The sequence below is a fragment of the Maylandia zebra genome, linkage group LG4 (assembly GCF_041146795.1).
Source record: "Maylandia zebra isolate NMK-2024a linkage group LG4, Mzebra_GT3a, whole genome shotgun sequence".
Taxonomy (NCBI): Eukaryota; Metazoa; Chordata; class Actinopteri; order Cichliformes; family Cichlidae; genus Maylandia; species Maylandia zebra.
In genome coordinates this window covers 1464351-1535325 of record NC_135170.1, presented here as the reverse complement: position 1 = coordinate 1535325, position 70975 = coordinate 1464351, and the positions used below count along the sequence as shown (strand labels likewise).

The window sequence follows — 70975 nt, the reverse complement described above, 5'->3', positions numbered from 1 at the left end:
CTGATTGCTGATCAGCTGTTCTCTGATGATCTGATTGATACTGTGAATAACGGGACTCACTGAACTCTGTGACACAGTGAAGATTACAGAGTTTAACTTCAACATCTGACTGACGTCACACAGACAGAAGGATGAACCAGTGAGGCACAGAACACAGTTACTGGAGATACTGGATCAGCTCCATGTGAACCTCTGATGGAGAAGCTGCTGAGCCAGAGAAACATCAGGACATGACAGCAGCTGCACTTATCTAACAACATGTAGCAGAGCTGATCTATGTTAGAGGATCTATCACAGCAGCTGAAGCCAAAGTCCAACACTGGATACCAGCTGAGCCTGTGCTGAGTGTAGTGTTACAGGAAAAGGGCAGAAACACTGGTAGCTCCCAGTGATGCTGACTGGGGCACAGAGCTGAATGATGCAGCATCAGGACACTGTTTCAGTCTGACTGACAGAGAAACCTGTAGCTGTATCTACATGTGAGGCAGAGGCCACACAAGCAGCTTTCTATGTTTCACAGTGACTGAGATCTTCAGTGGGGGTGGACATGCTCCTGTACAGACCTCTGAGGAGAACCAAGGTGCAGTCAAAGAGTCCAGTCTGTCCTCACAGATGTGAACATGTGCTTTCATCAGGTCTGCTGTCAGCTAGCAGGCTCACATCAGAATCACTGTTCCTGAAAAACACAGTCTGTGTGACATCATCAGTCAGCTGATGGTCCCAGATCTGAATGGTTTCTGTCTCTACTGCACTCAAAAAAATAATTCATTGGATGAACTTAATTTCATCTTGCCACCTATATTCCATCTAAACAAATCATGTTATATCAATCCATCTTGATTGTGTTGTTTCAACACTAAATATGTTTGTAAGTGTAACATAATTTAAACATTAACATTCAGTTAATTTGATTTTTATTCAGTTAACATGTTTGTACCAAGTTAGTCTAATTAATTTAAATTCATGTTATATTGTTTAAACACTTTGGCACATCAAAAGTCAGTCTTGTTACATGAACTAGTAAAATATTTGTTTGTTACACCAATGTTAATCTTGTTGAATGAACAAATGTAATTTATGTCTGTAGTACTTACACCAATCATGTTTCAGTTAGTGTTTGTATTGCTTATGTAAACATTACTTTTAATTAAATTAATGAAACATACATAAATGATAACTTGCAAAACCATCTCTTTTATTTTGCTTGAACATTCTTAAAACAGTTGGCAGGATCCCAGTTCAGCCTAGCTTTCTCCCCTTTAACCATCTCATACTAAGACCACAGAACTTCCAGATCAAGACATGCTGACTGAAAGAAAAAATACAATAAAATAACCCTAATAATAAAAATGAAATAAGTCTGTTGAATAGTTTGCAGACAAAAAATATTATCCCCAAAGCAACTTTCGTAAAATGTAGTAAAATGTGCATTGCAAACAACAATATGAATTTTAACACAATTTAAAGCTCAGACATAACATTCAACATTACTATAATATTACAACATTACTATGTTGCTTGCATACATTAGTCCTCCATTTAATCAGGCTGTATCCATTAATAGTGACTTTATGCTATTTAACGTGTGGAGAAAACATTCAATTTTGAGCATAACTGCTCCACTCAAACAATTTGTGAAAACCAGTGTGCATTTGCCTTTGTAACAATTGCCATCTGGCAAAAATCAGTGTTTACACTTAAACTGTATAAGACTTTAAGTTATGAACAAACAATCTTTGTATAATAGCCGCAGAGCAAACCACATAGTTTATATGAACATTTTATAACTTACAATTTTAAACTTTAAAACAGTAAACACATATTTGCATTGCAAAAACCTTGAAAAAAAAATATATTGCTTGCATGAGTCTGTTTCAAGCTCATTCACCCCATTAGCTTGTTTTTTAGAAACTGTGCCTTGGATGACAACCTCTGTCCATCCAGCTTCATGATAATCTTTTGCAAGACTTCAAAAGTGCATTTGAGCTCCGGTGGGTAGCTTAGGTTCAGACAGTATATCAGTCCAAATAACAGAGCACAAGCAATTGCAATGCTCCTCAAACCAGTGAGAACCTCCACGCCTTCAATCAGGACACCGATGTTCCCTGGGTCATCTCCAGGCTCCGCACCCTCCTGATGTATGACATACACTCCCATCACAGTTTGTTCCATGGCTTCAGTGTTGGCCTCAGTGTTCTGTGACGTAAAATACAATAATACATTTGTTTGAGTCTAGATATGAAAAAAATAAAGGAATTGAGCAATCAGCGTGAATATGCTGATATATTTACTAAATTCTATGTCTCTGGTTTCACACCTCAGAAATTTGACATGAAACAAAACAAGGACCAATTGCAATATCTTTTATTCACACGTGGTGTCACATTTTACCATTTCATATATTGAAATTACCCATAACTCCTGGAGCAAATTACATAACACAGAACAACTTGTGAATGTAACTGACCGTATATTCCTTCACAAGTTTCTCATGGTCTTCATTCAGGTAGACACACAAGGACTTCAGGATGCATGCTCGTCTTGCATGTATTGTGTCATCCTAAGAAAAAAGGGAATCCATAATGACAATATTTAGCTTTTAGGCAGCAGTTTGAAAAAGGAATACTTAGTTTGGAAGAGTCCAAAAGGCCACATGGTAAATAGACTGGTTCTTATATAGCGTTTGTACTGAAATGACTTCCTTTGGTCTATCGATAAAAAATACTCAACAGGCTCTACAACCCTAAAATTTTGTATGTAGTATAGTTTTCTTTTATAAGGAGTGGCAAGAGGGCCACACTTTCCCAATATTTTAGCCACAGGGTTAGAAACACATACAGAATTTGCAAGCTCTTCAATAACAGCCTGACTAATATGGAGGTTAAGGCTCTTAAAAATTTCTCTAATTGTACGCTTTGTCAGAGGTACACTAGCTGAACTCAACAGAAAAACTAACTCCTCTAAGAACTCATCTAATCCTTTTGCTGGAACATGAAATATGTGTTCCAATTTCAACAATATTACTGCTAATTTCCGTTCAATTAGTTCGGGCTGATTTTCAACAGCACTATTATCACATTCTGTCACTGACTCACTTTCAAATTCACCATAGGATACATCTTCAGAACAGCTAGCCCTTACGTTATCAGAGGACTCTATCACTTGAACTGGGTCCACACGTGTAACTACCCTGTCTTTAAAATCTTTAAGTGTGTGTGGATGATGCTTCCTCTTGTGTGTATAAAATGTATTGTAAATATTTGTCTTGAAAGGGCAACCAAGAAACACACAACTAACTGTCTCGTTACTTCGCAGATGTGTTCCAATATGGACAAAAAAATCTCTCTCAGAGAAGACGTCACTGCAGTCACATAACTCACATTTAAAAGTTACTGAACTTGAAGCTGTCTGTGTAAACTGAGATGAATGAGCTTTATAGACATGAGTGTTCAGTCCACTCCAAGTCTTAAATGTGCACGGACAATTAACATATATGCACAGATAATGTTGACCTATTCCGTAATGATGATGTAGTTTATAATGTTGAAGTAATTTGTACCTGCTGCTCTCTCTGGTAACACAATGCTTGCACTGCCACATACACGTCACTGATAAAAAATGAAATATGCATTAGAAAACGTCAAGGAGATTAAACTTCTGCATCATCCAAAAAAAATAAATAACATAATAATAATAATAATAAGGCAAACATGAACTTACCATGTATTGTTGAGGAGGTGCATAAGAATCTCAGAGCATGGGAATGTGGCTTTATTTTGTGATGTATTTCTGGGGAGAGAAATTAATTAAAACAAAGTTATTACTCTGACAAATTTGTGTTAATATCTACATACTGTGAAATGTGAAGACTGTTACGGTGCGTACACACCGAACGCGATAGACGCGACCAGAGCTTCAGGTTTACATGTAAAGTCAATGGAGGAGCACGATGAAGCGCGACTGGAGGTCCAGCTAAACTTCGGAAGCAGATTTGCATTGAGAAAACGCTTTTCTGCCTACTTCACACGACTGACGCCTTTGAAGCGCGAAGTAAAATACGCGCTGCAGTTTGTGTGGTGCATTTTGTGCATTCGCGCTTATCACGTCTACCGCTCCAGCTGGTAAAATCTGCGGGACAGCAGCTCCTCAAACTCGGCAAGGGACAGAAGGTGGTACAGCTGAAAGCGGCCGTCATCCAGACGGAGCTTCTGGAGCAAGTGGTGAAACTCACCAAACTGCTCACGCTTGTGGAAGACCTGATGGACCCAGGTACGGTGAGGACGTCCTTTAGGCACTGCTCTGCTCTCCACAGCAAATAGAGAAGGGAGACTCTTTCTTCAAACGCTAGATTGACAGCTGCCATTTTAATAACATACCGTCTGGCACTACTTCCTCCCAGATCTCTTCTTCATACGCGTGAAAATTGCATATAAAGCTCGACCAGTTCATGCTGGGCGCGCTTCGAGGTGCAAATGTGCACGCGATCAGCTAGGGGCGTCTATCGCGTTCGGTGTGAACGCACCGTTAGTCAGCCTAATGCAGAGCACCAGAGAAACTATAACCCGAACAATTATCCACCTAAATCATTCTGAATTCGAAAACTAAGTGAATATATTACAAAAAAAGAAAATGCACATGCAATTATTGTGACAGATTTTATCTTACTCCTTGTTATTAACTCCCCTAAACGCTGGTTTAGTTGAATTAAACCTTTCATCAATCCAGTTAATGCGGTTGCCCGCGACTAAACTCCACTGACAAAAACAGGAATTTTAGATAGAGCATCATAAAACACTCATAAAATCACCAAAACCATGTCGGTCAGTCTTACCACTACTACCAACAATCACCAACTCCGGTTAAGCAGAAAGTAACCTGTCATTCACGGAGCTATATGCGAAGACGTAACGGCTCTACGCGGCTTTCCCGCTCTTCAAAGTTAGCTAACTCCAGAGAAGAAAAACAGTCCTACCAACGCAGATAACCATGAAACACACCTCATTCAAAGTCGACAGAAACAAAAAAAAAAAGCGAACTTACCAAAATAACCTCATCAGTTTTTGCTCTGTTGCAACAATTAGCGACTCCGGTTAAGTTTTTAAAAAAACATTAAATTCACCGACTTACATTTGAAAAATGCTTGGGTCTACAACCTCCCTGCTATATATAAAACTCCTCTAAATCTCCACACTACACAGGTAAAAATTTTTAACTAATAGTATTTATCTCTCACTCCACTAACCTAAATAAATATATCAAGAAATATTACTTACCTCACTATCAGGTATGCCAAAGAAGTAACTCCACGTGCGCTCGTTAACTTCTCAACGGACCTTTCCGCATCCGGTGGGCGTGGAGCATGCGCAATACATGACGCTATCAGAGCCGTTGGTTTGATGGACCTCATTCTCATTGGATTGCCATGAACGAATTTAACTCATCAAAGTTTTCTTTGATTTATATTCAACAAAAAAGAATGAATCATTTAATGAGCATAAAAATGATTTCTTCATGTGATGTAAACATATTACTACTTTGTTAATCAAACACATGCCCTAGTTGATTTTTTTGAGTGTGAGGAAGTCAGAGAATATCACTGAGGTGTGGATCAGGTCTGAGTGAGCTGTGGAGGGACAGCTTTAAACAGTCCACAGGTCTCACGTCCTGCTCAGTCTGGTAGCAGATACCTCGTATTGTTCCAGATGTGCTGACATCAGCAGCAGCACAGCTGTGTGATACCATGAATCTCAGTTATTGATCCAACACACAGTAAATACAAAGATCAGGATTTCTGAGAGTAATCATTATGAGTCTGAACACATGATCACTGAATGTTAGTCTCCACAATAATAAGCTAACACAAGCAAACACAGCTTTCAGCTCTTATTTTGAAACTGGCTTATTTAGAGAGCTGTGATGTGAGCGTGCCTGGCTCTGAGGCACTTGGGTCAGCCTCTGTTGTTTAGAAGTGTTACAGACTGTGAATGACACAGACCTGTCAGTTTCCATGTTTGTCTGTAACACAGCTCAGGGCTCCATGCTGAACGCATCCATCCAGTGTTATTGATCCAGGACTGATACCAGCATTGGGATCAATACAACACACAATCACATGTGTCCACGTGATGTGTTTGACCAGCTTTATTCATTAATGATCAATCAGCTTATTTACTGCATCTGAGTCCAGCTTCATTTAAATGATCCAACCATGAAAATGACATCAGTCCTACAGAAGCACTTCATGCTAACAGGAAGTCATTGATTAAGGTGGAATAACACAGAGACACAACCACTCACAGCTAACCTGACCCCACTAACTGCATGTGTTTGGACTGTGGGAGGAAGCCGGAGTACCGGAGAGGACGCACACAAACACGGGAGAACATGAAGCTCTGAAACAAAGATGGTGGATTTGACCTCAGGACCAGGCAGGGTTACGGGGGTCATGACCCCCCAATAATAGATCCAGCTACACTGAAACTGTCAATTTCATTTACTTTTCCTGTTTTAAAGCTATCAGGCTGCTTTGTGGCTCACTCAATACTAAACTAAGATACTTTCAGTGTGAATCATTTGCAGGAACACAGGCAGGATTTAAAGTGCAGAACTTTACAGTCTCTGTCTCAAAGTTGGTCTGAACATGCTAACAGCTCTTTGTTTTTTTCAGTTTTCACTGGTTTGATGTAATGAAAGAAATTTTAAAGAAGCAGACGATTGTTGTTATTTTAGTTCTATAGTTTCATAAATCGTGGTGTGGATCTAAGTCAACATTCAGAATAAATAAGATAATACAGCACTTTGATGGTTGCCTTTGTATTTTCCCAGCAGTGCTCAGGTTGGTTCTCGGCTACATTTACATACAGATGTTAATGTGTTCAGCAGCTGGACTCATCTGAGGAAGGAACATTGGAAAGGTGCTCAGTGCACAACTGCATCACTAATTTTATGTAAGACCCTGTGTTTTATTGTATTTATATATTTGTAACATTTGACTCAAACACTTTTGGGAAGGATGAAAATGTTTTCAGGAGGAAGTTTTTCCTTCTGTCCGACTGCAGTACACACAACACTGCGTCTCCCTCCCTTATCACAGTTCCTCAGGCTGCTGATGAGCGCCCCCTGGTGTCAGTGTTGATGACGTCATGCACCGTGAAACATAAACAGTGTCTGTTAATAAAAAATCATGTGTCCATTTTCATGTTTGCATCATGTTTCTGTAAAATCATCAGCTGTTTCTGAACCTTCTTCATTGTTTGACTCATTCCAACAGCTGTGAGCTGTGATGGAGTCAGAGCAGCTTCATCACTGATGTTCAGGTGAAGCTGAACTTAATAAACTGTAGAAATGATCAGGATTCAGGCTGGATGTGTAAAACACTTCTGTGTGAGGTCGCAGTGCTTCATATGTGTGTGTGGGCTGAAGCACACACGTGTGAGTCCTCAGAGGTTTCACACACATCACTGCACACACTTATAATCCTAGTTTAAGCTTGTGGATCATATCGGACACATCAGCAGCTCTTTGGAGACAAAGATTTGAGATTTAAGATGAGTCATAGTCTTTCTATCCATGGTAGCTTCCACTGCTGAGGCTCGGGAAACATGAAGAGGATAATTAAGAGCAAGCATCAGCTCTGTCTCATCTAACTACACAGTATTATGATCATGCACTTATGTCTCAAACTAAGACACAATGAGACAAAATGAGTTCTGTGAGTCTTTAGATTATCAGTAATTCTGGTGACAGTTTGACGCTCAGTGGAGCCATTTTTGGTTTGTGATGAGTGTTTTGTGAGCTTCTGTTTTGTGAATCGCTCTTTGTAATTTAGAAGATGGTGCAGAAATGTGCGCGCCCTTATCTGAGAGGACACGGAGAGAGTGTCGCAGACTCGAGGTGAGGAGATAAACCTCGGAGCTGGACGGCCTGCACGTTACCCATGTGCATCTTTTCAGTGACATCAAGTGAACCCATAATAAGCATTTCTATGTCTTAGACATCATGTCCATTTCTAATGAGAGATTATTTTTAAATGAGGGAAACCTGGTCTAACAACACGCTTCCAACAGAGCTAAAGGTTCACCACAGTGAGACGGTGGGACTCTGATAAGAACTGAAACACTGTGTATGAACAGCTGAGACAAAACTATATATAAACACTCATTTATTCCAGTTTAGTTTACAATGATTTCAAAGTAATGTGGAACGATTCATGTTCGTGAGCTGTTACAAACACAACTATTGATTTGTCTATATATGGTCGGACTACAAGGCTCGTGTTGAGGCTCTTGGAATAATGTGTGAATTACAGCAAGAAATGATGGTTTCCCATTTTACCAAAGTGGAATAAAATCACCACAGCAAAGAAATCATGTTATTGTCTGCAGCTAAAATATATGGTGAACATGGTTTTATAATAATGTGCAAACACAACCTCACTCTGCTCTATACGAGGAGCCAACCACAGCTGTCCGGGTCTTCATCCACCACCTCCACCATCTTTGCTCATCATCATTCACTTAATTGCTGATTGGTTTAAATCAAACTCCATTACAGGTTCAACTCCATCATATAACAGCATGTTGACTTTGGATCTGGTGTGCAGTGCCACCTTAAAAGATGAGGAAACTAAGAGATTACAAAAAAAGAAGTGGAGGAGTTAAAGAGCTGCAGCAGATTAACAGTTTCTGACAGTCATGTGTTAGAAATAGGACGATTAGATGAGCTGAGGGATCCATCTACTGCTCAGTGAAGCCTCATCAGAAACAGTCTCAGTGGAAGGATGGCTCTATTGTTAAGGAAGGACACAGGCAGAAAGACTGGCGTCTGTCACACAGGAACTGGACTGAAAATCAGCTGCACATATTCATCAGTATGTGCAAACATATTATAGGTGTGGAATTCAGGACAGTACCATCAGAAGTTGATCCACTGTGCAAATGTCTGATTGGCAGTGGCTTCATTTTTCACTATGAACAAACTGCTAATGCAGCATCACAGGACGTCAGCCATGGATTGGCCTCCCCAGACCTCAACATTACTGAAACATCTTAACAGAGGATGGAAACAAAGGGAACCAACATCCAAGAAAAGACCAAGACTCCAGGCTGTGCTGAATTATAAAGGTGGACTGACCTCCAGGGTCCTTAGTATCATATAAGCTCAGTTTGTGTCTTATATACTTTCCATTTATATAACAAAATATATAGAAAGGAGGGTGGTTTAAGATGTGTGTAGAGTTTTATTCATTATCTTTAGACAAACAAAGAAAGCACCATCCATTCGTCTCCAGTCTGTATGAAAAACAGGGGAAAGGTCAAATTAAACCTTTGAAATTCCTTTCACAATAAATCCATAAATAAACAAAATCAAACATAGAAAAGTGTTTAAACCCACTTTTCCATAAAGCTGTCAATAGGAAATGTTCCAGTAAACATGTCTGTGTTTCTGCTGTTTTCCTTTCATGCGTCCACAGCTGACAGGTAACCCTATTGGAGTCGCCATAGTGACGGGTGGCGTCTCAGCTTCAGCGTGTTGATGGGCACAGCCATGGTTACCACAGCTGGAGTTGGTGTACGGCGAGCTGTGAGAGGACAGAGATGGAGAACGCACATTTAACTCTTTAACAGGAGATACGTTACGACTAACAGACGACTGCTGTCTACATGATGTCTTTGCAGCCCTTATGCTACATGTTACACAACTTTTCTTCATGCCAACAAGACTGAGGTGCCACATAGTCGACACATACAGCTGATTATGATGCATGTTTTACTATTGCTATGTTCACATCATCTGCTTGGCTTTATTACTGAAAGCCTGGAGATCCTCTGACGTGTGCATGGCTGATGTGAAGTATGATTAGTCCTACATGACATCAACAGCAGAGGCAATGAAAGCTTTGTTGTTAACAGGTTGTAGGTAAAGTCAAATGTCTACTTCTACACTTGTGTTGGGTAAAGTTCTTCTCACTGCAGCAGATTTATATCTGTGCTTTCACAGGGCGTGATGTGGAGCTCAGCGCTGAGGTGCAGGTCTCCTTGGAGACGCCATCCTGGCTGAAATATTATCATGCTTCCAAAACATTTCAGCTTTTATTTTGAAAGAAACAAGACTTGAAAACGAGTCCCCTTCTTCCTCTTTGTCTTTGTTCTTCAGAGGAGTGTCACCTGGACAAACTCAGGGCTGTTCTAGAGCCTTTCTTATTATTTGACTCCATAGAAATAAAACTGAATGGAATCAAACAAAAACTCCCAAACAGCTAAAACACTTTGCTTTATTCTCTTTTTTAACAAATACGTTGAAGTCCATCCACAACAACACAGCTGAGATCTCCTTTGTAATCAAGTGTTTCCATCCTTTGTACAGATCTGCATACAAAACAATCATTTACGTCCCACAGAAGTCTAGTTACACGTAACTCTACAAGAACTGGTGAATGACAGAAACATGAGACACATGATCACAGGTGATAACAAAAAGAGAAAGAATTCATGTGTTAGTGATGTTTTTCAGCCCTGATGGCTCATGTTGGAGAAACAAGCTGAGGTACGTGGAAAGTTCACACACACAAGTGGGCGTGAGCGCACACACAGAGAGAAACACAACTGAAGCATCTGTTTGCTGTTTCTGCTTTCATCATCTCTGCTGCTGTGTCAGGCTGGGGTCTCTCAGTGACGTGGTTGAGGTGAAGTATGACGAGTATCCCTGATTCAGTCCATCGAGACAAAGGGCAAAGAAAGCTGTTGTTAACAAACTCTATGGTGATGTGGCATTTAGCTCTGACTCTACGCTCTGCTGAATCCTTTGAACCTGCTGATCAGTAAAGCTCTACGTGCTGCAGCAGATTGACCTCATCTGTGTTCACAGGTGTGGACCTCAGCGCTGAGGTGCAGGAGACTTTCATTCAGTTCTCCCTGCAAACAGCATCCAGCCTGGAAATACTGTCATCTTTCCCACAAACGGTGCTCTTATCTCAGAGAAGAAGTCTGATGTAAATAACTGCAATCAACAGTGATGTTCTGCACAGATCACTTTTCCATTTTGCTCTCTAGATGAGTCCCAGCTGCCTGACCTTGTGTCCAGGTGATCGTCTCACTGAGGAGCTTTTGTTCTGAAAATCTCACGTCCATCACCTGTTTCCTTTTTACTATCTCTGCTCTTTCTTTATTCACAATGCTCATAATATCACACAATTATATTCATCACCTGCATGTTTTTATCCAGCTGCTGTTAGAACCAAACAAATAAAAAGGATGAAAAGCCTGAAATCCTTTGATTTATTACATTTGAAACAAATATGAGAGCATCCCTAACAGCACAGCTGAGACCTTTGTTTTAATCAAGCCTTTGTATCGACACACTTGTAAAGATTCATATACAAAACATAATAGAATAAATCAATATAAAATACACATAATCACAAAAATGCAGCCATGTTGTGAGTTTGCATGTAAAACATGCATGTTTCCCTTTGTACAGGCAGATTTACAGCAGACAAAGCAACACGCTGATCGACTTTGACCGCTGCAAAAACAAAATACCCACCAAGTCTGAAGTCGATCAGAGGAACTGTTGACAGACTGACAGACAAACAGATGCTTGATTCATTAGTGCGATTAAATGTTCTTCTTTAGCAGCATCACTTCATGTGTTTGTGTTCCAGGAATAAAGGTCTGTTTAAACTGGACGTCTCCTCAGCATCACTCGTGCTGTCGTGGTTTCAAAGCTGTGCAGAAAGAATCTGAGGGATGATACAGAGGTGACCAAAGTTACAAACATCCAGCTGTGCTGCAAATGTTTGCAGAGCTCCAAACTCTTTGGCTTTCTGCAGAGCAAGTATGGAAGAAGCACCTGAGCTAACTTCAGTTTAGACGATATGAGGAAAAATGCTGCTTCCCAAAGTTTCCTACAAGTATCCAGTTTATATTTAGAGAAGCGAAGGCTCTTTATCCTGACAACTACTCCCTGGTGGATCCCTGTCCTGTGACAGCAGCAAAGACTGTGTATCAGTATCATCAAAGCCACTTCAATAACCAGTGTTTAAAGCTCTCTAGCAGATGGACTTCAGTGGCAGCAGCCTCTGTCTGCTGTGTACAGAAGGTTCTCTGATGAAGCACACAGCAGATGCTGCACTACAACAGCAGCAGCAGCTCAGCTTCAGTTTGCTTCGACGCCCTTTTTGACCTGTGAAACAGCAGAAAATGAAACATTTCAACACCCGTTTGTTAGCGTGAGCTATTCTGCTGTTTTTCATCATTTCACAGGTGAAATAAAATCACATTTACTTCCTGTAGGAGTGATCGTGTCCAGCCTGACTGAGACCATGTGCTCCATCCTGCACAGGTAATAAACCTCTGACATGAAGGGCTGTCAAGTAGTTTTAGACAAATGGGGGTAAAAGAGACGTTAAAAGCTTAAAGAGAAACTACATTTTCTAAGAACTGTCTGACGTTCACCTCTCACACAGTGGATACGATTCTGCCGCTGCAGGAATAATCTTTGTGCTTATGAAACTGTCCATGTGTTTGCAGAAAATGTCACATGTTCAAAGCCATCCCAGCACCTGGGGTTTGTATAAGTGCAGCTGCTGGTGGGGAGATAGTCTCACTCTTCTATATAAAGAGTCAGCAGGCAGCAGATCTTCATCTGTGATCTCCTCCATCATCACGTCTTCACTCTTCAGCAGCTATGGCTTCACTTCGTGCCCTTCTGGGAGTGGTGCTGTGCTCCTCATGGTTTCTGCTTCTGCCTCAGGCCGACTTTGATTTACAGAGTCATCCATAATATTTTTTATTTTTTATTTTACTGCCCATCTATTTTCATACAAATGTCTCCGTCTTATGGAAAAGGGGTGGAGCTTATCCAACGAGGACAGGCAGGGCCCCCCCAGACAGTTTAGCAGTCTATACAGGAGGCTGACCTTTGCAACATGTACTTCTATAATGACTTCACCATTTAGGTTATTTGGTTATGTTTCACCCTGGATTTTGTGTGATAATATTTATTTTGTCCACTGATTTAAAAACAACAAACTATATGAATATAAAACAGAGTGAACAACAAAACATCAGCTTTGGAAACTTTGATGTAAAATTCTGCAGTTGTTTTCTCAGATATAGCATAAATCAAACTAACATACATCAGTGTGTTATTAATGTGCACACACACACACACACACACACACACACACACACACACACACACACACACACACACACGTGTTACCATAAACAGCTCTTATGCTTCTGTATGATTCTCAGTGCTTTCCATTTGCGTGTCCACAGGTTGCTGTAAGTGGTGCTTGACTGCAGTTTGCTCTCATTTCAAGTGGTTTGCTGTCACAAAGCCAACAGGAAGTCCGGCCATGGTTGAGCCAACTGAAGATGGGTTGAAGGTGGCGTCCTCGTTTCCTCTGTGAGCGCGAGAGGACAGACAAAGCAAACACCGTTTGGACAGCATTAAAATATTTACACTGATGATTAATGTTGTGTCTTTGCACCTGTAGCGATACATGTTGGAAAATGGAGACTTTAGCCACCAAGACTGACGTGCCTGGAAACTTCCCTGTGAGTACGCCCACAAAGACAGGAAACAGTTTAACCACCGCGGTTAATCCTCCATCATCATCATCCAGTATTTTCACATCTTTTCTTCTGCTGTTTCCCTTGTTGTCAGTCACGGGGTTTGTGACTGAAATGCGTGTGGTCGACGGGAAGCCTGACGAGTACGGCCTGAATCATTCCATCAACACCGGACGGAGTGAAACCTTTGTTGAAAACAGATTATATGGTAACGTTGCATTTAGCTTCAGTAAACTGTGAAGTTACAGCAGCAGATTTACATCACGTGGCTTCACAGGAAGTAGTCTGGACCTCAGCGCTGAGGTTCAAGCAGCTCTGCTTGCAGACGGCATCCTTCCTGAAAATGTTCTTCATCTTCCTCAAACCAGAACTTTTACATTGGTGCTGAAGTTCTATATAAAAACAGCCTGAAATACAAAGTGATGTTGTGCACTGATTACCTCACACTTTCCATGTTTCCTTCTACAGAGGAGTGTCCGCCTGAGTGTTTTGTCTGATCTGTTGTTGATCGTCTCATTGACACTGCATGCAGATCTGACACCAGGGCTGGACTGGGACAAAAAATGGTCCCGGGCATTTTGACTGGAGACCGGCCCCCCAGGTATTAAAGGAAAAACCATGAAGCCTTTGAATGAAAACAAACGCTGTTGTCACAGTGATGGACGCTGTCTTGTTGGTATACATGCATCAGTCTAATAAACTTAAACCTGCACCATCCTCCCTGTCCTGGTATTCTAAACAGGAAGTAGACTGTTGGTCGAGTTAACCTCCTGAACATCTACAACACACGGTGGAAACCTGACATTAAGACAGAGACTAGAGGTGAGACATGATCATTGCTGATTACTGATGACAGATTTAGATATATTTTCATAAACCTTTCATTTGCCACATCAATAAACAGCACGGCAGGGCAAAATATGTTTTCTAACATGGCAACCTTTAAAAAGTGAAAGGAGACAGAAAGACAGCTGAGAAAGAATCAAACGGACTTTTTGATGCATTTTACACACAGTACTGGTGCAGAATCTAGAAAATGTGGGAAACACTGGCATCATATGCAGTACTTACTTCTGAAGAAATTATGATGGGACCCTAAAAAATGACTATGTACAATAATGGATTTCTATACATTTTACATCAGATGAAAACGTTTGTTGTAAGATTCAGATAATTATTTATTAAAAGCGAGACATTTTAAATGAGAATAAGAAAGAAAAGTATTTCTTTGTGCCCCCCTCTCCCTGTTAATGCCCTACCTGCCCCCCTGGCAACACTTTGCTAGACCCGCCCCTGCACAGTTACCAGCTGTCAGCTACACAAAAAGGATCCTGGTGTTATTTGTCTCTCAGAAACAGTTCATAACTTCAACTCATTTTGGTTTTGTCATGTTTTGTTCTTTACATTGTCTTTCTTCTATATAATTGTTAAACATTTAATAAATATGTTGTTAGGTTTGTAGCTTGAACCCATCCGCTGGAACGTTGAAGACAATATAATTACACTGCTAAGCAAGACACAAATAGGCAAAGTTCTTCATGTTACTCGTGCACGGGAGAGAACCAGACAGAGCGCCGTTCCTTCGCTTGACCCCAGTAGCTCTCGTCCGTCCTCCCGTAACACTGTCCTTTTATTGAGGTTACATGAATAGGCATAGGTTCATTAACATACGACGTCTACATACAAACAAAGAGTACCTTGCCTGTGTGTGTGTGTGTGTGTGTGTGTGTGTGTGTGTGTGTGTGTGTGTGTGTGTGTGTGTGTTGCTGATCAAAGGGTCAAACATCCTTGGTCAGGAAGAGGGTAGCCTCCCCCTCACCCTAGATGGTTCATCCTAGATAACACGGTGAGGAAGTCCTGCAGTTCATCTAAACAAAGAGCACTTAGACTAGAACAGACGTAGCTACGTTAATCCTACCATAAAACAATAAGACACGGTATGACCTCTCATGCTCCCAAAGTGCTGTCTAATACACACAAAGTTTGCAGACTATCAAGGTTCAAAACCTCTACCAATCTACAACTAATTACAAAACTCTAAGCATATATAAGTAAATATTTCTAAGCATAAATGACAATCAACAATACAAATCTAACATTTCCCCCCTTTTGACCTTTATGCTTGAAAAGTTCCCAGGTATGAATACCTCATGTCTGACAGTTTCAATGCAAACATTTTTATACTCAGCATATGTCAAATCACCCTAAATTACTGAAAAGGTACACAGTTCAACAAATGTATTAGCAGTTATCCCAGTCCTCATTGATCTCATCTCATGGCAAACTGCATCCTATGAGCAAACAAAGAAATTGTTAATTTAATAGTGAAAATAAAAAAGTAACATTTTCAAAAACATCTCAGCTTGGTGGTGCTTCCTCCAGGTGTGCACATCACATGTCTCTCTGCAGAGTGGTTTGAGTTCTGCAGGGCGTCATGAATGTCTCTTCCAGTTGTTTCCATCGTTGTCCATAGGACCAGAGTCCAAATGTATGTAGAATAAACATTCAAACATACCAGTTGGTTTTGTTGTTTGTCAACATGGTTCTCAGCTATTTCCAAAGCTGCAGACCTCTCAGCACTCTAGTTTTATGGCCTCCCATTACCTCACTTCAGGCCTTCGTCCTGTGAGGGGGATATTTATGACTCCTTCATTGTCCTTCATTGTCCATACTCTGCAGAAAACACCTCTGTGGAAAGGGTGCAGGGTTGTCTTACTGCTATTATGATCCCAGCAGCCTTCAGAGTGTCATCGTATGCACAGTACAGTGGCACAGCGTTAGGTGATGTTCATAGGAAACTGCTGTTATCACCACCATAGCTTCTGGTTCCTGTGCTTTTCACAGAATCATGATGTCATCCTCGAACTCCTTCTACGCTGTCGATGGAGCTTGGCACGCTCCTCATCCCCTGAGTGTTTATGTTCCAACGCTGCTGAAGGTTTAAGGCAGAGCACGTCGTACACCTTAGTTGTCTTCCTCAGCGTCAATATTGAATCTTTCATTTTATTTAAAATCTCCTGGAAACTCAGTAGCACAGCTCTCTGTGTGATGTCTGCTGTGCTGAAGATGATCTCTGATCCTCCTGAAGCCTCTCTCCTGGCCTCAGCTCCCATCTTGTGGACGATCCTCTCCTCTATTTTGCAGGCAGTTTCATGGTCCTTGCTGTGGCTCCAAGGTCTGATCTCATGATGGGCCCCAACCAGCTTGACCTTTGACCTCAACCACTGCCTGGCTGTCAGCTATGCCTGGAATGGTTCACGCTTCTCACTGGGCCTCTGAAGATTTCTCAGGAGATTACTGCTGCACCTGTATTTCCTTGCTAAGAAGAAAAACTTCTATTTGGAGAGCATGTCAACAATCATCAAACCACATTCTTTAGTTCAGTGAACTTCACTTATAGGCCATCAAAGCCTCATCTGAACATGGGTGCACCACTTGCATAGGTTTAATATTTGTAAATAAAACGGCTAATCACACAAATCACTGCAACAATAATAGTAAACATTGTTTAATGTTAATCCTTGCACTCCACCTCTTGACGCGTTGACATTCCCATGCGTCAACTCACCAAACCTGGATTCCTGTCTTAAAGAAAAAGATTAGCTAGATCATGTCCCAGGCAACATCAGGGCATCTCCTCTGGAGTAGCTCCGTAACCCTGCAATAAAAGATGTTAGCGTGCGTTGCATATTAAGTTTGCTTAACACCTGGCTCTCCCAGGAGCCTGCATACACACCATCACGGCCTGGAAAGCAAAATCTGGAAGTGAAACCAAACTTCATACCTGTAAACAATTGTATCATAAGAGTAATAAGCATTCAACATCAGCAAGACAAGTGTCATGTGCAGGTTTTCTCAAATCAGTAAACTACAATTATTTTCATAAGTCGCCTCAGACATGGATCATCCCATGTACTCAGGCAACATTAATGTAATCGGTGACTGCTCTTAAGCAAAGTCACTCCACTTATATATTACTATTATGGGTTCAAAAGTGGCCAGCAAATGAGCCCATAATAAACTATCCCATAAACACCGTAATCTCTTATTTGTTTTACTCATGTCACTTGTCCGCTTCAGCTGAATCTACTACAGCATTCTCAAAGAAACAAACATTAGCAATACACATTGACTGTGGTCAGACGGAGGTCAGACACAGGTCAACAGGTTCCAGAGGTGCCATAAAACACCATAAAGTTAACACTCGCTGTGGAAACAGTAACACTGGTCTCATCACAGTATGTCTCAAACTATATTAATTTCTCCATCAACATATGCCTGTAACTACAGTTTTCTTCACACATAAACCCAGAAATCTCGTAGTAGAGAAACATTAGCCAGTATTCCTATAAATCACATGATCAAACACATGAAGAACCGTAATGCTGTAAAAACGAAAATGCAAATGTTAGCGCTTGCGCAGGCGTATGCATACTTTGTCACAGATATCTCTGTGAGCACACAAGCTAGTGAATGACACACACATAGTAAATTCACAGACACAGAAAATGGCATTTAAAATGTTAAATCATCACGCAACCTCGAGTGTTGCTGTCATCTTCCTGCTTCTGTAAAGGGAAGCACACACAGACTCATCTGCACCCCTGCCAGGCGGGGGTCAACTTCACACAGTCGTGTTACATCAGTAAAGTCTTGTCAGCTTTTGTCAGCTTTTACCAGTCAGTCAGTTTGTTTTCCTTTCACTCACTCATTCATGCATTCATTCTTTCTTTCTTTGCTGATAGTGGAACCTATCGTCGCATTTAGTTTCCACTCTCAGCAAAATGACGTCATTTCAAAAAGAAAAAGAAGAACTTTAGTTTGGATTACATCGCTGAATCCTTTTGGACTGGGACTGTCATTTAATAATTGTCCCAATAAGTGGCTTTCTCCAGAGTCCATTTAAATGTGGAGAACTCACTTGGCACAATTTTCTCGACGACGTGTAGCGCTTTTAATTCCCGACGTGCAGATCTGCTTAAAGAACAGAGATTATCAAACAAAACTTTCAGTGCACTGTGAAAGTATCAAAATAAAAAGGCCTTGTTAAGTCATGACACAAGCTCCTCATCTCAGGAGGGTAAATCATACCATTAGCATGGTTTATCATACCATCGTACTAATCGGCAGGCTCAACTTCACAACAAAAGAAAAATCATCAGCTAGATTCACTCCAAATCAACCATCAGCTGCACAACACACAACATAACCCTAATGTCATATTAGCTATGAGTTTAATCACCAGGTCTGTGCTCTTCACTCATTTAAGCCACAGATCTATTTTATTCAATTTTCCTTTTCCCTTCATCATAAAACATGTGACATGCTGTCATGCACTTCACAAAACAGTCTGTTCTGACGTATTCAGAGTTGTGTATCTAAATACAGGATTCACTCGCACATCAAAGCAGGAAACTCAGTGTTTTAGAGTCTCCACTCAACACACAACAAACTCCAACACATCTCATTCACTCGTACTAGAATTCAGTCACCTTTCATTAATCTAAAACCGATCAACTAATTTGCATATCAGCTATTAACCCACTAAGTTGACAGGACGACAGAAAAGCATGTTCAAAATAGTATCACAAAAGACAATTTCCCTCATACAGTAAATTACATGTGCTGCCTCAATCAAGCAGGAAGCTTCTCCCAATTTACCATTTTAACAACTAAATTTATTGTCTGATCACTGGTTGCTCAAACCAGGATCCTTTTTCCCACAAAAGTTAAACTGTTGTCCTGCAACCTAGAGAGTCAATTTTTTGCATTGGATAAATTCAGTATTTAATAACAAGTGTCTGCTAAATTGACACTAATTTAACACTGATGAAAGATAACAAGCTAATTTTCATTGCATGGGTGTTTGTGTTATTAGGCAGGTCTAATGCATGTCTGTGGAGCTGCATCTCCAGCAGAGCATGTTCTTAAAGCTGCCTTTCCTACACACTTCTCTGCTATTATTTAATCATTTCTTAACTAATGTGCTATGAGTCTTCATGAGTCATTTTGTGTTTGGAATTGTCAGTAGGGTTAATGCATGTTCTGCTTGTGTGTGTGTGATTTTGTATATGTTTCTATTTTCGCAATGTTTCAGACTCCGTCTCAATTTTCCAACTTAAGCAGTCAGTTTTCTTTTCCCCAGGTTTGCTAACCCAAATTTTGATTTCCCACATTAAATAATTCCTATGTGTTCTCACCTAGTCTTCTCACTCTGTTGTCCTCTCCCACTTCAACAGTCCAATAGCAGGCAGTTTCTCCTTCAGCTTTGTCCTGTCCCTCCTCTGATGCGGTTGATTTTGTGCTAGTGTCTGAAGTGCTGCTGCTGCCTTCTTGAGCGACTTCTTAGCAGCTGCTGCCGGTTTCTTGGCTTTGGCCGCGGCGGGCGTCTTAGCTTTGGTCTCAGTAACCCTGTTCATCTTGAAGGATCCGGAGGCCCCGGTGCCCTTGGTCTGCACCAGAGTGCCCTTCGCCACCAGACTCTTGATGGCGGTCTTGACACGGGCCTTGTTCTTGTCCACATCATAGCCTCCGGCAGCCAGAGCCTTCTTGAGGGCGGCCACGGACAGGCCGTTGCGCTCCTTGGAAGCGGCCACGGCTTTCACAATCAGCTCGCCCACGCTGAGGCCGACCTTCTTGGGCTTGGAAGTCATCGTCTTCTTCTTCTTGGCCTGAACCTCGGCGCAGGGCGTGTTTATGATGGAGCCTTTCCCACCACAGCGCTGGCACGTTGAACGCATCATGAAGGGTCCATTTCTTTCATGTCGCTAGCCGCATGTGGCTTGCCCGAGTCACTCAGTCCTTTTTGAGCATTTCAACATGCTGCCGCCGCAGACCCTGGCCTCAGCTCCAGCAAGTTTAGCGCGCTGATCTCCAAAAAAGTCCCGAAGGCCAGAAAGACGTCAAATAAGTGTCTCGTGCTGAGAACTCAAACAAAAACTCCTCTTCACGCTGCCATCTTGCTCGCCCCTCCGTGAAATTCAACCAATCAGACAGGAAGATGGGTTTGCTTTCTTCTTCTGCTGCTGTTTATCCACATTGCTGCTGCTTTGCTGGGACTTTTTGTGCTCAGGACTTGCTGCTGTCTCTTTATCATGTTATTGCTTTGGAGCTGCATTCCTTATCTTCAGGGAGGAGTGAGCTCGCTTGTGAGGTTGAGAAACACATGGCGCTGTAAATAAGTCAGCCAGAAACTTGGCCTGCATGTTTCCAATGATGTTAAACTATAACTTTCTTCCGACTGCTGCATGTGGAAAATTGATTCAGGTCTGCTTTTCACCTGAAAGTGACAAACTAAGACATTTCATTATTATCATCACTGCTTAATCAACACACATCTCTCTCTGTGTGTGTTTTTGTGAACAGTCTTTTCTTAAAAGCAGAAAATGAAATTGTAGTTGTTTTTGGCTGATCAACACAAAACCTTTTTCCTATGATTTTTCTTTTTCACTCTTTTTTTTCTTTTTTTTTCGTTACAATAGCTGGTGGTCTGCAAAATCACCGCTCTCACTCACAATCAGAGGCAATCACTTTTACACAGCGCACAAAAACACTGTGATGTCAGACACATTCACACTCACTTTTTCATCTGCATAAATAAACCATATGGCTGGAGATATGTGCCATGGTGATCCATAAGCATGATCACCAGTTTATTTAATTATTTTTAATCCAACAAAACAAATAAACAAAAACATGATGCTGATGCTACACACACACACGAGTCAAGGTGCAGAAAAACTGCTCATGGAAACGCTGCACACTCTCTGTTTCCCCCTCTTTGAGTAGTTCTCAGACAGCTCTTGATCTGATAATGTGTAGCTTGCTCATCAGCTCAAAAAACAAAAACAAAACTGCAACGCGACATCACACAGTAGTTGCATGCTCTGCCCACAGTGGCAAAGTCTTACACTTACATATTCAACACAGCTTCTCCATCATGTATTTTTAGATGTGTCATACAGGGTTCAGCATATTAGTTGTTTTCACAGGTGTGCTCCATATCTCAACAATGGTTCATAATAAGACGACCGTCTTCCACACAGGTCAAGTGCCTCTATGCACTTCATTAGTTTAAATATTTGCCTATATCACTTCTCCTCATATGTCATTGTACTGAATTTAAGCAACCACAAGCTTAATGCAGATTACTTTTAACAACTATCCACCTCAATGGTCTGGCACACAGGCTGTTAACATTTTGTGTCAGGAAGGGGTGGGGGGAAAGCCACCCACCAGAGCACAGCTGCTGATGTGGGCTGGCCTTTTCCACACACTCTTCAAGGCTGGTGTGTTTTCTGAAAACTTCTAACATTTGAATCTCTTCCATTTATAAGCCTGCGATTAACCGCACGGCTCAGGTCCGCGTGAAACCCGCGCGACCTCGCTCGCGTGCACCCGCGCAGCTGTGGAGCCTTCGCTCTCTCTCTTTTATACATAAATACTTTGTGCTGCCAGGAGCAAAGTCCAGCACAAACGTCTTTCTCCCTCTAACTCACTCTTGGTTGCTTAGAAACCCATGATAACAACAACAGTCGGTGTTACAGACCACGTGTTCTGCTCCGCACACACTCACACAACAACAACAACAAAAACGACGACGACGACGACAACAATGACAACAACACAAAATAGGCCTACTCCGGACTCACACCGGACCGCTCGGGACCCTGACCCAGTTGTGGGACGCTCACCCACTCGCGCGACAAAACCCAATGAAGGGACGCTCGGGACACACACGCAGGGCGATTTCAAAACCGGACACTCACCGGACGCTTGGGACCCTTGGGCGATTTAACCAAAACTTCTTTTTCGGGACACTAACCCAGTTATCGCTCCACAAAGCAGCGAACTTCTCAACGCCTCACAAAATGGCGGAGACTGCACAACGACACGGTTATAGAGTTGGCCTCTTTAAACTTACTTGGCGTTGCTTAGCGTGTAATATCAGCCTGAATCCCGCCGATCGCCATTCATCGAGGAGAAAGACAGACAGCGAATCCACAGGAACTTCCTGGCTGACGTCAGTCTTTCAGCGTGCCTCCCCCCCCTCGGTGAATGCGATCCCAGGGATCTGGCATCGAAGGACCAATTAATGTTAGGTTTGTAGCTTGAACCCATCCGCTGGAACGTTAAAGACAATATAATTACACTGCAAAGCAAGAGACAAATAGGCAAAGTTCTTCATGTTACTCGTGCACGGGAGAGAACCAGACAGAGCGCCGTTCCTTCGCTTGACCCCAGTAGCTCTCGTCCGTCCTCCCGTAACACTGTCCTTTTATTGAGGTTACATGAATATGCATAGGTTCATTAACATACGACGTCTACATACAAACAAAGAGTACCTTGCCTGTGTGTGTGTGTGTGTGTGTGTGTGTGTGTGTGTGTTGCTGATCAAAGGGTCAAACATCCTTGGTCAGGAAGAGGGTAGCCTCCCCCTCACCCTAGATGGTTCATCCTAGATAACACGGTGAGGAAGTCCTGCAGTTCATCTAAACAAAGAGCACTTAGACTAGAACAGACGCAACTACGTTAATCCTACCATAAAACAATAAGACACGGTATGACCTCTCATGCTCCCAAAGTGCTGTCTAATACACACAAAGTTTGCAGACTATCAAGGTTCAAAACCTCTACCAATCTACAACTAATTACAAAACTCTAAGCATATATAAGTAAATATTTCTAAGCATAAATAACAATCAACAATACAAATCTAACATATGTCTACAAAAAGATTTTAAAAATCAGACATTTCACACAGACACCCAAATGATTTCTGACTGATGAAGGGGGCTGAAGGTGCCCTGCTCTTGCCCAGCTTCTGCTGCTCTCTCCCTGCTCACTGTCAGCAGCTGGCAGCCTCGGTCCTGCCTGAGACTCTTCATCTATCAGTGCCAAAGAATATGGGAAATAGCAACGCACAACATGCACATTACAAAACAAGCACATGAATCAGCATTACATTCATTAGTGAAGTGCTGACGTTCGTTCCTAAACTTTGGGCCTTAATTAACATCACTGTGAACTAATGTTTGCTTTGCTTCTTAACCAGTGAAGCAGCGAGGGGCTTTCTGAGGTTCCTGCTCGTAAATGCCCAAAATGAGTCGAGTATTTCTGCAACTACAAACTCTGTTTTCATCAGAGGTGTAAATATTACAGCACTGTGTCAGAGTCACTGAGGCTGGAACACAGAAAAAGGAAGTAGATGTATTTATTTTTAGACTTTATTGCCTGGAACCACTTTAAAAATACGCTTTGGGTCACAATTAACTGCAGAAAACCAGGAATCCACATATGAACATTATCTGTGCAGAGATTTATGCTTCTGAAGGTAAACAGTGAAAACTTGCAGCACTAAATGCACAGATAGCCAGGCGTTTCACATTTTGGGACCATCTGCCAGTTTTCATTTCTTAGGTATTGAAGAGCAGAAATGATTGAATTTTATTTACATGCTTAAAAATGTTTGCTTTTGAATATTATTTGAAGAATTACCCACACACTCAGGCACTGTGGGCCTGTTTCCCTTTGCACAACCGAGTGTTGGAAACGGGCCTTTTCTCTTTAAACTCTGAGGGGCTGTAACTTTGGCTTCTATTGGCAGATTTGCATGATTGACCCTCTTTTTAAAATAGTTTTAGCCAAGAGAATCAAGCTAACATCACTGTTTTTACGTCAGCTCACGTCACACGAGCTGTTTCAAGAAAAGTCCTCCTGTCACACAGCAATGCCTACATCAATCACACCACTCTGCTTAAATAATAATAATAATGTTTAGTGAAGCAGGTGAAGCAAAGGGCTGCTTTTAATAGGCTGGGAGACCCAGGTGTGCTGCTTTAGCTGCTGAGCCTCTCATGCTAGCCTCCATCTATAAGCTGGGATCACAGGAGCACTGCAGTCCTGACTAGATCAAGGATTGTTATTCATGCAGGTGACAAAAGTTTACATTCACAGAGTCATAGGATTGAGCCTGGTTTGAAAAGCAGCTGTTTAATGCAGCTGCTTAGAGTTCACACACAGTAGAAGAATCAGACTTGAGTCACATTTCAAACACTGGAAAAATACTCAGCAAGTAACAATGAAAACAGCACAGACTCAGTATATCCTGTTCAGTCCTGTGTTTGATATGAATGTGCTGTTCAGAGAGGATCTCGTGTCCTCTTTTACAAAGCCTTTGTTTCATGATGTTTGTGTATAAATGAATGTAGGTGTGTTTCTAAGTGTGAAGGAGCCCTGGGAGAAAAGACTGAAGCTTGTGCCAAAGAACAAACAGGAAAGAAAGATCAGCATTAATGAAGACGAGCACAGAAGGAGCCCAAGCACGTGTTGCTTTTTCAGATTTCTCTAAAAGTGTGTGTTCATTTGTTCCATCCTTCACAACAAACAACAGCTGACAGACACACATGCACTCTGTGTCACTTCACAGGGGCTGATGAAAGTGGACACAGTAAAGGGAGAGCTGGACCTGCTCTACACATCCTGCACTCTGTTAACAGACTTTATTCTGCAGCATCAACAGATAAAAATATATGAAGATATAGAAACGTTTAACATTGTGACTGTTCACATTAGTGAAGCTGTTACTTTGCTGCCAGGTGGGAAAAGAAGCCTAAAGCTGAGTCTGATTAAACATCTGCTGCACCAGAGAGTTTCATGGCCCTGCTTTATCCTGTGCTTGCTGACCACCTCGTCCTGAAACCTCTTCATCATCCTCACAGTTGTGTGAAGAAAGAGGGAAGCAGGTGGAAACCATCTGTGCTGCTGTGTTCACTTGTGTGTGTGCGTCTATGGTCATATCTAATGTGTACCTACAGACAAACACAAACACCTGGCATTGCACAAGAGTCTCTATGGAGCAACCTGCAGATGTCAGAGATGTGATTAGAGGGTAAAGTGGACTAGTGAGAGCATCTATGTTGTTGTTGTCTGCTGGGGGACAGCATCAGCTCCAGAGATGCATCAGGATCAGCAAACTAATCTGCAAGGCTGCAAGTGTCACTGAAGGAGTTTGAGTCAGTGAGGGACTCAAACTCACACAGCTGGTCAAGAAGGCTCAGCAGCTGCTGTATTTCCTGAGGAGGCTGAGGAAATTTGGTATGTTGGCCAAGATCCTCAGCAGGTTCTACAGCTGCACTGTGGAGAGCAGCCTGACAGCTGCATCACTGCATGGTACGGCAGCACTACTGCAAACCGCAAACGCCTGCAGAGAGTGATAACAACTGTGGAGAAGATCATCAGGACCCCGCTGCCCTCTCTGCAGAGCAGCTACCATCACAGAGTCCAGAGGAGAGACACACCTCTGCCCTCGAGACGAAGGTTCAGAAGTGTGAAATGTAGAACATCCAGACTCAACAACTCCATCTTCCCCACTGCTATCAGACTCCTGAACAGCTGACCGACCTCAAACTGCAGTTTGCACATCAGGTCACTTTGCACACTAAGTTCATTTTGCACATTAAACTCCATGTACATCCATGTACATCGACATCTGCAGACCACACGTGTCTTCAGTTACTTATTTGTACTTATTTGCAGTTATTTATCTTTTTATTTTTTTTTTTAAGTTATTTTTTATCCTTATTTTATCTTTTTATTTATTCTTATCTTGTTCTTTTAACCATTATCTAACTTGGCATTGTGCACGGTGTGTTTAGATTCAGTTTAAATTCAGGGACACGGAGCCCCTGTTGATCCTCTACCTAATCACACGAGCCACGGTGTGAGAACGGGTGTGGGTCTCAATCAGCCAAGGTTTTGGGTGAACCCATTGTGAGATCTAGCCCCACCCCATCATGTGATTTCCTGTGATCAAATGTCCCAGGATGTAAGTGGGCGTTAAGACGTCCATGTCCCTCTTCAAGCAACTTAAAGAAGTCCAGACGCTTTTCTTTCCAAGCTCCTTCAACAACATCATTCATAGAACAACTTCCAGCTTCTTTTGCTTGGCTACAGTTTGGATGGATTTGCAGATGCAACAAGACTAAAATGGTTAGGGTCAGGAGGTCAAAGGTCAGAGCTCCTGTGGGTCTGAGGGCGGCCTCACGCTGGAGAAGGATGAAGGAGTCTGACCTGAGCCAGTGTTTGACATGAACACATCAGCACTGCTGTCAGTGAGCCTAACGACAGCCGTTAGCATCATTTCAGTGTTTCAGTCATAAAAACACTTCCTGTCTCTGTGGTGGTTACAGTGACATCATGCAGTTTGTGCTTTGACCTCCAGAGGGCGACAAATCAGCACAGACAGAGAGCTCCATTCAAACTTTGCTGCCATCAGGAATAATTCTTCAAATATAATCATCAGTGTTTGAGCAGTTATGATATCAGGGACAATCTAGACATGTGTGACAATACTGAACATGTCACATGACACACCTCAAACATCATGTGATCCACTCTCAGTCTGCACTTTCATTCATGACTTCAACAGGTTGAAATGAGCTTTGAAGAAACATTCAGTGAAATAAATCTTTCATGGATTCATGTGAGCAGCAGATGAACTTTGTACCAACAACATCTTCAATAACAGAGTCTGAATGAAGCTCAGGTGTTGATACTGCTCACTGATTGGACGCTTGCTTTCAGCTCTGCTCTCAGTCTTTACTGCACAGGTGAAGGTAGAAAGTGTGACTGGATCTATAGACTGGAAACAGAGAAACATGCTGAACATTTGAAGCTTTGCAGCAGAAATGTTCATGTTACAAATACAGCAGAGCTGATCTGGGATCAGTGTGTTCACACCTGCAGCTACAACAAGGTTTCATGTCTCCACACGTCAGCATGTGAACTTTACTCTGACTCAGTCTGAGCAGTCAGACGGCATATTTTTAAAGTTAACACATCAGCACACACAGAGCTGAGCCCCTCCCACCTGTGCTGAGTTTCAGGTGGAGTCCCGCCTCCTTCCAGGAAGCAGCTCACCTGTGTGTCCGTGTTTAGTGTCCAGGTGTGGAGTGGAGCTTGTTGTTGGTGTGAAGAAACTGTAAGTTTGCTTTGTTTCCTCCTTTAACAGTTTGTCTTTAGGAACTTTACTGTTTGTTCAGCTCGTGTTTGATTTCTTCACACAACAAACTGTGTGTGTTTGTATTTCCGGTCTCTCCATTAAAGTCAGTGTGTAATGTTTCCTGGCTAACATCAGCTGTGTGCAGCTTAGTTCAGCACAAATCTGCCGCTCCATAGTTCACGGTAACGGACTCACAGCTGGACCAACGAGGCCGAGTGTGTCCGCCACTCTGAGCTACGTTCGTGTTTGTGTACTTGTAGTTTGTACTTTGAGTTCACTCAGAGCCCACAGAGGACGCAGCGTACGTGATGACGTCACAGCCCTTTACCTCCTTTACTGTCACTGTGATTAATATTTACACACGAGACACCTGCAGAGCTCTGACGCTAAGCTAGCACACAGCATGCTAACACTAAGCTAAAGCTAGGCTAGCCAAGAACCCAGAGTGAGGTTAAAGCTGAGTAAACACTGACCCCAGACCAGCACCGTGATAAAGTGAGCTGCTGCTGCTGAACTTGAACAGGTAACAAAGTGATGAGCAGTCAGGCTGCAGGTTTCTACCTGTTCATGTTTCTACAGTAGAATCACTTTGAAGTGTCTTTGTGCTGTTTCATCTTTGATTTGTGTTCATAAACACTCAGAGAAACATCACGTGACCTCATCAGGATCTGTGTTGGTGTGTGGGGCTGTACCTCAGCTTTATGTTGTTACATGTTCATTTGTTCATTTCACACAGTAACATCAAAGTAATGTTATGAGGAGTAATGAAGTAACGTACTCCATTACTTTTAATCAAAGTGTTCTGTGTAATATGTGTAATAATGACTGTTTTGAGTAATGACCCACACTGATCACAACAAAGAGGAAATGCCTCCAACATGCACAAACATTTGAGCCACAACATGCAGTTAATGTGCACAAATGTCTTTGATATGCTGCTCAGTGATGGTGGTGACTGTCAGAGCAGAGCTACTGAGAATCAATAAGTAATATCAATGATGGGATCAGAATCACTAAATTCTTCTCATCCCTGTCAGTATCATACATGTGCTGTATAATGTGATAAATGTAGAGGTGCTGGCTGTTCTCTCACTCTGCTGTTTAGCTGTAAAGGACGCCTCCCTGCCTTTGTCTCATTCATGACCTTTAATAGTCTCTTCTAACATGCAGAGATCTGTATGATCTGTTTCATAGAGTCTAACCAGCCTGTACAGGTAACAACAACAGTCACTGCATCACTGACACACAAACGTCATCTCTGTCAATAACAACATTCATACATGGAATAAAAACACATCAGTGGATCATTGCTGGAGCTGATGTTTGTGCTCCTGGTGCAAAGGCTCTCAGTTTCCTCCTTGAAATAACATCAGTGGTGGGTCAGCGACATGCTTTCTTTCCCTCTCAGGTTTAAATATCTGGGACTCTCCACCGTTTGGTTTTAGAGCTGAAGAAGCTTCTCAGATGAAACGTCTTCCAGAAACTTAAAGACGTCTCTTTTCTCTCCAAGCTCCTTAGATCACATGACCTGGATGACTGAACCTACAGATATATTGACCTGGTTTCATGGTCACATGACAGGTCAGAGGTCAGTTCCTCCTGTTAATGTGAACTCACTGAGTGTTTGTGGTTTACCTCTCAGACTGACTGAAGACGATGATGGAGGAAGAGGAGGACAGAGCAGAGTCTGCAGGGTCCAGCTGTCCGTCTGTGAGGAGTGACTGGTCCAAAGATCGAAATCCAGACTTCAGTGGTGAACCTGGAGCAACGAGGTCAGAGAGCTGTGATGACTCCTTTACATGTTTGTGTTTCCTGGATAAATATGACCTGAAACATCCTCAGATTGTTACAAAGATTCATTAAAAAGAAAACAATGAAAGAGAAAAGATCCAAATGTTCGACTTGGTCATTTGCTGTTTGAGGACAGTGATGCTCATATCTGTGGGGAAAGTGTGACCTGAGTGGGTTCATGTTTGTCTTTAAAGAACAGAGCTGCTCTGATTCTCTTTGTGTCTGATCTGTTAAACAGTCTGAGAGGTCACACAGAGACCCAGCAGCTAAAGCCTGGATCATACTGGCTGCTGTTACTCCATCAGGACAACACTGAACCACAGTGGTGTGGATGTAGTGGATAAATCCCACCATACTGATGCTCAGAGTTAACCACAGGGAACAAAACCAGATGTTACCTTCAGATTGTGACCTTTGGAGTGGACGATGCAGATTTCAATAGAGAATAAATGTTGTTGTTTTTCAGCTGTGAAGAAAGAATCTAATTTTCTGAACTTAAGAATTTATGATGCTGGAAACAACATGGAGACTATAACACAACATTTCCACTGTGTTCATAGAATGAATGTAAAACTGTCAGACATTCATTAAATATGCAAAATGTCTACAGAAGCATCAGAGGGTCAGACGTGAAGCACTCAGTGATTTTGATCAAATGACTCATCAGTTATTGATCTGTACTACACTGATCTACCACGTTAGTAAAGCTGGTGTTCTGGTGGTGGAGGGAGACTCGGATCATGTTCTGGTTTTGGAGCAGTGATCTGCTGATGGTTCAGTTTGATGAGCTTCTTCAAAATCATCCCTGACATCACCACTGAAAGGACGTCCATGAAAACAGACTGAAAATTACTGATATGTTCACAATCTGAGAGTTTAAAACTTGACAGACTTGATTCAGATGAAGTTATTTGAGCAGAAACTCCTGGATCTTTATCCTGTGTTGATCTAATCCTTCATGGTTCCTCCACAGAGTGGAGCAGCAGAGCTCAGAGGTTCCCAGTGGTCAGTCTGCCCAGCAGCATCAAACACAGCTGGACTCCATATTTATGGTCTGTACATGTACAACAACTACTGTTACATCTGTTCTGTTCACAGTCATCTCCATGCTGCTCTTTGTAGACCAGTGGATCGTCAGTGTGTCCAACATGGATCTGATGTTTGGCTCCATGATTTCAGTCTGATTGGCTCATTCATAAATATTCTGTTCCAGCTGCTGGAGGACAACATCATCACTTTTGTGAAGAACGAGCTGAAGAAGATCCAGAAGGTTCTGAGTCCAGGTTACCCAGAATGCTTAGAGAGTCAGAGGAGCAGCAGCAGAGAGGCGTTTGTGAAGATCACAGTGGACTTCCTGAGGAGAATGAAGCAGGAGGAGCTGGCTGACCGTCTGCAGAGCAGTAAGAGGATTTATCTAAAGATTTAAGCTGCTGGATAAATGAGACATTTTCCAGAGATGGAAGATGGAGCAACATGTTTTAAAGATTAGTTCTTTTTGGAATTGAGTGTTTATTTTTCTTCTCATTCAGAACTTCAAGCTGCTGTTTGTCATCGTAACCTTAAATCCACCCTGAAGAAGAAGTTCCAGTGTGTGTTTGAGGGCATCGCTAAAGCAGGAAACCCAACCCTCCTGAATCAGATCTACACAGAGCTCTACATCACAGAGGGAGGGACTGCAGAGGTCAATGATGAACATGAGGTCAGACAGATTGAAACAGCATCCAGGAAACCAGACAGACCAGAAACAACCATCAGACAAGAAGACATCTTTAAAGCCTCACCTGGAAGAGATGAACCAATCAGAACAGTGCTGACAAAGGGAGTGGCTGGCATTGGGAAAACAGTCTTAACACAGAAATACAGCCTGGACTGGGCTGAAGACAAAGCCAACCAGGACATCCAGTTCATATTTCCATTCACTTTCAGAGAGCTGAATGTGCTGAAAGAGGAAAAGTTCAGCTTGGTGGGACTTGTTCATCACTTCTTTACTGAAACCAAAGAAGCAGGAATCTGCAGCTTTGAAGACTTCCAGGTTGTGTTCATCTTTGATGGTCTGGATGAGTGTCGACTTCCTCTGGACTTCCACAAAACTACAATCCTAACTGACCCTAGAAAGTCCACCTCAGTGGATGCGCTGCTGATAAACCTCATCAGGGGGAAACTGCTTCCCTCTGCTCGCCTCTGGATAACCACACGACCTGCAGCAGCCAATCAGATCCCTCCTGACTGTGTTGGCATGGTGACAGAGGTCAGAGGGTTCACTGACCCACAGAAGAAGAAGTACTTCAGGAAGAGATTCAGAGATAAGAAGCAGGCCAGCAGGATCATCTCCCACATCAAGACATCACGAAGCCTCCACATCATGTGTCACATCCCAGTCTTCTGCTGGATCACTGCTACAGTTCTGGAGGATGTGCTGGAAACCAGAGAGGGAGGACAGCTGCCCAAGACCCTGACTGAGATGTACATCCACTTCCTGGTGGTTCAGGCCAAAGTGAAGAAGGTCAAGTATGATGGAGGAGCTGAGACAGATCCACACTGGAGTCCAGAGAGCAGGAAGATGATGGAGTCTCTGGGAAAACTGGCTTTTGATCAGCTGCAGAAAGGAAACCTGATCTTCTATGAATCAGACCTGACAGAGTGTGGCATCAATATCAGAGCAGCCTCAGTGTACTCAGGAGTGTTCACACAGATCTTTAAAGAGGAGAGAGGACTGTACCAGGACAAGGTGTTCTGCTTCATCCATCTTAGTGTTCAGGAGTTTCTGGCTGCTCTTCATGTCCATCTGACCTTCATCAACTCTGGACTCAATCTGCTGGAACAACAACAAACAACCTCTACATGGTCTAAACTATTTAACAAACTAAAACTTCAATCTCTCCACCAGAGTGCTGTGAACAAGGCCTTACAGAGTCCAAATGGACACCTGGACTTGTTCCTCCGCTTCCTCCTGGGTCTTTCACTGCAGACCAATCAGACTCTCCTACGAGGTCTGCTGACACAGACAGGAAGTAGCTCACAGACCAATCAGGAAACAGTCCAGTACATCAAGAAGAAGCTCAGTGAGAATCTGTCTGCAGAGAAAAGCATCAATCTGATCCACTGTCTGAATGAACTGGATGATCGTTCTCTAGTGGAGGAGATCCAACAGTCCCTGAGATCAGGAAGTCTCTCCACAGGTGAACTGTCTCCTGCTCAGTGGTCAGCTCTGGTCTTCATCTTACTGTCATCAGAAGAAGATCTGGATGTGTTTGACCTGAAGAAATACTCTGCTTCAGAGGAGGCTCTTCTGAGGCTGCTGCCAGTGGTCAAAGCCTCCAACAAGGCTCTGTGAGTAAATCTGTGATCATGTTTATTTTTAAAATGTTGATTAAAAGTGGTCATAGATTTCTTCCATGACAGATCCATGTCCTAAAACCATGAGACAGCGTAGTTGTATAGTATAAAAGAAAAAAGGAGAACTTTTGACCACAATATTGTAACTTGAATGAACTTTTGATACAGCCTTTAAACATAAAATTTATGAACAGAATCGGTGACAAAGGGCAGCCCTGGTGGAGCCCATCACCCACCGGACTTATTACTATCCAACGTATTGCCGGCTATGCCAACCAAGCTCTTGCAATGGTTGTAAAAGGATCGAATGGCCATAAAATGTTTCTCAGTTTTATTATTTTCAGTCACATCTGTTTTTGATTATTAACTGAATATTTTAAAATTCAGGCTTTTTATGTTATACAAAACATCATATTTTCTTATGATGTCTTGTATTGATTCTGAAGGAATAGTTTTTATCAGTATCGCAGATACCAGCCTGAATTTTACTTTGTATTGGATCAGAAAGGAAATCAGTGGCATCACACATCACTTACAGCAACTTCAGTACCTCTCCATTTTAATAAACTGGGGGGAGGTGCACCAAGATTCAGTATGAGATAAAGAATTATTTTTAACTGTAAGGTTGGAGAAATCTGTTGTTGGAAATTGGAAGAACAGGTCATCTTAAAAATCACTGCATTGTAGTTTTATTCAGGCCCCTTCAATCTGTGATCGCTGTTGCTTTGCATTGTAAATGCTACTATTACAAAAGTCACAAATATTAGTGTATGTGTGTGTTGTTGGGTAATAAACCAAAAGAACAGAATCTACCAGCACCTCACTGATTTCTGCTTAAAAACAATAAAAAAGCAATAAAGCTCTGATTTGTTTGGTTGATCTTGTCTCCCTTCCACCTTGATGTCAGACTGAGTGGCTGTAACCTGTCAGACAGAAGCTGTGAAGCTCTGTCCTCAGTCCTGAGCTCCCAGTCCTCCCGTCTGACAGAGCTGGACCTGGGTAACAACAACCTGCAGGATTCAGGAGTGAAGCTTCTGTCTGCTGGGATGAAGAGTCAATACTGCAAACTGGAAACGCTGAGGTCAGATCAAGCAATATCGATTTTTTTTTCATCAATTAACATCATTTAATCAATTTCATTTGGAAAAAATTAACAGTGTTTATGTTTTGTTTTTTTAATGAATCCATCCAAATCACACTAAACTGCCACATTTGTCTTTTGTAACATGAGGCAATAAGGATTCCAGCATGTCCTGAAACAGTGTTGAAATATTGTAAATGTAGTAGCTCCTCATGGCACCATGAATATACTTTAACACAAGTGTTTCATGTCTTCTTGTCATCCTTTCTTCAGACTGAGTGGCTGTAACCTGTCAGACAGAAGCTGTGAAGCTCTGTCCTCAGTCCTGAGCTCCCAGTCCTCCCATCTGACAGAGCTGGACCTGGGTAACAACAACCTGCAGGATTCAGGAGTGAAGCTTCTGTCTGCTGGGATGAAGAGTCAATACTGCAAACTGGAAACGCTGAGGTCAGATCAAGCAATATCGATTTTTTTTTCATCAATTAACATCATTTAATCAATTTCATTTGGAAAAAATTAACAGTGTTTATGTTTTGTTTTTTTAATGAATCCATCCAAATCACACTAAACTGCCACATTTGTCTTTTGTAACATGAGGCAATAAGGATTCCAGCATGTCCTGAAACAGTGTTGAAATATTGTAAATGTAGTAGCTCCTCATGGCACCATGAATATACTTTAACACAAGTGTTTCATGTCTTCTTGTCATCCTTTCTTCAGACTGAGTGGCTGTAACCTGTCAGACAGAAGCTGTGAAGCTCTGTCCTCAGTCCTGAGCTCCCAGTCCTCCCGTCTGACAGAGCTGGATCTGGGTAACAACAACCTGCAGGATTCAGGACTGAAGCTTCTATTTTCTGCAGTGGAGAGTCCAAAGTGTACAATTCTCAGGTCAGGATTCAGTCTTTTCTGATGATGATTTAAAACCTGAGTCAGGTCGATAAATGGCTTACTCATTTACAACAGACATGATTTGTCAAATCACCTTATATCTAACCCAAAGGTCCTGTGTTTTACTACTTTGATTTTTTAGTAAAACACAGGACCTCTTAATATTTATCTAAGAGACCATATATAATTTTTTTCCCTGGATCATGTGTGTACCCTCCTGGTTGGAGCTCCAGCAGCCTGTATCAGTGAATGGGACTTTAAATGAAATTGCTGCCCCTGTCAGGAAGAGGTCTGAGTGACACACAAAACAGAAAATATGAGCACTGCATGTGTCTGAGGCTACTCAGATACAGACCTGAATGAGACACTAACTTTGTCTCTGAGAGATAACTTTTATTATTAAATACACTTCATTTCTCATCTGTGTAGAGAATGTAGAGTTTGACATGCTAATATTACAAAATGAAAAATCACACTGAGTCACAAAGAAATTGTTTTGGAGTATTTATGGTTCAGCTGATGAAATTGTTCAAACAAACCAGTAATTTACACCGAAACAGCACAAGTGAAACTTTTTCGAGGGACTTACACTAAGCTTGTCCTGGTACACCTGTAGAGCCCAGCTTCTATGGACCATGAGCTTAAGTTCTGTGCTGCTCTGATTTATTGCCTGTGCTGTCTTTCAGTTCAGCTTTGTCGAGTCTCTGGTAGGATTTCTTTTACATGACCTGTGTAAAAACAAAACAGGAAACACATTAAGCTGAAGTAAGATGCACAATTTGAAAAATGGGGCACAAAAAATGTTGCTGCTTTCTGGAAAGTGCGTCTAAGAAGACCCAATGGAGAAAGTGAAGAGAAAAATCAAAGATTAAGAAGAAGAAAATGGCAGAGGCAGTTTCTCTTGGACTGCCTGCAGATGGGGTGAGACTCTAGAAACAGGGATGATTGGAGAAAATGCAAAGAGGCCATAGGATAAACCAGGAGATGAATACTCTGGTGTTCTGGGGATAGTGGGAGTGAGAGGGAGAGATGCCAGTAAATGATTTCAAGGATAAATTTGAGAGAATCAGAGCTAAGAAACCAAAGCAAGTGGGGAACTACAAACATATGGACAGACTCATAATTAGGCCAAAGACACATTAAAGCAATTATTACAGGTTTAGAAACAGGGATGGATATGAAGGAGCTTAGCATGAATTTGCATTGAGGAAAGAATAGCAACGAGCATCAGAGGAAACAGTTAGGAAAACTAAAAGGATGTACTGGCAGGAATACTGCAGTACTTTAGGAAGAACTACCGTATTTCCCAGACTACAGAGCGCACCTGAATATTAGCCGCACAAGCTAAAATCAGGGGAAAATCCTGTTTTGTACATACATTAGCCGCACCTGACTAAAAGCCGCAGGTGTTTCAATGTTGACTTATCATATGTAAGAGAATATGCACAAAGCGAATTGTCAGGAAAGAGATGGCTGTTTGGAGACACACCCCTTTTATTAATATTTTGAAAAACAAGTTATGGGTACATATTTGCATAACTTTTTAGGTATATGTACAAGTAGCGGTAATTACAAGTACGAAACATGTACTGTGCTTCATAAATGAGTAACAAATGTAGTACATAACAATAACCTACAGCACACCAGAACAATAGATTCAGACTACCTTTTAGGCTCAGGTGCAGTGACACGGCTTTAACAAGAAGAAAAGTCAGTCATTCACCACCATCTTCCTGCGCACTAAAACCACCAAAGTCCTCTCCTCCAGTGTCGGAAACAAACAGGCTCAGGGTGGCTTCGTCATCCACTCTCAGCTTCTTTCTTTCGTTGTCACTTTCAAAACCAAAGAAATCCTCGTTGTCAGTGTCAGAGTCGAACACCCTCAGAAGGGCCGTGGCGGTGTCCTCCTCTCCATCATGCAGCATTCAGCCCTTCGAAATCTGTTGGTGATCGTGGATGTTTTCACATTTTTCCACGCTGTCAGGTTCCACCGGTGGAGTTGGGCATAACTTGCTTTTTGCAAGTTTATCGCCGCTCATCATCCAGGCCTCCAGCTGAACGGGTAGCGCTACTTTGAAGTTTGTTTTTCGCGCTACCTCGTACTGCACTACGTTGCCTGACGGATGGACATGTGACCAACATACCACTCTTGAACCCCGATCCTTCCGCCAGGCAACGTAGTGCCGTACAACAGCGGAACAAACAAAACAAATCCGCTCATGGACAATCCATAGAAAAGCCGCACCTGACTAAAAGCCGCAGGGCTCAAAGCTTGTGCAAAAAGTAGCGGCTTATAGCCCGACAATTACGGTACACCAGTTCAGAATGTGTGGAGTACAGTTAAGAACATGAATGCAGACAGGAAACAACAGCAGCTGTTGTAAAGTAAATTCAAACTCCTTCATTAAATGCAGCTGGTTGAGTTGAAAACAATGGAGAATGATTGTGTTACGTTGTTTATTCTCTATAGAAATGGAGCAGGAGTGCATGCAGAGCTGGACGTGGGCTGTATATACATGTGTGTATCTGTTTTGTCTGTGAGCAGAGAAAACAAAGCGCTGGAAATGTCATATTGAAATGTTAAATCAGGAAAATCCTGGAGAAGAGGATAGTTCTAATGTTCAGTTTGTAATGTTGAATTCAACACAGCTCTTAAATGCATAAAAATGACTTCACCTGACGTCAGACTGAACAATCGGATTAGCTACTGATATTGATTTAACCCGTTTAGACCTACCATAGAACCAAGTCCGCCAGAGCTTATATTATATTTTTACATGCTGTAGAGCCATTTTTGGGAGCATTTCAAGTTGCTATACATCAATACAACCATTACAGCCTAAATTTTAATAATATGTATGTATTAAGTGCATAGTAATTACATAAATTGCAAAAAAGTGCAATAAACTACAAAAAAATTGAAAATCGTTTTTGTTTTTTTAACATATATTTCTAGTTAGAGAAATTTAAGAGGCTTATCCCTCAAAACTGTAAATACAAAAAAGTTGCACAAAATAGTTTCCCACCTCAGGAAATTTATTTTGAGTGCCTTCATAGTTTTATTTTTGAAATACACCAATTTTTATATACTGCAGGAAAAACGAAAATAAATATTATACTGCAAATTTGCAAAATAACAGCATATGCATCAAAATAAACTATTTCCAGCAGAGCAATATGAGTCCTAAGCATATGTGGAAGGAAACTGTAACCTAGGACAAGCTGATGGCATAAGATGTAAATACAACTCCTCAGGTTTCATATGCAAAAAAAATTATTGCGCTAGCAGTGCTACCGGGATTTAAAAATAGTTGCGCAAAACGGAGTGTGCCCACTCTGACCAGTTTTAAAGGGTTAAAGCAAGAAAATATGGTATTAGCATTAGATGCCAATTCCTATTAACCTTAAATTAGCATTACCTGCTAATGGCAGTCTACTTAGCATTAACTCCTCACTAATGTAATGCTAATTCACATCAAATTATCTTTAGCTTTAGCATTAGCTGCTAGCTTCAGCCTACCTAGCACTAGCTGCTCACATTGTTAAAAGGGAAGAGAAAACGATATTAGCATTAGCTTGTAATAATTATTCACCCCTAATTAGAATTAGCCACTAATGGCAGCATACTTAGCATTAACTCCTCACATCGTTATAATGCAAATGATGCTAACTTGCATTAAATTAGACTGCTGTTATTAGCTAATGCTATTTAGCAGTAGCTGCTCACATTGCTATAAAGCAAAGGAAAACGATATGAGCATTAGGTTCTAATGCGTATTTGCCTTAAATTAGACGTAGGTGGGCAGCACGGTGGCACGATGGTTAGCACTGTTGCCGCACAGCAAGAAGGTCCTGAGTTCAATTCCACCATCAGGCCGGGGTCTTTCTGTGTGGAGTTTGCATGTTCTCCCCGTGTTTGCGTGGGTTCCCTCCGGGTACTCCGGCTTCCTCCCACCGTCCAAAGACATGCAGCTTGTGGGGATAGGTTAATTGGATAATCCAAATTGCCACTAGGTGTGAATGTGCGAGTGTAGGACAGGGGTCTCAAACTCAATTTAGCTGGGGGCCGCTGCAGGCAGAGTCTGGGTGAGGCTGGGCCGCATTAGGTTTTCCACAAGAAAGGCATGGTTAAAAAAATTCCAATCTTCTCAAATCTCTTTATTTTTATTTTTTAACACAAAATATGAAAAATAAATAAACAAATTAAGAATTAATAAGAAAATCAATCAATCTGTAATACATAAATAAAATAATAATAAGATATTTTTAGTCAGTGAACTTGTGTGTTTCTTTCAGTCTTCTATATCTGCTGTATTTAGATTGAAATGTCTGTATTAACAGTTCTATAACCTTCTTCTGAACATGAATGGAACAGTGTAGAAAATGAACTGTTCTTCTGAACATGGCTTCTCTTGCCTACTCCTTGCTGCTAGAGACCTGGCAGCGTTTCCTCTCGCATAGCCGAGCCAGATTTGGCCTGAGGGAGGAAGCAGTTGCGGCCCTCAGTATGTCTTGAAGATGATCATCCGTAAGTCTGGACCTGTACTTGGACTTATTGAAGTTCAAAGTGGAGAAGAGCTTTTGGCACAAGTATGTGCTACCAAAAAGGCACATGGTCCACTTGAACATTCGGGAAAGCCGAGGGAAACTAGGGCTCAATTCTCTCAAAAATTGTCCAAGCTTGTCTGCTTTTCCACTCACCTCCCTGAACTTTGCTTTGAGTTCAGAGTTGCACTGCAGCTCAATGAGCTCCATTTGAAGCACAGAAGGGGCATCTTGCACATCAAAGGAGAAGGGGTCCGCAAAAATGTGAAAGGTGGCTCTGTGTGTCTTGAAGTCAGCAAATCTGTGATCAAATTCCTCCTGTAGCCTCAAAATGACATCAACATACTCGTCAGCACTGAATGGTGTGCCTGCATCCACGAGAGCCTTGCATGCTGGGAAATGGCAAAGGTTTGTCTGAGAGAGCTGAGCTTTCCAGAGCGCCAGTTTTGTGGAGAATGCTCTCACGTTGTCATAGGCAGCACTGACAAGTTGCCCCTGGCCTTGTAACGTCTTGTTCAGTACATTAAGCTCATGTGTCATATCAACAAGAAAAGCTGAGTCCATGAGCCATTTGGGATCAGTTAGCACAGGAACACTAACTCCATCCTTCTCCATGAAGGCTTCACTTCTGCTCTCAACTCAAAAAGTCTCTTTAATACATTTCCCCTGCTGAGCCAACGTACCTCAGTGAAGTCGAGCACATCCCCATATTCTGACTCCATTTCCTCTAGAAAAGCACAGAACCTTCGGTGCTTTAAGCCCCTGGATCTGATTTGGTTGATGCATTTCACAACAATAGACATCACATTGTCAAACTTCAGGCATTTGCTGCAAAGGACCTGCTGATGGATGATGCAGTGCAGAGCAATGGCCTCCTCCACGCCTTCCTCTTCCAGTTTGTTTTGTGCCACCAGTCCATGTTTCCTCCCTGTCATTGATGGCGCTCCATCTGTTGTTATTCCAACAAACCTCTTCCATGGCAAACCAACATTCTCAATGGCATCACACAGCTTGTAAATATCTGCTGAGCGGTGGTCTGGCCATGCATTGGAATTACTGTGAGCAGCTCCTCCATCACTTCAAAACTGTCATCAACACCACGGACATACATTGGGAGCTGGGCAGTGTCGGTGATGTCTGTGGTCTCATCAAGAGCGACTGAGTATACACTGAAACATTTGGCTTTCTCACACAGTTGGTCATAAATGTCACTTGACAGGTCAGAAATGCGATCTGCTGCGGTGTTGGCAGAAAGGCTGATGTTGCTAAACTGACCTTTCTTTCCCGGACAGACTATATTTGCAGCCTGCAATATGCACTTTTAGACAAATGCACCTTCTGTGAATGGCTTCCCTGCTTTAGCAATCATCTCACTAACCACGTGGCTCCGACTGCTGCATTATTCTCTTTGGTTGCTTTCTTGGAGAAATCTTGCTGCCTCAGTAGATCTGTTTTAAGACTGGCAACCCGGTTCGCTCTCTCGTCTCCCTGGTATTTTGCATCCAGCTCAGCATGTCTAGTTGTGTAATGACGTTTCAAATTGTATTCCTTGTGCAGCGCAACTTTCTCTGTGCAAATGAGACAGGTCGGGGTGCCCCTGTGCTCAACAAAGAAATATTGCATTTCCCACTTTTCCTGAAATTGTCGGTGCTCATCACCAACCTTTCTCTTCACCGCAGGCTTTGAAAAAGACATGTTTGGGGCTATGTGACATTTATAATTCTACTTGGTGTCACTGTCGCATTGAAGTTTCAATCAAGCGTTTAGCCGACGGACGGGGAACGTCTCAACGCGTAGAGAACGTCATTTCTGCTTCTTTTTCTTGCAACCGTAGCACGGCGATCGGCAGATAAAAAGCCGGTAGCAGTCTCCTTTGTTTTTACGCTCGATGTTCATGTCTTTCATGACGACACGAACACCGTGGCGTTTGCAGATGGTAGAAAGTGCAGGGATAGCGAGCGCAAAAAAGGCGACTGCTCACGGCGCCGGGCTGTTGTTACAGGAGAAAGAAGCGGAAATGACACCGTGACATATAACAAATAACATCAGCTGTTTCTGATGTTAGTTGTTTTGACTGCTTTTACATTATATTGAAATATATGTAATGTTCATGTTTGCTGCAATACAAACGCAGTGATGCAAATAAAAACATGGAGCCACAAATTACGGTGCGACCCTATAATTAGTCCGGGTTACCGGGGACTGTTGTTGCCGATGAACAGGTGTCGCTATGTGACTGCAGACTAAATTGGGCTGCATTGAGTTCATGACTTTTCTTTTATCCCGCCGCCTACGCATCACTGTGAGAGTTAATATGAGATCTCTCTCTGTGGAAAAATAACTTTAAATCCCACTGACGTGTGTATAAATCTATATACGTATAATGTCCCGCTGGGCAGCAACTTAAAAAAACAACTTTTTTTGAAGTGTTGTGAACGCAGCGCGCTGGGGCGAATGTCGGCGTTTGCCCAATAGAAAGGAGGAAGCCAGCCAGGCACAGGAAAGAAAGAAACACTCCAGGGCAACGCTGCTGGAACTTTGACTCATTGAGAAATGTTTCCCTGCTTGCATCAAGCCCGGCTGGTGTCCCCTGAGATCCATATCCCACCCTGATTGGTGGGTTAATTCAGCTCCGCCCACAACACTGTAAAGTGTCATACATTATCAAACTAACATTACATTTTCATATTAAGGTGGGGCCAAAAACTATCGTCCGGCAGGCCGCAATTGGCCCGCGAGCCGCGAGTTTGAGACCCCTGGTGTAGGAGGACACCTACTCTGTGTCTGGTTAAGTATAAGAGCCCTTTGTTAGGGGGACCGCTGGACTCTTAGCACCAGCTTTGGGGTCACAGGGTCACATCTGGAACACACACACACACACACACACACACAGACACACACAGACACAGACACACACACACAGACACAGACACAGACACACACACACACAGACAGACAGACACAGACACACACACAGACAGACAGACACAGACACACACACACACACACACAGACACACACACACACACACACACACAGACACACACACACACACAGACACACACACACACACAGACACAGACACACACACAGACAGACAGACACAGACACACACACAGACACACACACACACACACACAGACACACACACACACAGACACAGACAGACAGACACAGACACACACACACACACACACACACACACACACACACACACACACACAGACACACACACAGACACACACACACTATGCACAGACTGGTACTCTTTGTTCATACCTGTGTAAGACGTCATAATGAACTTGTGCATATTCATGTAAGCTCAATAAAGAGCAGTGTTACGAGGGAGCAGACGAGAGCGACTGAGGTCAAGTGAAGGAACGGCGCTGTCACAGTTCTCTCCCTCATCAATTGTCTGGTTCCAGCGGTGGGTCTGTGCTAGACGACCCATCACCAGCTTTTTCCACTGGTTACCAGTACGTGGTAGAATCCACTTCCAGATCTGGTTGTCTTTAAATCTGTGAATGGATTGGCTCCATCTTATCTCTCTTTAACAAAAGAATCCAAGTGGAGCCCTCAGGTCTGCAGATAAGCAGCTTCTGACCAGAACTAGACGTAAAAACAGAGGTGAGCTTTATCGATGGCTGCAGCCAAACTCTGGAACAGTCGCCCTTCACATCAGGTCGTCACCAACACTGGACATTTTTAAAAGCCGGTTGGAAACACATTTGTACTCTGTAGCTTTCAATCCTGACCAGTCTTTATAGTCATTACTGTGTATGTTTCCTATTTTCTCTCTACTCTGTGCAGCACTTTGGCTCAAGCTGTTTTTAAATGTGCTGATAAATAAATGTAGATTTCTTTGAATAAAACAGTGGAGCCGAGCTTTGAGCTCAGTGTGTAACAGTGTGTGTGTGAGAGCCATGTAATGTCCATGTGTGCATGCTGACTGTGCTGCTCTGACCCCCCTCCTCCTTTCAGGGTGGAGCCTGCTGGAGTCCGATGGTTGAGACCAGGTCTGAGGAAGTGTAAGTGTGTTTTTAATGGGATTCATGAAAACAAAGCAGCACACATTCAACCATCTTCATCATGTCAGGAGTCATCATCAAAGTGTCAATCAATGAACAGATGATGGATCAATAACTGCAGCTGGATTGTGTTTGTTCTCTCCATCAGATTCCTGTCAACTCACAATCGACACAAACACAGTGAACACAAAGCTCCAACTGTCTGACAACAACAGGAAGGTGACACATGTGGAGGAGGTTCAGTCATATCCTGATCATCCAGACAGATTTTATGGTTTTTATCCTCAGCTGCTGTGTAGAAATGGTCTGACTGGTCGCTGTTACTGGGAGGTCGAGTGGAGAGGAGACGTTTATATATCAGTGAGTTACAGAAGCATCAGAAGGAAAGGAGTCAGTGATGACTGTTTGTTTGGATGGAATGATCAGTCCTGGAGTCTGTACTGCTCTGATGATGGTCCTTGTTATGTCTGGCACAATAGAATAAAAACATTCATCTCCTCCTCCTCCTCCTCTGTCTCTAACAGAGCAGCAGTGTATGTGGACTGTCCTGCTGGCACTCTGTCCTTCTACAGAGTCTCCTCTGACACTCTGATCCACCTCCACACCTTCAACACCACATTCACTCAAACTCTTTATCCTGGGTTTAGTTTCTGGTCTCGTGGTTCCTCAGTGTCCCTGTGCTGATCCAACAGACAGTTTCCATGACTGCAAGTGTTGAGTGGAAAAATGCTACATTGCATTATTGCATCCTCTCACCACAGGAGGCGCTGTTGGCACCACTGATTGCTGATCAGCTGTTCTCTGATGATCTGATTGATACTGTGAATAACGGGACTCACTGAACTCTGTGACACAGTGAAGATTACAGAGTTTAACTTCACCCTTTAAGACTGACCACAGAACCAAGTCCACCAGAGCTTTTGTTATATTTTTACATGCTGTGGAGCCATTTGTGGGAGCATTTCAAGTTGCTATACATCAATACAACTGTTATAGCCCTAATTTTAATAATATGTGTGCATTAAGTCCATAGTAACTACATAAATTGCAAAAAAAACCTCTGCTCATCCATCTCTGTGTGTATCAGGATACATTTGGTTCATAATACACAGAAAAATCAGAGTTATTACCTGTAATAAATGTGAAAGATTCCTGCAGTGATAACCAGGCAGGACTGAAACACATCCAAGCTGTCACCACGGTAACAGCACCGCCCATCCACAGGTGAGGGGAGGAGCAAAAAGAGGGACTTTGACCATTTTATACTAAAAACACTCAACTAATGTTTCTAATATGAAACAAATAAGCCCACATTAATGTGAGCGTTTATTAAATAATAATAATGATGATTTCCTCCTGATCTCATTTCCACAGCAGAGAAAACTGTGGTGTATATTGAGGTGGAGGGTGTGGTCTGTGGCTCAGGTGTAGAGTGAGGGTGGGGTGCACCACAGCAGCATGCTGGGACTGCTGAGGGTGGAGGAGGGAGTGATGATGACATCAGAGCTGCAGCACAGAGACCAGTGAACACACAGTCTGTTCATCTTTGCATAGATACAATATACAGCACAATATTGAATGACAGACACGCTGTGGGAGCTTCCACAGATACACTGACGTCAGCATCCAGAGTCCTCCTGCTGCTCCCCCCTCAGAGCCCCGTGATCAGCACCAACACATTCAGTTAGATGACAGAGTCCAGCTGCAGCTAGAATCAGCTCCCCTCTGTGAACAACAGCACAGCGTCAGTGTTTCACACTCAGTGAAAGGAGGAAACAGCAGAAGAACACCATGTGTGCTACGTTTCCCAGGACACACTACAAACTGCACAAATACAGAGCAGCACGTGGAAGGACCTGGAGCTGCATTTACAGAGCTGCAGACAGCGTGATGTCCTGTATGGACAGGTGGAAGGAACCAAGTCCTCAGCTGGAACACTCGTGTTTGTCCACAGACAGGAAACACAGCAGGAAACTTCCTCACAGAAGTGCAGCTCATGGATAACACACTTCCTGTCAGTCAGAATGAGGCTGCAGCCAAACACAGAAAGGTGTTTTTGTCCAGATGAGCCCAGAGAAGAAACACGAGTGTTCACAGACATCAGAAGCTCAGAGAGGTGAAACATGAGGTTGGAGTCCTCGTCAGCATCCAGAAGAGCTGCTGTGAAACCCTGAGTACTCATGACAGACTCTGATGGCACAAACACATCATGATTCAAACAGAAAGACAAACATGGAGCTCCTGATCCTCCTGCATGAGAACAAGCTGACATGAGCGCTGTGTCTGAGAGTGTCTCCCTGTCACAGTGACAATAACACAGCTGCTGCTCACAGTCATTAAACTGACCTGAGGTCAGCTGTGCTCCTTACATATGAACCATGTGACCTCACATCAGTGCTGTGGATGACTGTAGTCATAGAAGAGTAGAGCTGTAGCAGGTGGTGTGAGGAGGAGGTGGTGTATTCTAGTTAACGCAGTACTGAAACACTCCAGCAGAGGGCGCTGTTAAGTCCTTATTGTAACACAGTTACTGTGTGCAGTTAGACTTCATACATAATCTGCACTTATTTCCATCAGACATGCTGTCAGTAAATGATTGGTTTCTATTGATTCTACTTCCTGTTGACTCGTTTGATGACAGTGAAACAATCACAGCTGATTGTGTGATGATGTAAACTGTCACTGTTACATTCAGTGTGTGTGACATAATGTTAGTGCAGGCTGATAACAGCCTGGTTCTGTTAGAAACACATGAACGTGTCCATAGATCAGTGTGTGTTTAACATGAGAGCTTCAGCCCTGCTGATGTGTTAAATAAAGACATGCAGGAAAACTGATGAGACTCTGAAATAACTCTTTATATTTATAATGTAACTCTGCATCAAAAGAACAACAAAGGATCCCAGACAGGTTTCTGTGAACAAAGACCATTCTGATGTTTCTGTGTTTCTAACACTTTGACATTATTAGTAAACAGACTGCAGTGAGCAGCATTTATAAAGAGCTTCTATATAAAGATATGACAGCTGTTTGACAAGTTTATCACTCTGTGTTTGGACCTGATCAGTCCAGCTGTTTACTTGAAACATGTTCATTTACCTGTTCTGTTATATTCATGTTCTTGTCTCTGTTGAAAACACATTTTAATGTCCCTCAGATTTTTCTCCCAGATGAATAAATATAAAAATGACACAAACTGACTGCAGCTACTTTTTGTCCTTTCTGTCAAAAACCTTCATGTGACTCATGAGAGACACGTTTCAGCTGTTTGTGACAGATCAGAGGCCAACAAGTCATTTATAACACTTTCCATCATTGTTTAAAGTTCTCAGTGTTTCTGTGTTGCTGCGTATAGGATCTCCCAGCATCATCACTGTGCTGTCCAATCATTGTGTGCGAGGTTACCCTTATAGTGCGATGTGTGTTTGCACAAAGAGAAGCATGTGTGTCAAATATAAATAAGCACAGAACAGAAACAGCTGCTCGTTTCTTCTGTTTAGAGTCAAGTTAGTGTTTTGTGTCTTTGTTTGAGGCCTGATGTCGAGCAGAGGTGTGTGTAACTGCACTGCTCTGTTATATGTGTGAAGTGTGTGCTTCTCTTCAGCATCATCTTTGTCACTGCTGATTCCTTTGTGTCATCATGTGTTGAGAAGAGAGAACAGTTATAACGGAGGAGCAAAAGGAAGCCCTGAAATCTGCATCAACAAGGAAGTGTTGGCTCACCAGTGATCCCAGCAGAGCCACTGGTTTGGCTCCAGTTGTTCTAGATTCAATGATGTTGTTGCTACAGAAACATGTCAGCATCTTTATTGAATTTAATATGAAGCAGAAATGGTGTCATCAGGAGAAGAAGAGGAGAACAAGTCCGGCGAGGAGGCAGCAGCTCTTAAAGATGAAACAGCAGCTCAGCCCTGAGCTCAGAGAGCTGCACATGAAAAAGCTCCTCAAGCAGATCCTGTCAGAGGTTTGTCATCAACAGGAGGAACTGTTCACATCATAGGATGAAGATGCTGTCAGCTGGATGAAGAAGGTTATTTAATGCAAACGTTCACACTGAAGTCAAATTGTTGCCGTGTTGAACAGATTCATGTACTGATCGTCTCCAGAATGTTAGAAGAGCTTCAATGAATCATTAGAAACAACTTACAGCTGCACAGCTGTGTCAAACACATCTGTGTGTCATTGTGGGATTGTTGTGTTTCTACATGTGACACACGTCTAAAACATGCACACAATCTGAACACAAACAGGGACTCATGTGTTCCCACAGCCAGATGCTGAGAGCCATTTCCTTGTAGTCCTGTGTCTACATACATGAACCATTAGATGTTATTGGAATGATTGTCAGCTCTGATAGTTTCATGTGTGTTTAGCTGGACGCTGTTTGATCCTCGACATGTTTAAAGGTGTCCAGTCCTGAGACACTGGGGCTGGAAACAGCTGTGATGTCATTGGACTGTCACACAGACAGAAGTGCATGAAGCGAGCAGCCGAGGAGCCGCTGATGTTTTGGATTCAACAGCATTTGAAAGGTCGACACAGACACATTTGCACACAGAAAGCTGAATCTGTCATATGCCACAGTGAACTCACTGTTCAGTGTTTTTCAGGAAGCTTCTTAACTGCCTCTGCTGCCAAACAAGCAGCTGATGTCCTTGAGAAGAAGCTGAAGAAGTCTTCAACAACAAATACAGGAAGTGGACTTTCAAATACTAGATTCACTTTAGACTCACAGAGAAATGACTCAACCAGCTGTGTTTGACTCTATGAAAGGTCAGTGTGTGTCTGCACACAGACTGTTGTGTTGGACTGTTATTCAGTTGTCTGCTGAATGTTTTCAAATGTCTGCATCTCAGCTGTGATGAGGCTGGGGGTCACGGGAGGCCACCGTAGCAGCCTCTCCAACATCATGACATCATCATAAATGCTGCTGGACTGTCTGATGGGCTGACGGTGAAAAAGCCGTCGGGAAGGAAACAGAAGACGTTTCAGAGGCTGCAGCAGATTTCTTTGATTCGGGGCCTTTTTCAGCTTTATTGGACAGAGCAGTGAAGATAAGTGACAGCAAAGCAGAGAGAAAGGGGGCGTGGCCCGGGTCAAAGCCAGGCCAGCTGCTCTCCACCTCGTGGTCACCTGCTCATCCTAGTGAGCTCCACCAGCAGCCCTTTCACACACTTTACACTGTCAAACACTGTGTGTGGACCTCAGCTAACAACAGGCTACATTTAAGTCTGGACTACATGCTTTTATATTGTTTTTATTCCATCAGCAGCTCAACATCATGAGCAGCTTTGACATAAAGACATCAAACTCAAGCTGACTTTAAGCTACTTTTAATACAGGGGCTCAAAAACAACAACATCTTTATTATATATCAGGACACAAAGTCATTTCATCTCAAAGGGAAACAGCTTTATTTGGAATAACCAGCACTATCAACTGGTTTGGGATCTCCACCAGTTTCATGTCTTTGCAGCTTCTCCAACAAAGTTCCTGTAAAATCAGCATGTTTGTCTTTATTGGTTTGATAGTGATTGATTATTCAGTCCCAATCTGCTGTCATCTAAAGAACAAAATGATGTTTCTATGAGTCACAAAGCTCCAGATGTTGTCGGCTTCACAAAGAAAACAAAGAACTTAAACACAAAGTGTTTGGAGCCAAAATGTTCCCAAGCTGCTCTTTTTGAAATGGCAGAGGCACAGTGGTGTCTAACAGCACACTGTGGAAGGCAAACATGTTATTGTTGGATGAAACTTCATGAATCCTTTGTAGATTTGAGCTGTTGGAGCCTTTCTTTTCTCTTCAGGTGTACAGATGCTGAGGAGGCAGGTGAAGCAGGTGGAGCTGTTGTGATGCTGGCAGAGGGTGTGTCTTAGTAACTCTGTGAGGCAGAACTGGATCCAACATTGTGGATGTGTTGATGTTGGAGCCATTAAGAGTCTCTGGCCACACTGTAGGATTTCCCTTTGATCCACTGTGGGGGCATTTTGGAGTCTGTCAGTGAAACTCTTCATGTTTGTGTTTGACTCCAGTTTATAGAAACAGAGAAATGTGTCATGCTTTTGTTCGGCCTCCACAAATACACACATTTGTTCATTGGTTGGACTTTTTGGAAGGAGACACATTGAAAACCATGTTAATAAGATCTTGTTGTTTCCTGTGGATCCGACACAGAGAGTGGACTTCAGACAGAAAGCGTGGAAGAGATTTTAGAGGCCGTGTGTGGCAACAGGAAGTTTCTGTGTGTTTGCTGATCTTACATGTGGAAAACAACACGTGATGTTTGTGAAGTTCTACAATGATCATTGTTCTCACAGCATTTTGAGTGGGAACAGTTCAAACTGGGAGTAGTGGGAGTTATTTACTGATTGAAACAAGCTGAATGTTTCTGTGACGATGAAGATCAGCAGCTCAGCTGATCAATGAACTGACATCTATCAGTCGTTTCATGAGATGAAGTCATCAGCAGACATTTGTTCTGACTGTGTGATGAATGTCAGAACGTCAGGGCTCTGCTTTAGTCACTGCTTGATGATCATTGGCTCATTGTTGAATCCAGGGCCCAGTCTGACCTCTGACCTTTGCTGCAGGTCTTCTGTGTTATCTCCACTTTCATGTCTGATCTTCTGCTGTATCGTCCAAAATAAACATCTGGATCATTTCCAACACTTCAGCAGATCTTTAGTTTGGGCAGTGCAGCACAGAATAACACATATTGTACTATACTGCCCACTTCCTGATCTTATTGGATCTGTGTGTGAGGTTGGTGAAGGAAACACATGTTTACTGAGTGAGTCGCTGCCATTAGGAACTAGTTTTTATATCACAGCCTGGAAATCACACAGGACCATTTCTGCAAGTGAAAAGTCGTCATTGGAGGAAAATCATTGTGTAGTTTGTTCGACTGTTGTTTGTAAATGAAGAATTGTCCCAACTACATGTGCTGCTGACCCTTGACCTTTTCTTTAGGTGCACAGAGGAGTCTGTGGAAACATCCAGAACTGAGGCATCTTGTGTACAAACGTGTTCAGACCAGATGTCAAATGATGTCAGATGTCATCCGTGAATGGATGCAACTGTGGATCGTTCCAATAAAATGAGGCAGTTTTGTAAGTACAAGCCCACTACAACCCATCATCAACATTTTAAATTACATTATACATCTTCACTGATATAAAGCACCACTATTTTAACCTGATTCACTTTTTCCACCCTAACAGTTCATTCCTCAAATCAAACAAGATATTTGACCCTAAAAAAATGCATCAACAAATAATTTTGTAATAAAATATTTATTCTTCAACTTTTACAAGTGAAATCAAACAAGTGTGTTTAAGAGTGAAACCAGAGTGGAAGCTGCTCATATAGAGTCCAACCCAGGCTAAAGTAAGCTGAGTAGAGCAGCACCATCAAAGTGTCGGCTCTCTGGACACGGTGCAAGATCGCCATCTGCAGGACAAAACTAGTTTTTCTCGCCCTCCTCGTCAACATCAAGATGATGTCATCGTACAGCAACTGATTCCCTGTCCGTCTGGAACAAAGCATTTACATTAAAAAAGACATTTACAGAAAATACAAACACCAACAACACATCTCATCATCACATGATATTTTATTATTTATTATATTATATATTTTTATTGTACCATCAACATCAACAAATACCAGCATATTTTCTTTGAGATTGAGTAGAGTGGACCTTTCCCTCGGTTCACTTCCTGCTCGCAGCATCAGCTGACCTCTGACTTCCTGGTTAAGGTCTCTCAGCGTTGACTGGAATATCAAATCGGACTCACACCATGTTCTTGTAATGTGGTCATGTCTGTCAGCTGTTTGAAGAGCATCTCTGGCCTAAACACAATAGGAAGAACAACAACACGGCTAAAAAAAAACAACACATTTCCATATTAGATGAAGGGCACCGTAACTGGAAATGGTAACATTCATCTGATGCTGCTTTGGATTTATCTTCTGTTTTAGATCAACTTTGATCACTTCGAGCCATCTTAAGTCCGTTTGTTCTAACTTCTCACTAACATCTCGTATGATTTCAGATCCCTGCTGTTCCCCAGCTGCCCTGTAGGTTTGTGCTTTGACCTCCAGAGGGCGACAAATCAGCACAGACAGAGAGCTCCATTCAAACTTTGCTGCCATCAGGAATAATTCTTCAAATATAATCATCAGTGTTTGAGCAGTTATGATATCAGGGACAATCTAGACATGTGTGACAATACTGAACATGTCACATGACACACCTCAAACATCATGTGATCCACTCTCAGTCTGCACTTTCATTCATGACTTCAACAGGTTGAAATGAGCTTTGAAGAAACATTCAGTGAAATAAATCTTTCATGGATTCATGTGAGCAGCAGATGAACTTTACAAAGAATCAGTGGATTTATCTTCTGTTTTAGATCAACTTTGATCACTTCGAGCCATCTTAAGTCCGTTTGTTCTTCTCACTCACTAACGTCTCGTATGATTTCAGATCCCTGCTGTTCCCCAGCTGCCCTGTAGGTGGCCTCAGTGTGTCTCACACCATTTACAGATGATTACAGGTCATTTACAGTTCAAACAGGTCCAACATAAGAAATATGCAGAAAATATCCTGCTATAACAGTTTGGGTCAAAGTGCAGATGTTCCAGATGTTCTGAGTCTGTCTGTGTTTCATGTTAACATGTAGATGTTGGACCAAAGTGAAGCTTTTTGATGTGACAGCAGGAATGTGAAGTGTAACTCTGAGCTGTAGGAAATGAAACTAAACGGACTTTTTCTCCTTTATTTATAGGAAAGTGTAGGAGAGCAACAGATGAACAAGCGTTACTGTAACAGGAAACATCAGAGGACCTTTATGTTCATCATCATCACTGTTTCCTTGTTCTGTCACAAACACACAACACTTCCTGCTCTCTCTCTGATGGATCTGATTGGCTGTTTCATTCACAGGAGGTCAGGGCGTCACACCAACAGCTTTAACTGCACAACGACACACTTTAAATCATCTGCAGACAAACCTGTGTGTTTGATTTATGAAGAAATAATAAAGACGTGTGTACAGCTGTCCATGAAGCAGCTTCTCACACAAACTCTGACACTTCAGCCACTTTAATTCCTGCAAAGCTGCGTAATAAAGAGCTGTGACTGCTATGAGCTGCTGATGATGACTGCATGAAGCTCTCAGCTGAAGCTTCTTTCATTTAGTTTAATGTTAATGTCGCCTTTTTAAGTCTGTGTGAGGATTTTAATGACACACATTAAAGGAGCTTCTTTGATTAGAACCAAATTCATGTTGATTTTCAGCCTGAAATGATAAAAACTTTAATAATTCTGTTTATAATCATCAACCTGGAGACTAATGAAAAGTATAATAGTGAAAGAAAGCCTTTATTATTTGAGTAATGCCTGAATCTGCTCAGAGACGGAGACAACACAGAGGTGTTGATGACAGTTTGACATTAACTGAATTAAAAACAAAGTGCTCTTATTGTGAAAATCTGCCTCCTACTTCTTTAAATCATTTTTATGTATTTTTTAACGTCACAGTGAAACATTGAGGCATTAATCTGACACAGTTTGATCAGCAGCTGTGTTTTCACTGACGTTTCACTTTGATTTGTTCAGACTGAGCAGAGAGGATCGGTTCTCTGTGTGCGCACTGCTGAGAAACACAAGCTCATTTCTGCTGTTTCATGAAAAGTGTTATGGAGGAACAAGAAGTTCAGCCTCTAAACTCTCAGCGTGAGGACTGAGTGAAGAGTTTCAGAGCAGAGAGTTTTGGCTCACAGCTTTTAGCGTCTACACAAAGAGACGATTACGCACTTGATCTGAGAACATCTCCACCTCCTACAAACAAACTCTCCTACGAGCAGCTGTCACAACCACAACAGGCAGAAGACTGGATTTCTTCAGGTCAGATTTACTGCAGTTTGCATAAATTGTGTGTCACAGACTTTGTAGTTCACATTTGTGTGACTCGTTTAAATCTTCTCCTCCTGAAAGTGAAACTCTTACAAACACATCAGGCCACAACCTGCTGCAGGTTAATGATTGATCTGAAGGCAGCTGACCTTTGAGCAGGAACTTGTGAGTCTTTTATTGTGTTTAGCACTGCCAAGTGCTGGCCTCTGCTTCCACCATCACATTTACACTGGTAGGTTCAGCACTGCTGCCTGTAACTAATTACTTTTGAAAATAAGTAATCAGTAAAGTAACGGGATTACTTTTTGGGGGAAGTAATCAGTAATTAGTTACTGATTACTTTTTTCAAGTAACTTGCCCAACACTGGACAGAGTGTTGGCTTCATCACCGACACACGTCACCACATCAGGAAACAGCTGGTTCAGTGAGTATTTAAGGTTCACTGCAGACAAACTGGAGAAAAACGAATCACATGAAACATTTGTTACTGGTTTCTGACCTCGTCGTAGAGACTCACATACCTGTGTTCTGCTATCAGTGTGATCACATGTGCTGGTACAGTTTGCCAGGTTGACCCATGTAACCTCCACTATCCTGTAGACGTGGAATATGTTTCACATATGGATCGCTTCCTTACTCGACTATGACTGTGTGCTTCACAGGTGCTTACTGAAGTGCTGCTTTACACAAAACCAGACAGTAAAAATAAGAACTGCAGGTCCAGACCACAGGTTTATGTGTTGATAATGATGATGTGCAGTCACTCATTGTCACAGGATACTTCCTGCAATGATGCTACGGGTCATGCAGTTCTGCAGAAGTGGAGGAAACAGATGCTTTTCCTAACAGAGACACTTTAATGACTTAAAGAATCTAACTGACACACAAACCTCAGTTTGTCTGACATTCATGAGAGTAAACTGCTCCTGAATGTTCGGTTAGTTCACTGGATGTTCACCTGACTTCAAATGTAAAGATCCCTGAGACAAACTCTCACGAGTTCAGCGGCGACGCGATCGCACAACCAGCCGCGACGTTAAAGGCCGACGCGCTCACTACCTTTGGTTACAGCTCTCAGCTCACACGACATACACAAAAATAATGACAACACGAGTCCTCTGTAGGACGTCACTGTGGTTTACTGACAATGTTCTCAACAACAGACGCACAACCCTGGTTTGGTCTGGTTATTTGTGTTGTACGGCTTCGTTGGTCTGACGAGCTTTTAGGGATGTCAGCAGAAGGATTTCACGTGCTGAGGTCATATTTATGAATCAACCTGAACAGCTAATACTTTACCTCTTTATTTTATAACACATATGAACACGTTATAGTAGATTTGTGCAATGTGTGTTTCACGTCTTTATGGGCGTATAGATCTGTAAACAGGCTGATGGGTGTGTGTCTGTTTATTGTAGCGGTGCAGAAATGTTAAAAATGATGATAATAACAACACTTCTCACGTCAGGCTACAACACAAACCTCCTGATAGCTGCAAACACCAAAACCCCCAACGACAGGCACACAAAGAGCGAGCAGGGACCCACCCTGCCAGCATGTGAGCCTCCTACTACGACTCACTGTGGAGCAACACAACACCAGGAGACAGAGGATATGAGAGAGGATACAACTGCTGTGGGGGAGCAGCCACACACTCCACAGGAGACGACGGGGTGAGAGATGGTTCGGTGCTCCTAACATCATGTGGACGCTCGTCTGCACATAAACAAACCTCACCTAACCCCACCTCCTTTCTCTTTTTGCAGGGTGGGGTGCTCCATCCTTACACACTTTGCACCACGTGGCGCTCCATCTATTCGTTTACCTTCTTGGGTCTCTTCCTCCTCTGTCCCAGCCCATTGAGGCGATCGCTGGGGTCCAGCCTGTAGTGGGAGTGGCTGTCCTCGCTCATCCTGTCCCCGTCCACTCCGGGTTATTCCTTTCTTCTTTCTGTCCTCTGAATCGAGCTGACCTCTCTCCTCTCTGGTCCTCGCTCTCTGAGCCGGCGGAGCATGAGAGAGAGGAGTGGTTGGGGAGAGGGAGGGGAGACGAGCGAGGGAAGGAGGGAGCACAATGGTGTTGCCATGGCAGCAGCTGCCACCAGTGTTTATCTGGAAACGTCGCTGGCAAACCAGAATAGTTGCCACACGTTGCCACTGACTCGTCTGCACAAAGCATTTTGTAGGTTACAGCATGAAACGACTGCAATCTCCACATTTACACGCACAATTTCTGTTTTACTCTCAAACTGATCAATAACAGCTTTCCTGTGTAACAAACACACAAAATAAAACAACTGTACCACCAATCAAACACAAGGAAAATAAATGATATTGTGAGTTCAGCAGTGGGTCTGTGACCGGTGTGAAAGAGGACGATAGATGAGTGGGTGTTTGTAGAAACAACCTTTGTGATTTAAATGTGAGACAGCAAAGCGTCAGACAGAAGCCTGAGCTGAATATTTCCTGTGATATGAAGTCACCGTGTTTGGGTCGGTCAGTCGACTACTACTCAGTGAGTGTCCCACACACACACAGACCCACACAGACCCACACAGATCTTAATGATGGCCTCAGGCTTTGAGCTCCCACTAACAGCAGGTCCCAGCAGCATCCCATCAATAGTGATGAAAAATGCAGCTACAGCTGCTTTTCCACTACTGGAAGTTAATGAGGTCAAAGCTGGAGCTTCACCCTGTTCAGACTGAACCATGTGAGCCGGCCTCGCTCCACAGAGGACGCCTCCAGGACAAACGTGGGCTCCATCGAGGCCCACAGCTGCTGTCACATCGTGGACGTGTTCTTTAGCTTGTTTTTCAAACAATCTCAGCAAACGTGCCAAAATCATCTTCAGGGAGACTCTGTGGCACACAATCCAAAAACAAAGAAGGCTAAAGGACATGCTCTGTCCTCTGTGTGACCCACAGTCGTGGCTCAAATGTGGGACTGTGGCCTGGTGTGACCTGAACACTGTGGGAACCTGAGGGGCAAATCTGAGGATTTCATTTGGCTTTTTCATTAGAGATAAGATGGATTATGTGAATGAAAAGGCAACACACACACACACGTAGGGTAGCTGTAGCCCGACTGGCTCATCTGCTAATCAGAGGGTTGCTGGTTCGATACCTGGGATCCAAAGTGCAAACTTTTGGGGAACGAGTCTACTTTGTGTGCATCTGAGGTTGAAGCGGAGCTGGTTTCAATAAACTGCTAGTTTCCCTTTCATACTCCTGAAGGACGTTCCTCACAAAGAGCGAGGCAGCAAGTCTGTGCAGGTCCTCAGTCATGCAGGTCAGCGTCGTCTGAAGAGCTTCTCAGAGTTTCATCTCTCACCCAGTTCCAAGCCCAGTTTGTGTCCCAGATACATGCCACTGATGGCCAGGAAGTGACATCACTGGATCAGTTATGAGAGCGAACCCTTCAAGACTCAAACCTGCCTGGCAACGAGGGAAACGGCTACACAGGAAGTCCAGTGACGGGGTGCAGATGTTCCATCACCGGGATGTCATCGCTTGTTGTGTTTGCGTCACATACAAATGACATCACGGGACTTTCAGGTTGTGTTGCTGTAACAGCCCCACCCACACTGAGGTGGTGCTCAACTGTAACTGAGAAACAGAGTCGAGTAGAGTCAAGTTGAGCTGAGGCAGTTATGTTCTACTGGAAAAGAGGCGACTGTGGCTCAGGACGTCAGTCGGTAGTTCGATCCCCGGCTGCTCCAGTCTGCGTGCCAAAGTCACCTTGGGCGGGATACTGGCCCCTGTTGCTGCCAGTGCTTTTATTAGATGCTCTGGAACTGGTTTAGTGCTTAGGGAGGGTAGAAGAGTGCTATATAAGTGCTATATAAGAACCAGTGCATTTACCATTTACCATTACCATTACTTACATTCTTTACAAATCCTACCATGTGAATTCATGGATTTTTTTTTCACATTCTGTCTCTCACAGTTGACGTGTACCTCTGGTGCAAATTACTGACCTCTGTCATCATTTTAGGTGGGGGAACTTGCACAATCGGTGGCTGACTAAATACTTTTTTGCCCCACTGTAAAATTCCCTGTCTGAATTACTTCTATGATTTATCGTGCAGTTTAGTGGAACTACAAGAAGGCTCTTATTACTAATAGGGATGGGTATCGTTTAGGTTTTATCCGATACCGGTGCCAAACCGTTACTTTTGAAATGGTGCCGGTGCTTAAACGGTGCTCAAACCGGTGCTTAACGAATGGAGAACACAAAATTGGTCCAAAAACCTCTCATGTTCAGCTGTTTTTTGTAAAAAGATAACAATGTTAGCCTTTTCTGCAGCTATGGGGCATATATGGTATCACTCTTGGCTGGAAGCAGTGCTTAAACAATGGAAAAAACACAAACTTTGTCCAAAAACCTCTCATGTTTAGCTGTTTCCCTCTTTTTCTTTGGTCATTTTAGCTTTTTTGGCCAGGGTGAAGGGAGTATCTGCCATCAAACAAGAAGACAGCCGCATGTAGCTATGATGATGTTTGCTAGTTCACCTTACATGCATTAATGTAATAACGTGGTTAGCCTACTCAACGTAAATTACACACGAACAACATGAAGCTACTCACGCAGAGAAGAACGGCTGCTGCTGCATCATCATCCTCATCATTTCTGCTACACTGGCAGGGCTAGGGGCCAGGACTCTCCTCTTCGGGTTTTTGGGGGATGTTGCTAACTCCGGGTCCGATAACAGGCACCACACCCGCAGTAGATGTGCACGGTGTGAGGTCTCGCAGCAAGCTATCAAATACGGCGCATTTCTCGGCTTTTAAAAAAAATGCTATGCGTCGCCAGGTGTGTCATCAGATTCGAGGTGTTACCTCCTTTGACAGTATCACAGTATCAGCTTAAAGCACTTGTTGCTGCTGAGTTTGCATCTTCTGCTGTGAAGTACAGCCAGACTTTGACCGCTTCGCCTTGGGCATTTTTAATCTGTAGCTCTGCTCTAAAAGAACGTACGTACCTGGGCCCGCCTACTATCCTCGGAAACATAAAATGATTGGCTAGAATCTAAAGTGTATGACAGCTCAGGAAAAAAAAAGCACAGAAATAAAGCACCGAAATGTGCGCTGCCTTTCAGTCTGGTTACCACTGTTTATGTCAGAACCGGTGCCATCATGGCACCGGACACCGGTACCCATCCCTAATTACTAATCGGTTCTCAGTAAACTTTATGCTTTATAAGTGTTTGCAGTGCTATGAGATGTAAAAAACTAAACCGAAATACACTTAAATACAAGTACTGTATTAACTATTATGTAAAATAAACTACAGAGTGCACTCTGCAAAGTGTGCTTGCAGGCAAGAGATGCAAGAATGCATGACAGAGCAATAGAATAGAATAGAATAGAATAGCTTTTATTGTCACTGTTACAAGAACAATGAAAGGCTGTTTGACATTTCTCCATGTGTGTGAAGTATTTACACAATCACAGACAAATTTACATTTACACAAGAACAATATGTACAAGTTATACATGCACCTGCAAACATACGGATACACCCATACAAACATACACGCACATGCATACATGTATGTATAAATACATGTATGCATGCGTGCATACAGACGCATGTCTCCACATACACATACATACATGCCATGGCTCGCTGACTGGGAGTGCCGACCTGAGCTCCACAGGAATGAATCCAAAAATGTTACATTTGAATGTTTCAGATCATCAACAAAATGTTAATATTAGACACAGACAACACAAGTAAACACAACATGCAGGTTGTAAATGTAGCTATTTATTCTTATTAGAGTTATAATTCAGCCCATCGGAGGGTTTTCAAGTCTGAACCGCCTTTTTAAGCCACAGCATCTCAGCCAGTTTGAATAGACCAAAGTCCCTCAGAGGTGAACTGGCTGATCATTGAACACATGTTGGTGACATTGATGGTCAGGGATGCAGAGCAGATGCAAAGCCACAGCAAACCACAAAGAGAAGCCCAACAAAGAACCTGGTGTCTGTATTTTTAGATTTTAAGGTTTTTTGATGAAGACAAAAACAAGGACAGCTTCCTCCAGGGAGAAGCTAGAAGCTGCCTCCTGCAGCTATAAATAGCAAGGCTTCAGGAAATCTCACTCTATGTCAGGAGTATGGAAACTGATGGGATGGCGTGCACCCTGCTTAATATTTTGGAGGACTAATTGCAGCATCTCAGTCATCAATGAGGAAGTAAAGCAGGAAGCCGATCGATGCACTGTGATCGATGATCTAGGTATAAAGTAAACTGCCTTTAATGGTAAATATTATTAATGTATATACAGACCATAAATATTTAAACAGGCACATAGTTTTGTTCTTTAAGGTTAACAAAACCATGATAACGGTGTCTACGTTACAGGACATTTCAATGTGAATGTAAGTGCTCTATTCTTAGGAAACCGTGGCCTTTCTGTCGGTTTGGATCTGCTGATGAGCCTTTGGTCTATATAAATAGACTGACTATGGCATAATCATGACTTTTGTCATCACAGAAGTGATGGGAACATTCAAAGACTAAAAAATAAAGCTGTGGAAGAGCAAATAGTGTGCACAATTCATCTGATCGCAGAGAAGCAGTGAAAAACCCACAGAAAGTAAAAGATAGACGTCCTAAAAACTGGTGCAATTCAGTATGTCATTGCATGTTTTGTTGCAATGGAGCAAACAACAACAGTACACTACTTTGCTGGGACTAAAGTATCTCTAATATAACATGGATGCTGTAAAATGTGATTGTGACATCCTTGACGTATGCACAGGAGTACAGAAGTAAAACAGCAGGAGTGTTAGCTCTACAGAGGAAAAGACACGCCTGTTACGTCGCTTACTACCTGCTTCTTGTCACCACATCGCCCGGTAGGATGGTTTCGACTCTCTCTGTAAGTGTACATCTCACTCTAGACTCTGGCTAACCCATTCTCTCCTCCCTCCGCAGCATTCCTACCAGCCCACCTATGGCTGTGCCACATTATACTGTTCATGGTAATACTGGTTTAATGTTGGGCAACGATAAAAAAATTAAATATCGCGATAGAATATGGGTAAAGTGCGCATGCGCAGTGCCTTTGTTTTCATACCCACATGGTGGCGATAGAGAATGAGAAGGGGGAAAGCGGATCGTTGAGTGAAACACATGAACCAGAACTGGTTTGTAAAAATGCTGCAACTTCAGTGGTGTGGAACTGGTTTGGTGTTTGTCCGTCGGATACACAACAAAGCACCATTTTTTTGTAGAACATGCAAGCGGCCGTCGTTATTGCCATATTTTTTGGACTAAGGTGCTCTTAAATCTGGGAGTAATCTGGGTCCTAAACTCCGTCCTTCAGGACCCAAAGTCAAACGAACACTGCGACATCACTGAGAGTTAAAAACAGTCTAAATTCTTTCATCTTTAATAAAACGATCAGTGTTGCTGCTTTACCAGGTGTAACAATTGAGTTTAACATCCAGGCATCCATGAAAACAGAATTTATTATATTTAACGGAGTTAGAAGTTAACAGGAAGTTAGCAGGAAGTTAGCGGAAGGTAGCTCACTGGTTTTGCTAGTGCCTAAGCATGATATAGCATGTTCTGACTGAGAGATTTCTGAACAAATTAAAACGTACAGCTCTGTTATCACTTCCAACATAAATGGAGACAGGAAACTAAACAGCAGTGACGTTTGTAGGGTTACTGAAGTTAGGCTAGCTGGTATATAATGATGTGCTACATGATCGCTAGCGACACAGCTGTGTTAGCATAAACACAGTGAAGCTGGAGGACGAACACTAACACTTTTCCACTCGATAAAAGTTAACGTGAGGGTTCCTGATGGTTAGAGACAAATGCAATCGCATGGCAGGATGCTGTAAACCACAGGTGTCGAACTCCAGGCCTCGAGGGCCGGTGTCCTGCAGGTTTTAAATGTGTCCTTGATCCAACACAGCTGATTCAAATGGCTAAATGACCTCCTCAACATCTCTTGAAGTTCTCCAGAGGCCTGGTAATCAACTGATCATTTGATTCAGGTGTGTTGACCCAGTGTGAGCTCTAAAACCTGCAGGACACCGGCCCTCGAGGCCTGGAGTTTGACACCCCTGCTGTAAACCATAGGTGTCAAACTCTGGCCCGTGGGCCAAATTTGGCCCGCAACCTAATTACATTTGGCCCGCGAAGCCATACCAAATTACTATTAGAGCTGGCCTACTGGTATTATACAGCTAATATATATATTGTTTAGTATTAAGCTTTGCTTGTTCCATATTCAGTTTTTCAGCAAAACGTGTTTGAGTCCATAAGAAAAGATTCATTCTTATATCTGGAGGAATAAATATATTTCAATAAATATTAACGTTAGCCCGCGACTTTGTTCCAGTTTTGAATTTTGGCCCACTGTGTATTTGAGTTTGCCACCACTGCTGTAAACGGACCAAACTTCAGTCAGGAGAACAACTGAGATAATCCATCCACAATACGAGGTTAGTCATTAATATACTGCAACAACATGGGAATAGAGCAGCTGCCAGAGAATTCAACATTAATGAATCAATGGTACAGAAGTGGAGGAAGCAAGAAGAATGAGTTTAATAAAGTTTGATTTATCTGACTGCTTTGTTTCGCTTAATGTGCCTTATAATCCCCTGCAGCTTATGGTCTGAAAAATACGTACTGCAAACGAAATCATTTGAAGAACTTGTTACATTAGCCTTGAGAATAGTTAGCTTCATAACTTGGCCAGCTCCAGGCCTCGAGGGCCGGTGTCCTGCAGGTTTTAGATCTCACCCTGGGTCTACACACCTGAATCAAATGATTAGTTCATTACCAGGCGTCTGGAGAACTTCAAGGCATGTTGAGCCATTTAAATCAGCTGGACACGTCTAACACCTGCAGGACACTCGTGGCCTGGGTTTGGACACCACTGCCATAACTGAATACTGAAAGAAACTACAAGTCACGATCAGCTTCCTCATCAAGAACATCGTGAGAAGTCAGTGCAGCTGAGCAGACTTACTCAGGAGGAGTGGTAGAGAAGGACTGAAGAATGGCCACATCAATTCTCCCTGTGCGATAACACAGGTGGATCCTGCAAAACGAGTGTGTTGTCTCTAGTACAACATATAACAATTCTGGGTTTATCTCTGGACTCCATCTCTTTTACATCACTCTGTCAGAGGCCATAGCTGTGAGTGCCTTCAATCGGGCATACTGGGCATTTGCCTGGTGGGCTGACAGTGATTCTTCGTATTTATGGGTTGATGGGTTTTGTTTTGTTTGTTTGTTTTGTAACGGCATGAGCAATGAAAGGTGGTGGATTGGCCAGATGCTAGCCGATGTGTAAAAATAACTCAGTTGTTTGGTGGTGGCTATGGCAGAGCTTCCACAGCCCTGCTCACAGCATTCCTGACTCTTTTTCGCCTGCACAAAACAGTCCCCTTTAGATTATACCTTCGGCTACTGGGTATGATGGCTCAGCCATCCTGGTGGTCTGGCTTGGCTGTTTAAGAGGGTTTCAGCGCTGGGTGGTTTCTTCAGGCGCTTCCTACTGTTCTTGTGAGGATTGACAATACCACCATGGGGGCTTATATTAGCCATCGGGGAGGGATGCATTCACGCTAATAGCAGCAAACATTTCCTCTCTCTGAGTGCAACACATCCCAGAGTCAGAATGGGGAATGAATCTGCGAGGCGTTGTGTTATATGGTGATTGGGCTTTGCATCCAGCCACTGTAGAACAGCTTCAGCTGGAGCTTTTAGCCACTACATAGAGCAATAATCTTCACTAAGCTTGATCTTAGAAACACGTTCCATCTGGTGGACATTGGGGAGGTGACGAATGGAAAACTGTTTTCAACACTTGGACATTTCAAGCGTGCCGGGCTGACAAATGCCTCAGTTGTTTTCCAGGCTTTAATCAATAATGTGCTCTTTGTATGTGCACCTGTTTGACCTGCAGATTTTTTTCCAGAGAACAACTAGAACAGGAAGCAAGTCAGAGTTCTTCAATGACTATGAGACACTAAGTCTAGTCTTGGTCTTGGTAGCCGGGGATCCGTCCACCATGGCCTCTGATCCTGGCTGCCACGTGGCACACATTGCATGCGACCCCTATGGCGCCCACTGCAGGTGGTGGGCCTGCATAAGAATGGGCCCATGTCCCTTTTTCGGGTTGTGCCCAGCCAGGCCCCATGGACCAGTGCCCGGCCACCAGATGTACAGCTTCTGGCACCCTCCCCGGGCCTGGCTCCAGGGCAGGGCCCTGGTAACACTATCCCAGGCAGGGTGAACTGTTTCCTTGATCTTGCACTCATAGGGGTCTTCTGAATTAAATTGAATTGAGGAGCAGACACAGACTGTTTTATATGAGATCCTTCTCATGCACTTCAACAGTCTTATTCATCATCGAGTCTTAAATGATCCTGTTATGACCAATGACTGCTCGACTGTGTCAAAGAGCTACTTCCACAGTGTGGAGAAGCCATAATTCTGACTCCACGCCAAATAAAAGGGGGAAACCCTCCCAGGGATTGACACCTAACAGTTAAATAGTTAAAGGATTAAACTTCTCTTTCCTTTCTTTAAACAAAAAAATATTTTCAAAAAACTATTCAAAGGTCCCAAATATCTTATTTCACTCACAAGGCAGACGAGAGGCAGCTGTGTCATTATGGCGTTTGTATCCTGCTGCTACTGGGACCAGTTACAGTTCCTTTCACTAACACACACACACACACACACACACACACACACACACACACACACACACACACACACACACACACACACACACATTCTAGTTTTGATATCTTAGTGAGGACCAATCCTAGCCGCTCACTGTAACCATCAATAATGGATGGTTAACGCTCAACCTAAACCTAACCATAACCTAACTGTAACCCTGACACTAGAACCACATTGTGAGTCTCAAACTCGTGAGGCACTTTTGTCCTCATAAATGACTGTTGGTCCCCACAAGTATAGTAACATTCCAATTCTTGGTCCCCACAGAGACATCTAAACAGGTACACACACACACTTTCATGTATTTTTGTCCACAGTATAAAAGCTGTTTGGGGCTGGGAGGAATTAAGTCCGTCCATGGCAACTTTCCCCGACTGCCTTCCACATTCTTTGAGTGCTTGCCTTGTCTGCTCGCTCTGGCGCTTTAATGACTTCCTTCAAATGGTACCAACACTTCAGCAACGACTGCAACATCATTTTTTCCATCTTCACAGCCCTGGAAGCATTGGACAGTATCATCTAATACATGGAAAATATTAAAGCAGCTCAGCTCACAAAAGCAGGGAAACCTTGGGTGCAAACATGTGGAGACCACTAATTCATTTACTGCATGTTGCCTCTGCTCAGTGTCTGCTCAGTAGAACATGGATCTACATGTTCACTCCTGCACTGGCCAAAGCTGGTAGTGGTACTGCTTAGACTCTTTGAGTGCTAACATTGGTGCTCCAATCATTTGGTCTGGCTCTAACGGTGTGATTCAGACTGAGCAGACCTGGTGCATTTTGAATCAAAACTGCAGAGTCATTTTACTATTATTTAATAAGGAAGAACAGAGAAGAGTCCATGACCACGTTATATCAGTAAAGATGTTGTGTCTGCATGAGAGTAGACTGTCTCTGCAGGCAGCATCACACCCAAACAGAGCAGACAGCCTGTTCATCCTGAGCTCGCCAAGGTCACCAAAGGTCAGGCGGACAAAAACCTGCAGTCTTAACAAAGCCACAGGCAAAGACACTCTTTATTATCAACTATCTAATAAAAGGCAAAACAGCCAAGAAGTGAATCTGCCATGAATTTCACAACTTTACAAGCTAAGAAATAGACACTGAGCTTTATATTGATTAAATATGTTAAATAGATATTAAATTAAATATAGATCCTGATAAATGCCTCGTTAATTTTTCATCATAGAATTACTGTTGAAACAACCCCTTATCCATGTTTGATGCCCTGCAATGGACTCACAGCCAACTGTAGAAAGCAGCCCAATCAGAGGCACTTTTTCTTTGACCCAGTTTATTCTAAGTGGAGATATTATCTGAATTTCAGGAGTGGGACCACACCTCATGCTCGCCGCCTCAGTTTATATATGCCCCCTTCACCAATACCCTCGGTTCTCATTTTCATGCCCACCTGGAGCCCAGGAGCCGCTGCCGGTCCTCTTTGAGGCCTTCCCCACATTGCAGCACCAGTACACGCTCCCTCATCCATCATCGTTCATCGTAACTGAGGATGTGGTCCCAGCTAGTGAAATTGCTAGTAAAAATGTTAATGTGATAAACTCACCAGCTACTGGCTCACTGACATCCAGTACAAGAAGGCCAGGCTTACCAAAACATACAGTTTGATTTGTGCGCTCTGCTGCTGCACACAAATACTGTCCAACACAAGGAATTCAGCCTGGATTTACACTCTTCCCAGTGTCCTATGGCAGGTCAGCTCTATCACAGGCAAGGACAGCTCTGACGCTTCAGAAGTGTTATCAAAATAAATAAATAAATAAACAAAATAGAAATAACATAGTAGTTTGGATCAAAAGCCAGACTAAGTTTTAAGATGCAATTTAAAAGACTGCATGGACTCGGAGGAACGAATATAAAGAGGGAGGGTACTCCAGAGTCTGGGAGGTACGACAGCAAAGGCCCGATCCCCTCTGGACTTCAGACGAGACCTCGGCTGCGTCAGGAGCATTTGATTGGAAGATCTAAGTGCCTTATTAGGGATTTACAAATGGAGGCGCTCGCATAGATAGCTGGGAGCTAAATTGTTCAAAATTTTAAAGGTAAGCAAAAGAATTTTGAATATTGGTACGATATTCAACAGGGAGCCAACGTAGGTTGGCTAAAACTGGTGTGATGTGGGCATAATTTCTAGTTCCAGTTAAGAGACGCGCAGCTGCATTTCAAACTAACTGGAGCCGGTGAATAGAGGAAGGTGGGAGGCCCGAGTAGAGGGAATCACAGTAGTCTAATCTGGAAGTGATAAGACCATGAACGAGTTTTTTAAGGTCCTTCAAAGGGAGGTATGGCTTTGCTTTAGATATCTGACGCAGCTGGTAGAAACAGTTTTTTACCACAGAGGAGATCTGTTTCTCGAGTTTGAAAGAGCAGGAAAACACCAAGGTTTCTAACAGTGAGTGAGAGATGGCTACCAAGGGACCCTAAGGCAGTTGTTCCAGCGGGGTGTGACTATCAAAAACTATAACTTCTGTCTTATCCTCGTTCAGTGTGAGAGACGTGACCACGTTTGGACCTCATTTAGACAGTCAAACAGGGGTTCCAGAGACGTAGAGACATCTGATGTCAAAGGGAAATAAATTTGTATGTCGTCGGCGTAGCAGTGAAAGGAAATGTTATATTTTTTAAGTATTACTCCCAAAGGCAGCATGTACAAGGAAAAAGAGAACTGGGCCGAGCACAGATCCTTGAGGCACACCACAATGGGGCAGAGGCCGAGGAGTGTTGCCCCATGGCTACGGAAAACGACCTCTTTGACAGATGAACCAAGATAAAGCTATAACTTTAAGACCAACGACATGTTCTAGAGATGAGAATCTTGTGGTCGACTGTGTCAAAGGCAGCAGTCAGATCTAGTAAAACTAAAACAATGGCCCACAGGTAGAAGAAGATCATTAAAAAGCCTAACTAACGCTGTCTCAGTGCGATGGCGAGGTTTAAAGCCAGACTGACTTTCACTGATACCGTTAGTATCAAGGAAGGACTGAAGTTGTTTTAGAACCACGTTTTCCAGAATTTTGGATATCAGAGGGAGTTTGGAGATCGGTCTGTAGTTAGAGCACTAGGGTCAAGATCCTTTTTCTTTATAATGGGTTGCACGACAGCGCGCTTAAATACTGACGGTGCACAACCTGATGACAGGGATACATTTAGTAAAAGTTGGATACAGGGACCGATAGTGTGCAAAGCTTCCTTAAGAAAACGAGAGGGAACGATATCACGGGGGGAGTTAGAGATGATCACTTATAGCTGTTAAATGAGAATAAGACAGTGGATTGAACTGTTGAAGGACAGTCAAGCATTCAGGGACTGGAACAGGGTCAGAAACTAACAACGACTCAAGATGAGAGAGACGCCCTCAGAACTTAAATTTTGTCAGTGAAATATTTAAAAAAATTATCACGAAGTACAGGAGAGGCATCCCTACAAGTAAAGGGGCAAGGGTTTATCGAGGAATTACAAATACTAAAAAGGGCTCGGGGATTATGGCAGTTAGACCAAATAATACCAGAGAAGGAGGCAGATTTAGCAGCTTTAACAGACTTTTGATACCTAGATAGACATTTACGAAGCATGTCCAGAGAGACATGGAGTTTATCTTTTTTCCATTTTCGCTCAGCGCGCCGACATCCACGCCTAAGGGCGCCGGTAGGGTCATTACGCCAGGGTTGGCGTAACAATTTGGCACTTTTTGTCCTCAGAGGTGCCACCGAATTAAGAATGTCGGCGCATGTAGTATTAAGAAGGTTGGCAAGTTCCTCCGCTGATAAATCTGCAATACCATTAACATCAGAAAGAGGAGAATCAAGAAAAGCAGCAGTGAAATGAGCAAGTGACTGAGAGCTCATCGAGCGCGTTTGCCGTAGAGAACCATCACTATACAAATCAACATTGTTAATAACAGTATTAAACAAAACCGGAAAATGGTCCGAAATCCCGAAGTCCTTAATGTCCGTGATGCAGATATCCAAACCACGGGACAGTACCAAGTCGAGTGTGTGACCTTTTGTGTGAGTTGGATCACTTACGAACTGGGTGAGATTAAACGAATTCATAAGAGCAAGGAAGTCTTTGACTAGTGAGCCGTCCTCGCAACAAACGTGGAAGTTAAAATCACAAAGAATTAAAATACGATCATAGCGTAAGACGACACTCCCCAGTAAGTCAGCAAATTCAGAAATAAAATCCGTAACAAATTTCGGGGGGCGATACACCACAGCGCAAAGAAATGAGGTTCAGTTCAGTTCCAATAACTGCACCTCGAAGCTGGGGTACATGATGACAGCGGCCGACATCGAAATTTGTTTTTAAAAACTGAAGCTAGCCCTCCACCTCTGTCAGTGGACCGGGGTGAGCTCAGAAAGGTGAATCGGGTTGGTTCTGAGAAAGAAAAGAACTCACCAGGGCAAAGCCAAGTTCAGTCAAGAATAAGAAGTCCAGCCCGGATGAAAGATTCAGCATACAGAGTCCTGAAGCTGGCAGCATGGTGTTCAGAAAACAGCCTGGGACTGAACACTAAGAAAACCAAAGAGGTCATTGTCAATGTCAGGAGGCACTGACTTGGCCCCCCTCTACATCAACGGGGAGCGTGTGGAGAGGGTCCACACCTCCCGGTTCCTTGGTGTCCTCATCTCTGCTGACATCTCCTGGACAGACAACATCTCAGCGGTCGTCAAGAAGGCCCAACAGCGGCTGCACTTCCTGAGAGTCCTCAGGAAGTACAAGCTGAACTCCAACCTGCTGCTGACCTTCTACCGCTCGTCCATTGAGAGCCTGCTAACCTACTGCATCACAGTATGGTACGGCAGCTGCACTAAGGCGGATAGAGGCTTCAGAGTGTGGTCAAGACAGCACAGAAGATCATCGGCTGCCCTCTCCCCTCCCTGAAGGACATTTATTCCTCCCGCTGCCTCAGCAGAGCAGCAAACATCATCAAGGACAGCTCCCAGTCTGGTTCTAACCTGTTCAACCTGCTTCCCTCAGGGAGGCGCTACAGGTGCATCAGCAAGGAGACCCACAGACCCATAACCAGCCTGAACTCACACATGATAAACACAGTTCCACCCCCCAATCTAGGACCTCTACACACAGACTACACAACTATCATCACCACTGTGCAACACTTAATTTAGGTGCAGTAACCCACACTGTAATATATAGCACTATGTTTTGTTTCTATATTAGTAGATAGTGCTGCAGAACTGTGCAACTCACCCCTCTTTCTTTTCCCACGTCTGCACTGAATAGGAGATGCTCTGAAGCTTATTGTGCATGTGTGTAGTGACAATAAAATGCATTCTATTCTGTTTTTGTTCACATGCTAAGTTCAGCATTCAAAATCTTGGTGTAATGTTTGAGTCTTCTCTGAGTTTCAACTGTGTAAAATCTTTATCTCACTCCTAACATTTCTAAACATGGTCTCCTCTGCTGAACTGGAAGAAATTATCAATGTGTTTGTGTCACTGCATTTAGATTAATGTACTGGCCTCTGTGCTGGATTAGAGAAACCACCAAGGCTCTGCACCAGTCTACAGCTGACTCTGTCCATTCTTTTAAAAAGCACTTCAAAACCTTTTTGTTTAAACAGATTTTCTGTTAAGAAGTTTTTGAAAATTCGTAGTTATTTATTTTTAAAACTACAGGTTTATGTTATGTTGGCACTTAATGGGTTTTTTGTGATGGTTTGTCTGTGAAAACTTCTTTACAATCACTAAAAACCAAAGAACACCACCCCCACAGTAAAGCGGTGGAAACATGGGTCACTTTTCTGCTAAGAGCACAAGATGACCTCCCTGCATGGAGGGCCAATAGACAGGACCGCGTATCGTACTGTGACGAGGAACCTTCGTCCCATGAAGATGGATGTTCAAGCATGACGATGATCCAAAACATCGTGTCGAGGTAACGAAGCAGTGGATGAAAATAAGAGTGGCCTATCGAGTCTTCTATAGAAAATCTGTGGAGAATGTTTTCTCCGTCTTCCACTCATCACCTCCAGCTGGTGACGGCAGATGGCTGCCCCTCACCGAGCCTGGGATTACTTCTTCTTCTCTGTAATGTTGTAGGGTATTTACCTTACAATATAAAGTGAGGCAACTGAAATATGTCAAAACAAAGCAGAGACAGCGATCAGTGATAACTGATTCTCAGTGCTGGAGATAAGGATGTACGGTAACCTTCAACATTACACATTCTGTGGACACATACTGTTTGATCTATTGTTAGCATAAAGACGCTGACAGGTGCAGATGAATGAGCCCCTGATTTCTTCAGCCTACAGCAGACAGACTGTCAGGAGTTAGCTGCAGGACTGCAGAGCGTATGCTTGGTTTCATGTTGTGTTGTTGTTTTTAGCCTGACAGATGCCAAATGATCTGTCTGATCAAACGGGTGATTGTGGAAGAACACAAGCGCTTTGTCCTCTGGAGGCTGCTGACCTTCTCTGGCCACACAAACTGCTACACACACTCACACTGACATTAACCTGTCACTGTGGTACACCACTCTATACTTCACATATCTTGGTTGTCCTCATTTACACGACAAACACTTAAATAGACACACACAGTGACACTGTACGCCACCCCGAGAGGCCCAGCGTGGCACGCTACTGGTGTGTCACATGCTCAGAGTCCAAACAGCCTCTGTGAACCCACACTGCTGCAAATATGTCGCCAGCGCCTCCAGATTCAAATCAGTGTGTCATTGAGCAACAGAGGTTAGCAAAGGTGTCCCAGTCCAAATATGGTGTAACAGCAGGAACGTGTGGGACATTCCTTTCTTATGACTTCATAAACTCAGCTACTGGGAGATTAATCCAGCGTGGTGTGGCAGCTTTGATCGTAGACCAAAAATGTGCAGTCCAAAAAGATCCCAGCGTAATCAAAACAGGCCGTCCTTTGGCGTCCACCGGGCAGTGTTTTGTAAATAATATGTGTTTATCATTTATATGGGAATATAAAGAACTAGTTTTAGCTGTTCTACATAAACAGCATATCCCAAATATCATCAAAACAGAAAATTAGAATAAGAGCTTTCAAATCCAATTTATCG

At 42.9% G+C, this 70975-nt stretch overlaps 4 protein-coding genes and 2 long non-coding RNA genes across 6 annotated transcripts in view; 3 read left to right on the top strand and 3 right to left on the bottom strand.

Annotated features, from left to right (window-relative positions):
* Positions 1-1177, top strand: part of LOC143418282 (uncharacterized) — a 10477-nt gene extending 9300 nt beyond the window's left edge. Inside the window, exon 3 of the long non-coding RNA XR_013098209.1 lies at positions 1-1177. This exon is cut by the window's left edge and continues 1413 nt beyond it. This is a non-coding gene — a long non-coding RNA (uncharacterized LOC143418282).
* A 690-nt stretch (positions 1178-1867) lies between these two features.
* Positions 1868-5674, bottom strand: LOC143418281 (uncharacterized). The gene is made up of 5 exons (XM_076882838.1): positions 5274-5674; positions 3721-3789; positions 3560-3608; positions 2468-2560; positions 1868-2196 (listed from the first exon to the last, which is right to left on the bottom strand). The coding sequence occupies exons 1-5, from the start codon at positions 5411-5413 to the stop codon at positions 1885-1887; spliced, it is 663 nt and encodes a 220-aa protein (XP_076738953.1). The 5' UTR covers positions 5414-5674; the 3' UTR covers positions 1868-1884.
* Positions 5675-15035: 9361 nt separating this feature from the next.
* Positions 15036-21654, bottom strand: LOC112431826 (histone H1.5-like). Its single transcript, XM_076882843.1, has one exon. The coding sequence runs from the start codon at positions 20321-20323 to the stop codon at positions 19790-19792; it is 534 nt and encodes a 177-aa protein (XP_076738958.1). The 5' UTR covers positions 20324-21654; the 3' UTR covers positions 15036-19789.
* A 5728-nt stretch (positions 21655-27382) lies between these two features.
* Positions 27383-33947, top strand: LOC143418436 (protein NLRC3-like). The gene is made up of 7 exons (XM_076883546.1): positions 27383-27561; positions 29225-29354; positions 30347-30425; positions 30587-30773; positions 30903-32703; positions 33617-33790; positions 33941-33947. Exons 2-7 carry the CDS (start codon positions 29239-29241, stop codon positions 33945-33947), a joined length of 2364 nt encoding a protein of 787 aa, XP_076739661.1. The 5' UTR covers positions 27383-27561; positions 29225-29238.
* Positions 33948-34565: 618 nt separating this feature from the next.
* LOC143418280 (uncharacterized) lies at positions 34566-44621 on the top strand. Its single transcript, XR_013098208.1, has 3 exons — positions 34566-34678; positions 43205-43251; positions 43400-44621. It is a non-coding gene; the product is annotated as an uncharacterized LOC143418280 (long non-coding RNA).
* Positions 44622-50525: 5904 nt separating this feature from the next.
* On the bottom strand, positions 50526-55225 carry LOC112431828 (uncharacterized). The gene is made up of 3 exons (XM_076882844.1): positions 55001-55225; positions 50918-51103; positions 50526-50783 (listed from the first exon to the last, which is right to left on the bottom strand). Exons 1-3 carry the CDS (start codon positions 55085-55087, stop codon positions 50754-50756), a joined length of 303 nt encoding a protein of 100 aa, XP_076738959.1. The 5' UTR covers positions 55088-55225; the 3' UTR covers positions 50526-50753.
* Positions 55226-70975: the final 15750 nt, after the last annotated feature.

What these genes read in the sequence shown, in the direction of transcription:
- LOC143418281 (XM_076882838.1), bottom strand. Translation starts at nt 5,413, where the DNA reads ATGAGAATGAGGTCCATCAAACCAACGGCTCTGATAGCGTCATGTATT. An exon ending in TTGGCATACCTGATAGTGAG is followed by an intron (nt 3,790 to 5,273) that starts GTAAGTAATATT and finishes TTCTCTCCCCAG; the next exon opens with AAATACATCACAAAATAAAG. An exon ending in CACCTCCTCAACAATACATG is followed by an intron (nt 3,609 to 3,720) that starts GTAAGTTCATGT and finishes ATTTTTTATCAG; the next exon opens with TGACGTGTATGTGGCAGTGC.
- LOC112431826 (XM_076882843.1), bottom strand. Translation starts at nt 20,323, where the DNA reads ATGATGCGTTCAACGTGCCAGCGCTGTGGTGGGAAAGGCTCCATCATA.
- LOC143418436 (XM_076883546.1), top strand. Translation starts at nt 29,239, where the DNA reads ATGATGGAGGAAGAGGAGGACAGAGCAGAGTCTGCAGGGTCCAGCTGT. An exon ending in AGCTGGACTCCATATTTATG is followed by an intron (nt 30,426 to 30,586) that starts GTCTGTACATGT and finishes ATTCTGTTCCAG; the next exon opens with CTGCTGGAGGACAACATCAT. An exon ending in AAAGCCTCCAACAAGGCTCT is followed by an intron (nt 32,704 to 33,616) that starts GTGAGTAAATCT and finishes CCTTGATGTCAG; the next exon opens with ACTGAGTGGCTGTAACCTGT.
- LOC112431828 (XM_076882844.1), bottom strand. Translation starts at nt 55,087, where the DNA reads ATGAGCGAGGACAGCCACTCCCACTACAGGCTGGACCCCAGCGATCGC. An exon ending in GGAGGAAGAGACCCAAGAAG is followed by an intron (nt 51,104 to 55,000) that starts GTAAACGAATAG and finishes TATTGTGTTTAG; the next exon opens with GCCAGAGATGCTCTTCAAAC. An exon ending in ATCTCAAAGAAAATATGCTG is followed by an intron (nt 50,784 to 50,917) that starts GTATTTGTTGAT and finishes GCTTTGTTCCAG; the next exon opens with ACGGACAGGGAATCAGTTGC.